The sequence below is a fragment of the Vicia villosa genome, linkage group LG4 (genome assembly GCF_029867415.1).
Source record: "Vicia villosa cultivar HV-30 ecotype Madison, WI linkage group LG4, Vvil1.0, whole genome shotgun sequence".
Taxonomy (NCBI): domain Eukaryota; kingdom Viridiplantae; phylum Streptophyta; class Magnoliopsida; order Fabales; family Fabaceae; genus Vicia; species Vicia villosa.
This window is the reverse complement of record NC_081183.1, coordinates 175,560,111-175,632,199: the sequence shown is the minus strand read 5'-3', so window position 1 is coordinate 175,632,199 and position 72,089 is coordinate 175,560,111. Positions and strand designations below refer to the sequence as shown.

General features: G+C 31.6%; 4 protein-coding genes across 4 annotated transcripts; 1 reads left to right on the top strand and 3 right to left on the bottom strand.

Annotated features, from left to right (window-relative positions):
- Positions 1–18,032: 18,032 nt before the first annotated feature.
- LOC131598361 (uncharacterized) lies at positions 18,033–19,279 on the bottom strand. Its single transcript, XM_058870973.1, has 2 exons — positions 18,871–19,279; positions 18,033–18,760 (listed from the first exon to the last, which is right to left on the bottom strand). Exons 1-2 carry the CDS (start codon positions 19,277–19,279, stop codon positions 18,033–18,035), a joined length of 1,137 nt encoding a protein of 378 aa, XP_058726956.1.
- Positions 19,280–19,301: 22 nt separating this feature from the next.
- Positions 19,302–19,776, bottom strand: LOC131596055 (histone H3.3-like). The gene has a single exon (XM_058868612.1). It carries the CDS (start codon positions 19,755–19,757, stop codon positions 19,380–19,382), a length of 378 nt encoding a protein of 125 aa, XP_058724595.1. The 5' UTR covers positions 19,758–19,776; the 3' UTR covers positions 19,302–19,379.
- A 1,907-nt stretch (positions 19,777–21,683) lies between these two features.
- LOC131600376 (rust resistance kinase Lr10-like) lies at positions 21,684–24,359 on the bottom strand. The gene is made up of 2 exons (XM_058872544.1): positions 23,689–24,359; positions 21,684–22,898 (listed from the first exon to the last, which is right to left on the bottom strand). Exons 1-2 carry the CDS (start codon positions 24,326–24,328, stop codon positions 21,784–21,786), a joined length of 1,755 nt encoding a protein of 584 aa, XP_058728527.1. The 5' UTR covers positions 24,329–24,359; the 3' UTR covers positions 21,684–21,783.
- A 4,831-nt stretch (positions 24,360–29,190) lies between these two features.
- LOC131596054 (LEAF RUST 10 DISEASE-RESISTANCE LOCUS RECEPTOR-LIKE PROTEIN KINASE-like 2.1) lies at positions 29,191–49,980 on the top strand. The gene is made up of 4 exons (XM_058868611.1): positions 29,191–30,220; positions 32,234–32,266; positions 38,584–38,607; positions 48,650–49,980. The coding sequence occupies exons 1-4, from the start codon at positions 29,302–29,304 to the stop codon at positions 49,852–49,854; spliced, it is 2,181 nt and encodes a 726-aa protein (XP_058724594.1). The 5' UTR covers positions 29,191–29,301; the 3' UTR covers positions 49,855–49,980.
- Positions 49,981–72,089: the final 22,109 nt, after the last annotated feature.

Here is a 72,089-nt window from a genome sequence, read left to right as displayed (position 1 = left end):
AATAACTTACCCTCAATCTCTTATCTGCGTAGGGTTTCCTATTCGCCCTTCAGAATAGGTGGCGACTCGAAAGCTGAAATTTTTAGGCAGGTTGCTACAGGTATGGCATCCCATATGAACTATTTGGTCTCCGTTCGAAAGTAGAATTCGTGCCTTGACCAGACAAATTATTTGCAGCATTTGTCGATGAAAACCATACGTCTTCTGGACTTGTGGATGAGGGTGCGGTTGTCGACACTGAAACTGGAGTAGTCCCTGAGGGTCCTGTATTAGTTTCAGGCATAGCCTGGGAATTATCCGCAGGTCTCGATCCATTCGGACCCGTTGCATCCCGTGTTCCTTGAGTGGAAGTCGAATTTGCCGCTTCTGATCCTGAACCTTGTGGGGGATCTCGATCACCCCCTGCACTGGCCGTAGCGGCCATTTTCTTGTTGTACCTTCGTTTGGGAATCGGTTGTGCACTGTTCTTTAATTTACCGTTCCTAAGGTTCATACAAGATCTTGATATTGTCTAGACAAAAATAAAGCAATTGATTAAAACAATCCGCTTGACACATGTCCCACTGGGCGTGCCAATTTGTTTACGGTGATTTCCGGTAAACAACCGCTAGTCTTCCAAACTATAATAAATATGATTTGGTTACTCGCAGGATCGACTAGATTGATCCTAGGACGCATAGTCAAAAGGATTGTTATCAATGTTCATTCGAACCATATTCATGATTTGTCTTCTTAAATAAGCGTTGTTCGATTAAAGAACAAATGATCTTGATAATCACTTTGTTATATGTAAGTGTGATTTCAACGCAAAGATAAATAACATAACATATGAAATTAAAAGGACTATTAAAACGTAAGGAATCTTAAAATGCAGAAACGTTAAAGACTTTGAAGGTAAATAACATGAAAGTAATTCGAAAGTAAATGACATTAAAGTAAAGATACAAAAATGTAAATGGCGAGAAGTAAACGAAATGCAGTAATTCTGGAAGATATTTGAAAACGAAAGATAATACACATGTATTAAAGTGGTGGTGTCATACGTACATTTTCTCAGCGAACTCTTTCTCTTAACGCTTGATACTTGAGTAAATATGTGAGTGATTTGTACAAAATGAACACACCGAATCCTAACATTAAGACTCCTATTTATACTAGTTTCGACCTTAACGGTCCTACACTAATCTGCTGCCACGTCTCTCATAAGAACTTCTAGCGACGCCATCTGTTACTTGGACAGTTACGAAACCGTCTTCGAATTTCAAATCTTCCCGCCTGAGTCTGTCTTCGACGCGTGGCAGTGTATTAAAAACACTACGAAAACACGCTAAGTAGTAATACTTGAATATATTTTATAAATTTTGTCTAAGTCCCCGAAGACACATTCTTTCACTAGCTTTCAGTATTCACTATCTTCTTAATGAACTTAGAAATCATTATTCTCGAAGCATGACCATCAGTAGTCATTCTTTTATTTTTAAGGGATGGCCATCAGTAACCATCTTTCCTTCGATTTTCCACTTCTTCGAAGGACAAATATTACAAAACGAAATCTTCAGCTAACAATCGCGTCAACCAAATCTGACACAGGAACAAATTGAATTAATAAGGCAATTGGCGAGACGCGAAAATGAGACCCAGTTAGAGATGATGCGGAAGAAGCAGTCTGATATGGAGGAGCAGCATGCGCGGCAGATATAGGGCATTATGAAGAAACAAGTTGAGATGGAGGAGCAGATGAGACGGTTTATGCAAGGAGGTGGAAATTACAGTAATGTTCCTCCTCAAGAGCCGGAGGATGACGGAGTGACTGATGATTTTAATCCGGATAATTATTTTCCAGATGATGATGCTTCTTAAAAACATTTTGTATTTTATTTGTTTTTAATTTATTTTTATGTAACTTATTATACATTTTAATTCATTAAAATATTAGTTTTAAATTTTTAGTTTTATTTAATTGAATTTATTATATAAATTTATTATATGAATTTATTTTATAAAATTTTATTATATAAATTTTATTATATAAATTATATTTTATAGATTTTATTATATAAATTTTATTTTATAGATTTTATTATATAAAATTTATTTTATATATTTTATTATATAAATTAATTAATTATATAAAATGAAATAGCTCCTGCGTATTAATTTTTTTTTATAAAAAAGCATTTAATGTAACGACGTGGAAACCACATCGCTACAATGGTCAACAAACACACCTGCCACACCTGCTGTGTGTGCAGATAGATGTTCCCCATGTAATCCTGTTGCGACGTGGGCGGCATGTCGTTACTTTCTAACGTGGTTTCCACGTCGCTACATGATTGTCACTTTGCCTCCTGCGACGTATTGGGCCACGTCGCTACTTTTTGGTTGCCACGTGATGTTGCATGTTGCGACGTGGAGACCACGTCGCTACAGAACATCTTTTTTTTAGTGTATATAATACTATAAAGATCATTTTTTTTAAAAGCCGAAACAAACATAATACCCTAAAATTAATTATTTATGCGACGGTATAGCTACGTTGAGTGATATAAATTAATTTGTAATTGTAATATATTTTGATAATAAGTTGCTAATGGGATTGTGTAACCCTAGCTTAAGCGGGTGATTTCTAAGGGTACTTGAGCTACCTATAAAATCGCTAGGGATAACCTACTACCCTGCTTTGCGTAGTGTCAACATATTTAATTCTTCTTGTTTCTTTTATGGATTATCCTCTTTCATGGTCTAATAAAATTATTTTAATCCATAATTTATGTAAATAATTTAAAAATATAATTCTAAAAAGTCTTTTACATTATAAGATATTGCAATGTGTTTTCGATTATAAATTTATTTTAGTTTTACACATATTACTAGTAAATTAAATACATTTAAATTAAAATATTACTATCATATTCTTTTCTTAATATTTTTTTCCGCATAAGAGCTTAGCTTAAAAATATAAATTATTCAAAAGTATTTAAAAGTGACTATATAGATATAAAATCAATAGGTTAATTTAAGACGTTAGAAGTAACTTGACAAATTTTGTTTCTTCACACAATACTAATATTCAGTGTTGCAAATAAACAATTTAAATTCAAATTTTAAAATAGACTAGAATGAATCTTTTTCAGGTTAATTATAAAGACAAAACTCATTTTTATCTATAATATTAAAATGAATTTCAATTTCACTATTTCTACACCAATTGACAATTTCACTATTTCACTATCCTGTTTTTCACCACAAAATTGTACTCACCAATCCATCTCCCTCCCCATCTTATATATTTTTCATAGAAACGTCAAAGGACAAATAAAATTGATGATATTTTATTGAGAATAAGGATATACCATTATAGTATCAATTATAAATTAAATTTAATGAATATACATATGAGTTTAAAGGTAGTGCACTGACAGTGTAAACTAATTTTACACATACAATACAATCAATCAAAATCTTTATGCTTGTCATATCATATTAATTTTTTTTAAATTTATGTTTTAATTAGATACGTGATTGTGATTGGTTGACAATGTAAAAATATTTTACTCTGTCAGTCATATCCTTTTTCTCTATACATATATCAATAATCAAATTTTATATATTTGAGTTAACTCACTATTTTAAGAAAACATTAAAGTCGAAATATGAAAATATGAATTTCATTTGTCATGTCACATAGATCCATTTGTTTTTTTTTTCTAATTGTGTAATGGCCAAGTATTTATTTCTTAAAGAAAGATAAGTGAGATTTGATAGGTTAAAACTATATATTCCTACCTAGCTATTAGGAGTAAAAATAGGTTGGAATGAATTAAACTTTGTTAACTCTGAGTTGATATCTGGAAAAAAATAAAATCAAAAAGTTTAAGTTTGACACGTAGTAGAGTCGGCCTTTTTCTAAGGTCTGCTTAGTCATTAGTCTATTAAACAGTTTAAAAGTCTATTTTTTTTAGCATTTATAAATAAATAATTCAATTAAAGTATAAATATACTTAAATTCAAAGATCAATGATTGTTTTCATTAACCTATTTGAGTTTATGTGTTAGTATAAGTTTTGTGATACTATTTATTATAGAGAAATTATTAAAACAACTTATGACATTGATCACAAGATTTTTTCAATTTATTTTTATTATTTGTTCAAGATAACTAAGCTTTATTTTTATATTTTAATTAAAAATAGGAAATTTCTTCACCCACCTCCTATCCTTCTTGGTCACCTCTGGTGAATTTACCAAAATGCCCCCTGTTTCGGAAGTTCATTTTCGAAAACGTACTTTTATTGGAAAAAAAAAAGGTGTTTTCGAAAATGTATCTCCGAAAAGGTGTTTTTTTTAATGAAAAATATTGATTTCGGAGATGCATCTCCGAAATAAAGTTATTTTTCAGAAAATTGGTGTATTCGGAAGTGCATCTCCGAATTCACCCCCCTTAGAGGAATTCGGAAATGTACTTCCGAAGTAAGGTCTGGACAGAAGAAAAATAACAAACATTAACGATTCGCTTTATTTAATCGGAGGAAGATTACATCGATCACATTACATAAGATTAAAGTTACATATTGTTAAACACGGGTAGGTGAGGATGAGTCAACATTTTGATAACGTCGGTCCCCGATCTTTGAACTCAACATCACTGAACCAAACCCAACCCTTGTTCACCTACCTCCTCCTTTTCATATTCCCAGTAATTACACTTTCTTTATTTTTACTGTTTTTACCAAGAGGTGTAGAAATTGTTGTCCTTTTGTTAACATAGTTGTTATCATTTAAACATGTTGTAAAATATCTTGTAGGATACTGTATGAGTACAGTTAATGAGTACTAGTACATTCATATATATGAAGCGTGCTTTAGTCAAGTTTAACTCGATTGATTCTCATATATATGACGGAGGAGGTGGATGTCCGGAAGAAGAAGAACCGGCGGTACGTCCACCGCGAGAGCCACGACCACCACCACCACGGCCTGATCCTGCAGCATTGACGGATGATTGTTAAGCATGTGCAGGAGATGGTTGACTCCGGCGATTTTCGGGATGGTTTCTTCCACCGTAGCTAGACATTGTGATGAAAGCGGTTACAAGCTAGACATTGTGATTGGAAGAAAAATGGGTGAGAGAGCAGGCTTTTAAGTAGGAAGACGATGGAGGAGACGCTGCAACAGGTTAGAAAGTCCTGATCCTCTAGAAATCCATACCACATTGTAACTTACCAACATAATAAACAACAACAAAAACTATACACTTAAAGTTCAAAAAACTTATGAGCAAACTATACTTACATCATAGTGGTGTAGATCCTTATCAGCCACTCGCAACTGAAAATGATTAGCACGGACTTGAATTTTCCTTCCCAATTGACCGTAACCAGGTCGGTTAGGGAACCTAACCGCCTTCTGAGACGACGAAGCCGACTCTAGAGTAGCCTTCTGTTTAACTTCGGCAGTCAGGCTCTCGGTGGAAATCGGAGCCGAACTCAAGGAAGCAACCGGCGTAGCAACAGATGGAGTAACAACCGGCGCTGCAACATATGGAACAAACGGCGCTGCAACAGGTGGACGAACAACCGGAGCTGCAACATATGGAGGAAAAATGGGTGAGAGAGCAGGCTTTTAAGTAGGAAAGTGTTACCACATTTCTTAGAAGGTAACCGTATGAGAGTGGTGGGGGAGAAAGAAAAGGCACTTAGAAATTTCAAATCAGGTTGATTACAACTCATTTTTGTCCTGTAATGGTGAATAATTAAGAGACGATTACAATTTTTGTTCTGTAATGGCGATTACAATTTTCAGAAATGTTACCTGATTGTAAATTTTTGGAATTTTCATGCATCTCGGAAGTGCATCTCCGAAAACACCACTTTTTTGGTGTTTTCGGAGATGCATTTCCGAAGTAAAAAAAAATTCAAAAAAAAAAAACTTCGAAAATGCATCTCCGAAGTAGGGGTAATTTTGGGATTTCGCTGGGGGTGACCCCATAGGGAGGTGGGTAAAGAAAAAACCTACAAATATAAAATACAATATAAGAACAATAATAAATTTTTTCATTTTTATTTTAATAGGCTTTAAAGATTTTTGTATGGTCTATTCTTTTTAGTTAAACATACTTATAAAAAACCCAAACTTTTTCTATTTAAAAAAAAAAATCTAATGTACTTATAGACCCTTGATAATTGGCATGTCCTAGTCCCACATCTAATAACTATTAATTGAGCTAACATGTCAATTCGTTTTAATCACACCATAAATATGAAAATGAAATATGCAAAATAGTAAAATGAAATATTGGCATAAACCTAAAACAATATAGGTGGCCATGGAGCATTTAATACGACCTTCTTACAAAATCTTAGATATTAACACAAAATCAAAAGTGAAAAAGGGTAAGTTTATATGAGAGAGAGAAAGAAATAACGACTATTTGTTTAAAATAAATAGTTAAGATTTAATACTTTTGTTTAAATTATCCACGTGGTTCTCTTTTTTTCATTGAAAAAAAATTATGTGACAGGATATTAAATCTCGACCGTTTATTTTAATCAAACGATTGTTATTTCTTGCTTTCACTTTCATATAAGATTATTCTTTCTCACTAGATACGCTCGATATAATATGCCTTAGGGAGCATATCAAGTGGAGCATTTTTAAATAAGAGGTGAGAGGAAGAATTATCAACCATTGGATTCATCAAGAGAGATAAATTAATAGCCTCATTAATGTATTAACATTCGCTCTCTTGATGAATTCAATGGTTGATATTTCTTCCTCTCTTCTCTCATTTAAAAATGCTCTCACTTGATATTCTATATATATATATATATATATATATATATATATATATATATATATATATATATATATATATATATATATATATATATATATATATATATATATATATATATATATATATATATATATATATATATATATATATATATATATATATATATGGGAAAAATATCATATGAGAATGTCGTTTTTATTTGAGAACATGAGAATGAATCTGAGCAATTAGATTTTAAAATAAATAATGGAGATGATGTGTCATTCTTTTTTATCTCTCCTCCATCATTTATTTTAATGATAGAAGAGAGAGAAAAATAGAATGACAGACAATCTCCACTATTTATTTTAAAATCTAATGGTTTAAATTCATTCTCATGTTCTAATATAAAAATGAAATTTTCATAGAATTGTTTTATATATATATATATATATATATATATATATATATATATATATATAAGAAGAGATATTCTTACACCACATCCTCATCATTAATTATTTTTAATTTAATGATTAAAAATAATAAATAATTAAATATGGAGGGCGAAAACTATTACTTATTATTTTTAACCATTAGATTGAAAAAAATTAATGGTCTAGATATGAAGTAAGTTATAATAACTTACTCTTAGAATAAGATATATATATATATATATATATATATATATATATATATATATATATATATATATATATATATATATATATATATATATATATATATATTGGACGTATCAAATAAGAACTTTGGTTATTATGAAAACTGAGAACTTTTAATAACAATCATACGATTTAAAATCAATGGTTAGATATGCAATTATGTGATATGTATCTAAATCAGAATCTATCTATTAATTATTGTCTCTTAAAATAAGAGTGAAATCTGAGACATTGATTTTAAATCGTAGGGTTATCATTAAAAGTTCTCAATTATCATAATAAATAAAGTTCTCATTTGATACGTCCCATATATATATATATATATATATATATATATATATATATATATATATATATATATATGGGAGCGTATCCGGTGAGAACTGATATCTATTGTGAGAAACGAGAACTATCAATATCAATCGTCAGATTTAATTGACGCCTAAGATTTACAACTTCCATATCAAGAACAACATACTGAATAATTTCTATTATGCTTAACATTTAAATATTCTATAAAAAGAAATTCTTACTATAAATATTTTTATTTTTTAATTAAATTATTGTTAAAATATTTTTTATAAACATACATAATACTTAATATTTAATATTTAGTTAGAATATTATAAGTACAAATTACAGCTCAAATGTATTCAATTTTTTTATTTAAAATTAAAATTTTTTAAACTTTAGATATTTTTCATACTAAAAGAAGAATTCAGAAATAAAATATCAGGAAAATAGTAGAAAATTTTTTGTTTTGTTTTTATTTTTAATATTAGGAAGATAAGTAAATAGGTTATGCTTCTAGTGTTAAAATTATGTCATTTAATTTTTTTAAATATTAACTCCTATATAATTAATTTAAAAAATCATATTTTAACATTGTATCTCACATTTTATATAACTATATTTTTTCACAATTTATTTTGGGTAAATAAATTGTTCAGGACTTAATTTTAAAAGCAAACATAACATACAATATTTGAATATCAATATACTAAAGATTACTAAGTAAAATATTTAATACTAATTACATATTTCATTCCTTAAATTATCAAAAATTAAAAATAATTTATTAGCAATCTTAATTATAATGATTAAATTGTTATTAAAATATTGAGAGTCTTGTTTGATTTCAAAAGTAATTTTAGAAAAATTTATTCAACAAAATAAATTGTGGAAATATATACTTATTTTTTTTATAAAATGAATTTTCTAAGAGTTAAAATGTTTAAATAAAATCAAATGCTATATTTTTTAAAAAATATATATTTTTACTAGAAAGAGTAGTAAATAATTTATGCTACTAACTATTTTAAATTAATATAATATTGACCTTTTAAAAAGTAATGATACTATTTTTCTGATTTTTTATTTTTTGAAATCATCTTTTAGTATTGAAAAATATTTAAAATTTAAAAATGATACTGAATATGTTTAAGATATATTTTGTAGATATAATATTCTAACTAAATATTAAGTATGTTTATAAAAAACATTTTAATAATGATTAAATAAAAAATAAAAATATTTATGGTAAGAATTTCTTTTTATAGAATATTTAAATATTAAGCTTAATAGAAAATAATCCAATATGTTGTTCTTGATGTGGAATTTTTAAATCTTAGACGTCAATTAAATCTGACGATTAATATTGATAGTTCTCGTTTCTCACAATAGTTATCAGTTCTCACCGGATACGCTCCCTATATATATATATATATATATATATATATATATATATATATATATATATATATATATATATATATATATATATATATATATATATATATATATATATATATATATATATATATATATATATATATATATATATATATATATATATATATATATATAGAGAGAGAGAGAGAGAGAGAGAGAGAGAGAGAAGGGTTATATTGACTCCAAGAGTAAGTTATAATAACTTATTCCACATCTTGACGATTAATTATTTTCAATCTAATGGTTAAAATTAATAAGGAATAGTTTTCTCTTTCCACATTTAATGACTTATTATTTTTAACCATTAGATTGAAAATAATTAATGATCAAGATGTGGAATAAGTTATTATAACTTACTCTTGGAGTCAATATAACCCTCCTATATATATATATATATATATATATATATATATATATATATATATATATATATATATATATATATATATATATATATATATATATATATATATATATATATATATATATATATATATATATATATATATATATATATATATATATATATATATATATATATATATATATATATATATATATATATCACCCCGTCTTATTACATCTTTAATGATGAATTATGTGAAAAAATATCTATATTTTATTTGTAATTTTAATAATGAGTTATTCTGTTGTCTACATCGACAATGTTGTTTTGTTTAATCACATAAATTAAATATTTATAAATAAACTAAAAATGAATTATGTGTGTAAATTATAAATATTGAAAAAAAATATTTATTATTAATTTAAATATTTCTTATCATGCGCATGTCTTTATATAATATTTATCATTTTATCGGTTAAATCTATATAAATAAAAGGGTTAATGAAGTTTTTGGTCACTTTAAATATAGCAGATTTCGTTTTTAGTCCCTCCAAAATTTTCCTTTAAGAAGTCGTCCCTTCAAAAATTTTCGTCTAAACTATTGGTCCCTAACGTCAAATTTGCTAGAGATTAGCTACGACTTTAGCCACCAATTAGCTACGAAATTTGATGTTAGGGACCAATAGTTTAGACGAAAAATTTTGGAGGGACGATTTTTTAAAGGAAAATTTTGGAGGGACTAAAAACGAAATCTGCAATATTTAGAGGGACCAAAAACTTCATTAACCCTAAATAAAATACCTGAAAGTTTCAATATCATTACTATTTATGTTAATGACTAAAATTAGAAGACTATAGTGTCTGTTTGGTAAGACTCAAAATAGAGCTTTTAGCTTTTAGCTTTTCAGCTCACATTAATGAAAAAGCTCTGTTTGGTAAGATATTTTAGCTTTTAGCTTTTAGCTTTTAGCTTTTTTATTAAAAGCTATTTGAAGTAGCTTTTGAGCCTGTAGTTTTAGCTTGTGACTTTTTTTACCATTTATACCCTTATTATTTTAATAAAATATTATTACCCTTATTAATTAAAATTATCATTTATGTCATTTTGTATCTATCAGCTAATGAAACAACTAATTTATCAAACACTCATGTTAGCTTATCAGCTATCAGTCACCAGCTATAAGCTATCAGCTACCAGCTAGTTTTACCAAACAAAGCCTATTTCTCCTCTTTTTTCTTCCCGAATTTATCCTCAACCAATTTCTCTCCCTTTCTCATCTCTTTCCTAGAAACTTAACTAAACTCCTTTTCACTCATAGCCCTTGTCTCCATTCATTAGTCATTACACCCTCCCTTCCTTTTTAAGTGTCACTTTTGTGACAAAAATTTATTTCAATTTAATTGTTACTTTCAAATTTCAATGTAGTAATCATTATAGTTTTGTCAAAATTGCCCTTAACTAATTATTACTCCATGAGAGAAAAAAGGTATTTTGAAATGATTAAAAGTTAAGGGTATTATAGAAAAAAATTATAACTTTAAAAATAACAATAATTATTAGTTTTTTTGGTATGTGTAAAAAGTCAAAATATGATAATTAAAAAGGAACGGAGGGAGAATATGGTATTGACTAAATAGAAGATTTGATTGGTGGCAAACCATGGTGAAGTAGATAAGTTGAGTACCACAAATAAATTCAAGTGAGTTAGTTTGACAAATTCTATTGCGGGTATCGAAGTCTCATCTTAATATATTAATCCCTCCGTCTCACAATAGGTATTCTCTTTAAGATCTTCACATTTTTAAATATATTGATTAATTGTGTTGATTTCAATGATAATAAATATCATTTATTAAAATAACCTTTTTCATCCCAAATTTATCCTCAATCAATTTCTCCCCCTTTCTCATCTCTTTCCTAAAAACTTAACTAAACTCCTTTTCACCCATACCCCTTGTGTCCGTTCATTAGTCATTATAAGGTATTGACTAAATAGAAGATTTGATTGGTGGCAAACCATGGTGAAGTAGATAAGTTGAGTACCACAAATAAATCCAAGTGAGTTAGTTTGACAAAGTCTTATTGCGAGTATGGAAGTCTCATCTCAATATATTACTCCCTCCGTCTCACAATACGTATTTTCTTTGAAATTTTTACATTTTTAAAATAAATATTATTTACTAAAATAACCTTATTAATAATAAATTGTGAAATAGTTACATGATTTAAAATACAATAAATAAGGGTAAGTTAGTGGAAACAATAATAAATATTATATTAGTATTCTAAATGTACAAATAATTTGAGACAAATAAAAATAGAAAAGATGACACCTATTATGAGACGGATGGAGTATTAATTATAAATTAAATTTAATGAATGGGACACCTATTAATATTTTATTTGTTATATGAACTTTGTTAAAAAAGTGAAAGGTTCAATTACATCAAGATTTTCTCCTTAAACATTTAACAATAATGTTAATTAAACAAAAGATATTGATGTGAGAGACAAAGAACAATGACTAATAAAATAAAGGGTTAAATATATTTGACGTCCTTATAAATATAACAAATTGCGGGTTTAGTCTTTCTAAATTTTTCCTTTAAACACTGATCCTCTCAAACTTTTCGGTCCCTAACTTTGATCACTCCCTTTAGTCTTCATTAACATGGCATCAAAAGAGTGATTTTGGGTTTTACAATTGCAAAACATTAACTATCAATTAATTAAGGTAATACTAATTAATTAAAAGCTTTCAGTTGGATACAAATCGAACAACAAAACATTACTTCATAGTGTTGTACTTGTTTTTATCCTCATTGATCAACCGAATCCTAGTATAGTAATCAATTTTACCCTATGAAAACTCACCATCAAACAACCCATCAGCATATTAAAACTACAATCATAACATTTGTTCAGTTTGCACCTTACTCGCAAAGTGTGAATTATTTTTATGAATAACCATTTTTTTAAAAAAAAAATCCAAAATAACAAAGTTTTCAAAATAATTACACAAATGACCAATTTTTGCTTATTTTAACACGTTGTCGCCAGGGGGTGGCGACAACAACACATTCTAAGTGAATTCGCCAGTGGCCCTGGCACTAGAGGTGGCAAAACGGGCTGTGGCTCGCGAGCCGGCCCGCGCACCCGCCAAAAAATAGCGGGTTAGGTTAAGATTTTAGGCCCGCCGCTCACTAAAGCCCGCCCCGCCAAAACCCGCCGCCCGCCAAAGCCCGCCCATCCTCCAAAATTCACTCTTTTTTAGTTAATTTTAGTAATTACAATTCTTGATGATTTATTTTATATATTTATTTGTAAATATATGTAATATTTTTTAAAGTAAAAATTGTTAAAAAATTGCTTTTATAAAAAATTGTTTAATAAAATAAGTGAAAAGTTTAATTAAAAGGTAAAAAACTTATTAATCTATTAAAAAAATGAAAAAAAATATAAATAAAAATAGGCGGGCAAGCCCGCCGCCCGCCAACCCGCCATCTTGGCGGGGTGGGCATGATTTTTATGCCCATTTCACTTGGCGGGCATGTCCGCCCCGCTCGTTTTTTGGCGGGCTTAAGGCGGGGCGGGCGGTGTGCGGGGCGGGCGGCCCGTTTTGCCACCCCTACCTGGCACCAACGTGTAAAAGTTGGGCCAAGTCGCCACCCCCTGGCGACAACACCCAATCCCTTTTTTTTTCATTTTTTTTAATTAAATTATTTTACCTATTTTATTTTACTATTTTTTTCATCTGTGGGCCCACTTGTTTTTGGGCCATGTCGCCACTCTAGCTGGCGAATTATCTTCATGTGTGGGCCCAAGTCGCCTCCTTGGGTGGCGACAACACTCATTTGAGAATTTTTTTCCTATAATAGCAACCCATTCCTCCATGAAAACCCATTCATTTCTCCACAAATTTTCTCATTTCCCTGCACATTATTGTCCATGTCTTGCATAAGGCCCTGTCAATGGAAGCGAACATCATCCAGCCGTCCCGTGCCGCAACCGAAATATCGTAGAAGGAATAGGGATGTTATTTTCTCTCCGGTCAAACCCCTATGTTGGTTACGTTTTGGAACATCCGTACCTTCAACAACCTGAAGACGACTTTGATGTCATAGTTAGAGGGGGAGTACAGTCTCGGGGAAGAAATTAAAAGGATCTAGAGGCTTAGAACAAGGGTCTCGCTTATGACCGGAAATACGGTACGTTGGTGGGTTGAAGTGAAAAATGACCTTGATACTGAACAAATGATGTATGGAACAGATGACATTGTTTTAACCGTTGTAATTTCTTAGATTTTAATTGTTTGTTGTGTTGTTGTTTTAGTCATTGTGTTGTTTTTTGCAATTGTTGCTTTTAGTTCAAATTTTATTTCGTGTTATTGTTTATGTTGTTTTCCATGTATGTTGTAACTCATCTGACAAATGAAAAAAAGTCCATTTCATTGGTAAAATAAATTACAAATAACATTGAACCTAACAACTATGTTGTGGAACTAGATCCACGATTGGGACACTTGTTCTTATTATGTTTGACCTCACGACATATACTACACTTCCTTTGCATTTTTTCAGTGGCGTCCATTTCGGTTCTAATACGCTTGTTGTTTGGTCTACCGCTTTTATTCCGGCGCATCAAATCGTTGTGCCAAACCGTTTCCCCGTCATACACAGGCCAATATGCCTCCATTGCTGCCACCGGAAAGTAATTGTCGTATACGTTGAGCAACGTTGATACCTTGTAAATGGGTGATACCAATGATAATGCATCAAAGTGACTATGTGAACATGCTGCAATGGAATGGGAGCAAGGCATGCGATAGGCTTGAAATAGGCCACAGTCGCACCAACGATTTGGGATTGAGACCCGATACTGTTGTCGTGCCAGCCCCTCGTTGTGGTCAGTTGTTTCTTTGACACTGAAGGTGTGGCCATGGCGGTCGAACTCTATAACTCGATGAGTGTTTCCCTTGGCAGATTCTTGTTGCACATATTTCATGCAGACATCGTTGTACACCTGTTGTGTCTGTAACACTGAATTCCACCGCTTACCTCTTGTGGCGAACAAAGTTGCCATCCGGAAATATGTTGCACTTACCAAAGCTGTTACAAGTAGGTTTTGTATGCCCTTGAAAACGTTGTTCATCGATTCCACAAGATTTGTAGTCTTGTGGCCCCACCTCGCCCCATTGTCGTATGACCTAGTCCATTTCGCTCGGTCAAATCAGGAACCAGCCAGATAACCGTTCTAGTTCAATTACAGGATCGAATATGTCATTGAACCGGAGTAAATCGGTCAAAACCAGTATAAACCATTAAAACTATTGTTTTCGTGAACCAGCGGTTTAAATGCATTTTTGTTTCTTTTTTATTTTAAGAAAATTAAAACGACGTCATTTTGATTATGTTAAATGAAAAATTAAAATATAAAATATACAAAAAAAATTAAAAATAGAAAATATAAATAAAGATGTCGCAGATGCGGTTGATTTTTCAGATGATTTTAATATTGAAGAAGGAGATCCCAACATTGATACAATTTTTTTTATAAATTATTCAATTAGATTATGTTGCGAATAAATTTTGTTTGCAATTATAATTTGTAATTTTGTACTGTTTTGTTATGTGTGATACTTATATTTAAAATTTGAATTTAAATTATGAACTTGTGAATTTATTTATGATATGATATTTTCAGAAAATTTAAGTGCTAGTTATATTTTGTAGAGATTGAATCATTCGGTTCAACAAGTTTTATACCTATATAGTTTTCTTATAACGATCGGTCTATTCAAGGAGTTATCCGGTTCAGTCATGCGGTTCGATCAGTGACCTAGTGGTTCGACCAATAAATTAGTGACCCAGTACCCTCACCAGTTTGATGCCCAGTCCGATTTTTTTTTGAAATAAAAGATATTATTATTTCAAAAGCAACAAATACAAGCAGGGCCTAAAGGCCATATAAGTGAAACCTAATTACATGAGGAGATTAACTATAAGCTCTCTATAAGTGGGTTTCATCCACCCTCTATATAGAATAGTATCCTTTATATTGCTAATAACATTATCATGGTCTCTATAAGTTCCCATATTACCAAAAATCTTGTTATTTCTATACATCCAAATGCTATATATCACTTCAGTAATCCTAGCTTTTAGCAGACCCATTTTCCTTCCTTTACCTTTGGTTTTTCTCTTGATCCAATCAAAATCCATGTTCCTAGTATCCTTGATATCCATATAGTTCATGATAGCAATCCAGATTCCCACTGTATGAGGACAGTGGAACATCAAGTGGTCAATGCTCTCATCTTTCTCTTCACACAATTCACACATTTGCTGCTGCAGAATGCCAAACTTATGCAATCTCTGTTTAGTAGGCAGTCTGTTTTGGATTGCTAGCCATAAAATCACTTTAGCTCTAGGTCTACCTAAATTATGGCTCATCAAATGATACCATTCCACACTAGTAGCCTCTCCCATAAGTGCATGATACACCTTCATCATCTGGAAAGTACCATGATATTTCATACAATTCTAAACTTGCAGGATGTTAGCAATTTCGTTCTTACTATCCATAATATATTTCAGAATCCAGGTACAACTATTAGTATGCAATTCATTCATGAAGTCTCTACCTTTCAAGAAATAGGTGTGGATCCATTTCACCCAAAGATTGTCCACTTTCATACAAATACTCCACAGGCTTTTCAACATTGCCACAGTATTCCAGGTATGCAGATTAATAATGCTCAGGCCACCATCTTTCACTGGTTTGCACACTTGTTTCCATGCCACTGGACTGTTCTTTCCTGGAGTAGCTTTCCCTTCCCAGATAAAAGTCCTACAAATGGAATCCACCTTCTTGATGACAGCTTTAAGGAGAGGAAGACAATGCATCCAATATTGGGCTATGGCTACAATAATGCTTTTCACAAGTTGGATCATGCCTGCAATGCTAAGAAGATTAGCAGACCAATGCCTAATTCTACTCACAGTCTTATCAATAAGAGGCAAATAGTGATGAATGCTGAGCTTTTTACTAGCCAAAGGGATGCCTAGATATCTGATAGGAAACTGGCCTTCAGTAAATCTAGTATGCTGCAACACATTCTTCTTGGTATCATTGTCCATCCCTCCAAAGAATGCCTTGCATTTCTTAGGGTTGACAATTAGACCTGTGGTTTCAGAGAAAGATTTAAAGGCATCAAGAAGAATCTAAATAGAGTGATCCCCTCTACTAAAGAGCAATACATCATCTGCAAATGAAAGGTGAGTAGTATTCAACTTTTTACACTTGCTATGAAATTTGAATTCAAGATTCTTAGACATCTTGGACAGCACTCTGTTCAAGTATTCCATCATAATCACAAAAAGTAAAGGGGAGATTGGATCCCCTTGTCTAATACCTATTTTAGCTTCCAAAATCTCAGTGAAATCCCCATTAACATTGAATCTATAATTGACAGTTGTCGTGCCCAGCATGGTCCAATTGATAAATTTCTCAGGAATCCCCAGCTCTGCCATAACAGTTTTCAAAGAGGACCAGTCCACCATATCATAAGCTTTCTGAAGATCTATCTGCAGCATACATCTAGGGGTACCTCTTCTCCTATTGTAGCCTTTCATCATATTCAAATGCCAATAAAACGTGGTTGTGGATCACTTGTCCTTTCATGAAAGGAGCTTGGCTATGATGGATAACCTTATGCAGGATACTTCCCAGCCTATTGGTTAGGATTTTTGAGATGATTTTGTAAAAAGTAGTACACCCTATAATTGGTCTATAATCTTTAACCTCATTGGCTTGGTCATGCTTAGGGATCAGTGTGACAACAGTACTGTTAAATGCTCTAAAAAGCTTACCTTTAACAAAGAACTCTTGCACTGCAGCAATAACATCTTTTTTGACAATACTCCAACTGGCTTTAAATTTTTTGCACCATATCCATCAAGCCCTGGAGCTTTTAGGTCCCCAATTCCCTTCAAAGCTGCCAATATCTCATCCTCAGTAACATCTCTGGTCAGAAATTCTCCTTGGTCAGGTGTTATTTGCTTCCCTCTCCTCATTGCCTCAATATCCACCATTTTCAACTTTTCTTCTCTGGTCCCCATAATCTTTTTATAAAAGTTCACAACCTCATCCTTGATAGCTTCCGGATCAGTGACAAAACTCCCATCTGCTTTCTTTAGCATTTTAATACTCTTACTTTTGTGTTTAGCCTTCACAGTAGCATGAAAGTAAGCATTGTTTTCATCACTCATTCTCAGCTAGTTGATTTTGGATTTCTGTTGAAGCATTTTTTTCCTCTATATCCTGAAGCTTAATCAGATCTTCAATACATTGTTTCACCCTTCTAATGTTATTATTATCCCTCTTGTTGAGGCTTAAGTCTGTCTGGGCTTGCTCCAAATCTCTCCTTGCATTCACCAGATTCTGCTTCATATTGGACATGCACTTATGGAGGTCCTTAAGGTAAGGTTTGAGTCTCTACAGCTTTCTCCACAAGATGAACATAGGACTGCCATCCAAGGGTTCATCCCAGCTTTTCTTGACTACCTCCTCATAGCTTGCTAATTCTATAACACGGTTATAGAACTTAAATCTTCTATTATTGATCACTTTCTGAGTTTCATTCACCACCTGCAAGAGGGCATGGTCAGACACAATAGGAGCCAGGATTCTCAGATTCATATCATTATACTTCTTAAACGATTCCACATTACCAATGAGTATATCTATCCTAGAATAGATAGTATCATTTGTATGTCTATTGCACCAAGTATCATAGTCCCCACAGCCATCCATCTCAGTGAGCCCTGTATGAGTCATCATGTCTAGCAGATCCACATATTCAAAATCAGTGACCATTCTTCCCCCCATCCTATCCTGAGCCCTCATGACATTGTTAAAATCTCCCATAAGGCACCAAGGATCCTGGACATTAGGTCTCATATTTGCAATATCTTTCCAAAGGATTTTCCTCTGTTCAAGCCGATTCTTCCTATAGATAGCAGTGAGCCAGAATTGGAATGTCCCTTTAGTATCATAAATTCCACAGTGGAGGTATTGATCAGAGCTCTGAATCACTTTCACATCATCAAGGTTATCATTCCAAGAAATCCAAATTCTCCCATTGTCATGGTTATGGTAATTGTCCACATAGCTATCATACACATTGAGTTTATCTCTAATCAGTTTGGATTTACCAATCTTAACTCTTGTTTCAATTAGAATCAAAATGTCAGGCTTTAATTGTTTGAGACGGGAACTAATCTCTTTAATTTTGCCTGACTTATTAATTCCCCTCACATTCCAAGAGACTAACATGGCCCTCTATCTAAGGTCACTATGAGGTCATTCAAAACCCCTAGTGCCTCAAAGCCACTAACACAATTAATATCAAAACTTGATCTAGTTAGAATTCTTTTACCTCTATCTTTTATTGTTGATCTGGCCTCTATCCAAGCTGCATCTTCAGTTCCTTTCTCTAGATGCTTAGGCTCAATTCCTTTCTCTGGTTGTATTGGCTCCTCTACTGAAGTTGTGCCCTGTAAAGAGCTACTAGGTGCAGACTCAAGAGGTTTTCCTTTAGGCATCCATTGCTTCTTCACATAGTCTTTACACTTGTGACCAATACTTTGACATCTATCATAATACAAAGGTTTCCACTCATACTCCACTGGTTGCATCAGTTTCCTTCCTTCACAGTCCTTGAAACTAACTACAAAATGCATAAAAGAACTTGAATGCAATAAAACCCTAATTCATTCCCCAAATTCTATATTCTAATAATCAATAACCCTAAGCACGTTCACCGCGAATACGACGTGCAAGTTAAATATCCTTGGGCATAATGGTAACCCTCTTAGCATGAATTGCGCACAAATTAGTATCCTCAAACAAACCAACAAGATAAGCTTCTGCTGCTTCCTGGAGTGCAAGAACAACATGGCTCTGGAATCTCAGATCAGTCTTGTAATCTTGAGCAATCTCACGGAAGAGACGTTGGAATGGAAGCTTACGAATCAAAAGTTCAGTGCTCTTCTGGTATTTATGAATCTCACGAAGAGCAAAGGTTCCAGGGCGATAACGATGAGGCTTCTTCACTCCGCCCGTTGTAGGTGCAGATTTCCTGGCAGCCTTGGTGGCGAGTTGCTTCCTTGGTGCCTTGCCGCCGGTGGATTTGCGAGCGGTTTGCATTGTACGAGCCATTGAAGATTTGGGATTACGAGAGCGAGGGAAGATAGAAAATGCAAATAATAACTATTTCTCTTGTCATCTCCCTTGTTATATCCACCTCAACCAAAATGCGCGCAAATGAAACTCTCAGCTTACTAGTTGTGCATTCATCCGTGACAAGAGGGACTCCCAAGGCACTTCCAATTTTTCTCAGACACTTAGCTCCCCAAAGGTGAAGAGGGAGCTTTGGCAGCTTAACCCATAGAGGGATGGTTCACAACATATCTCTCTTTAGGTTAAATTCAGGCTTCCATTCCTTTAGCATCAGGGGAATATTACGCAATGTATATGGCCCCTTCATCAACACCGCATCCATATTTGAATGTGACTGGAACCTGATAATGAAGTAGCCTTCATCGTGGTAATACAGTTCTGGTAGATTGATAAAGTTCCACGCCTTCTCCATGAAATTCTTCATCATAATCATGCTCAAATCCTCTCCCATCGCATAAAGAATTACAACAGTTTCCCAGTATTTGACCTCAGAAGCGATGTCATCTTCTTCTATCTCTATCTCAATACCTCCATCAATCACGTTTGGGGCTACGAACTACATCGACAAACCTTTCGCTGGATTCCGATTCTCTGCAAGTACATCAACCCAGAGTTTGCGTTCTTCATTCTTCTTCCGTTCAGGAATTGCAGTGGTCTCAATCTTTTTCACATTTAGGGCTTCCACTTCATTTTCATTTTTGCTCAATTCCTCATCTTCTATCGCTCCATCAATCTGCATAAGATTCTCCGATTGCCTTGGTGTAGAGATCACCTTCACCGGTGATGGTGGTGACGGTTGGTTCTCCGGGACCGACGGTGCCACTCTTGGTGGCCTCCCTCTCCACCGTTTCGCGCGCGAACTCGTTCCCATTCTCTTTGCCCAGTCCGATTTTTAAAAACACTAGTTTCATTCAACAAAACTAAGACAATTTAAGTGAAAGAAAAACGATTTCTAGAGAGAGAAAGAGGGGAAATAGAGAAATAAATTCCAAAGAAAATATAAATCTTTAGAAAATGTTGTGAAATGAAGATGAGGTGACCCTCCATTATAAAGGAGAAGGAAAAATCACAAAAGGAAATGATCCATTAGCCAAATATGAGCCAATCAATTGGGTATCTTGGCTAGTCTGGGTTGCTAGAAGCTTTGGTGTTTCTGTGGGATGAGAGTAAGCTCATGATGGCGAGGAGATCTATTTTAGGGGTGTTTTCTATATTTGCATCAGATTGTCTTTCATATACCTATGGTTGAGGTATTTATAGAGGCCTATGGGTCTAGATTTGGGAGATCCTAAGAAGTGGTAACATTCCACCTTGACCATGAAGCTCGCGAATTGCTTACTTCTCAAGAATCTTGCAATGACTGCTTCCACATGTGGTTATGGACATCATACACGCCAATATTCATATTTCCCCCTGGGCAAGCCATTGGTGTGAGGGAGTCATGTCTATGCGACACACCCTTAGGCGGACACCTACTACATGTTGGTCCTCGTGTCGCCTTACATTTTACTTATATATATATATATATATATATATATATATATATATATATATATATATATATATATATATATTTATACACACACGCATTAATGTAATATAAAAATATTCAACAGTTAGATTGGTGAAATTTATTATCAATAAAGAGTTATTAGACAATGTAACTTGAGTAAGAATTATTCATTGACTAACTTGATACCCACTTATATAATCCTTTATTAAATTGACTAATATAAAACTCTGATAAAAAGAAACATGTTATTGTTATTCACAATGAACATTTATTTAATAAAGGGTTAATAGGTTTTTACACTCCTGTAATGTTAGCGAATTTTGTTTTTCTCCCCTCTGTTGCCAAAGGCAGGTTTTGGCGACGATTTTTTTGAAAAAACCGTTGCCAAAACCTGCCTTTGACAACGGAGGGGGGTAGAGCAAAATTCGTTAACATTACAGGGTGTAAATGCCTATTAACCCTTTAATAAATATATGTATAACTAGCATATATCTAATCTAATTCTTGAATCACATTTAGCTCCAAATTCATACGTTCTACAACAATATTAGCAATTATATTAGTTGAAGTTGTAGGTCCGAAAGGATTGCTTGGTACTTTTAATTTGTCCCCTTCTCCTTGAAGCATTTGCACCACAGTTTTCATTGTTGGACGATGTAAAGGGTGCCATTGGATACACCAAAGTCCTACAATCGCTATTTTTCTTGCAATTCTAAAGTCACCCTCTTCATCGACAGAGATTTGTATATCTCCCCCTTCAAGTAAATCGTGGATCCATTCTGGATACATAATCTGAATATTTTCTTCTTCATCGGTTATTTTTGTGTTCTTTCTTCCCCCAACCATTTCCAACAATAACATACCATAACTGTATATATCAGACTTATAAGAGACATTTCCAAAGTTTCTAGAAAAAACTTCAGGTGCCATGTAGCCTAATGTTCCTTTAGCTGCAGTCATGGATACAACACTTTGATTTTTCGAACACATCTTAGCCAAACCAAAATCTGTAATCTTTGGAGTGAAATTGTCATCTAGCATGACATTATGAGGATTGATGTCAAAGTGTAGAATTGTTTGATCACAACCTTGGTGAAGATACTCAATGCCATTTGCTATGCCTAGAGCAATTTGTTGTAGCTTATCCCATCCAAGAAAATTATCTTTGTTATTAGGTGGAGAAATGAATTTATCCAATGAACCATTTGAAAAATAGTCATAGACTAAAGCACGATGAAATCCATCCGCGCAAAAGCCAAGCAAACGAACTACATTGATGTGGTGGATTTTGCCCATGGTTCCCACTTCATTTATGAAATCCTTTCCATCTCCTTCTACATTATTAAGTATCTTCACGGCAACTTGAATCTCGTTTGACAACTTACCTTTATAAACAGTTCCATGAGCCCCTTCACCTAACTTATCTCTAAATTTATGTGTGATTCTCTTTATATCAGCATAAGAGAATCTAGTTGGCTTTAAAGCCTTGTAGTCCTTCAAAAAGTTTTCAATTCTTGCATGATCTTCGTCTTTCATTTTAAAATAGCGGTATATTTGAAAAACTCCACCAAATAAAAAAACAAGTACAGTTGAGCCAATAATTACACCTGCAAATTAATAACTACCACCGACATATTAATATATAATAAATAACTTATAGTTTATAAATTCATATATCCAATCACAAATCTATAGTATTTTTTCACTGAGTTTAAAAGAGTTTTAGAGATGCTACTTGAAGTAGTATTTAAACTTATAATGTTTCTTTTTATTTAATCTTTACCTTTTAATTTATTTTAATTAAAATACTTAAAATAATAATAAAAATCATTTTTTTTACATGATTTAGTTTTACCGAATACTTTAAATTAACTCAACTATCTTATTTGATATATATAAATGTATGTTATCAATAAACTTACATGCTATTGTTTAAGAGATGTTAGTTTAAAGGTAAAAAAAATTGATTTCACAATCTCAAGATATATGATTGAAATCTCACGTTAAAAGATGCTATTGGTTTTATTGTTACTAATGATAATTCTCATTTTCTAGTTTTTTTTATAAAAATTGTTAGATTGATTATTTATTATAAATTTCAGAAATTTATATGTTATTCGCTATCTCTTATAAAATAAGTTAAATATACAATATTTTTTGTAATATAAACGAAATTTATTTTGTTCTATAAAAGAAATTTTGATTATTTTAAAATATTAAAATTAAAGTCTTTTGTCTTTTAAGTACAAAAAATTATTTCATGTAATATATTGCAGTAGATAAAACGAAAATTAAAAAGCGAAAAAAAAAAAATTATATATACGAAAGTGAAAATCAGGTAAAATAGTATTAACCCCTAAAATATTGTGTGAATCTGAACCAAATTCAAAATTATACCTGTAGAGGTTAAAATAATAATCTTCTTTGATTTGTGCTTACATTCTAAGCATCTTCTGTGAAAATTTGTTTCCGACCATGACAGTGAGATTGAGTTTTGTTGTATCCCATTTACCGTATCTTCCGAAAGAATAAGGGGCGAAACTGGTCGAGACAGTTTGTTGCAGAAAACAAGGCATGATTCAACCATATTCTCGTTAAATCCTGCCATATAAATTGGACAAGAAACCATGTCCTGCTGGTAAGCTATGTCTTTCCTCAGATAACGCCGTCCTAATGAAGAACAATCGAATAAGCTAGTATTGGTAAGATCCTGGTATCCCGAATCCAACCAAGAATGAATCCGAAAAGGAAAAATTGATGAAGAGAAATTGTGGTGAAGAAAGAGGCGTGGAAGACAATTTTCAGCATCGCATGCTTCTAATGTATGCGATGTGTAGTTAATTTCTTTGACGAGGAGTCTTATAGGTACTGGGTATGCTGGTAGTTCAAGAATCATGCTGTTATCATGTGTGCAGGTTAGATTGAAAGGACATGCCATGGATGGGAATGGGACATCCTCGCTATTTGCAAGCAGCGATATTAGCAAAGTTATTGCTAATATTGTCAACATGAAAGAAGAAATGTGATTGCAAATCATTTCATACTTCTTTTAATGTATGTTTGAGTTAGGGAGGTGTAGTCTTTGAGTATTATATATCATTTTACATTCTGAGGGTTATTATTAAGTCAGGTCAATCTTATCTTACGGTTAAATATGTTTTTCGTCTTTATAAATAATTTAAAATATAAAATAGCCGTACAGTGTCATTCAATAAAAAATCATCAATCTATGATATCATTAAAATTTATTTAAAATAAAATAGTGATTTAATTGAAAACATGGTTGTGATTTTACACTGTCAATATATCACACATTTTCTCAAATCAAAATTATAGTTGAATAAAAAAACGAGTTAAATTGCAAAGGTTACAAAGTATAAAATTATTTTATACTGGCAGTACATCATCCATTTTCTCAATCAAAATTATAATTGAATAAAAAAATGAGTTAAATTGCGGAGGTTACAAAACCTTCCTAAATTTGATTCATACATGCATATACATCTATACATCAATGAGTGATCTAGAATCAACCAACCTCCCATTCCAAAATCTTCAACAAATGGAGATATGTGGACAAAATCATCAACAATAGTTTCAGAAATTTTGGATAAGAAAGAAATAATCGAAGTAATACTCCTTATTTCAATAATTTTCAAAATTTGCTTCATGAACATATATAGCAGATGCAGCGTTACATAGGTACGGGTTGTGTACTCAATACTCGATACAGAGTACAATATTTTTAAAAAATATCATGAACATATATAGCAGATGCAGCGTTACATAGTATAATTTTAAAAATAACAAAATAATTATATTATTTAAATAACAATAAAGCATTAACATTAAAAAAAATTTGTTAAAATAAAATTAATATCTACGCAATAATTTGAATAAATCACATTTAAAAAGTATTAATAAATCATCAAATCATAACCGAATATTATACTTTCCTCTCTAATATCATTAAAAAGAGCGACTTCTAGTTCAGGTTCATCGAGAGAAAGACTAACAACTTTAAGAATATCAACTCTATCAAATAGATGAAGAACTTGGGAGTGAAAGGAAGTTTCAATGAAATAGATTGATTTTTCTTTCACTTTTTATATTTATAAATAGAATTAATAAGCTAATTTTGACCGAGTAAAAAAAAGTCCAAATTATATCATGCGAAGAATATTTAAAAAATTGAGTACGTGATACCAAATGCGTACCCGTTAATTGATGTACCAATTAAAAAATAAAATTAAAAAAATTGGTAAAGTTTCAGTGCGTATCAGTTGAGTACCGTACGCGTACCGGTACACGGTACGTTAGTGATACAAGTACTTTATCTAACATGGAATACCCAATATTAATTATAAATCATCACTAATATACAAGGACGTGATGTTACTCCTATGCAACTACTTTTATGATTATTTGGTGTCCCCAATCTGGTAAGGTTAACACTAATATCATGTCGCATGTTGGGTTTGTTGTTCACAGCATCCACTGCTAAAAACTTGACTTCATTGGAAAAATTGACAATACAAGATTTCCATGATTTAAAGAAACAAGTAACATATTATAGCGGTGAAATTGGTGAGATTAGAGTCATGGGAAGACTTAGCTCATTTTAATAGAGTCGCTACCGCGCTTTATTATTTTCAAAAAGGAATGGGTGAAAGAGCGAACAAAATCCACAGAAGTTTTTAAAATCAAAACTAATAAACTTATCAGAGTTCTGGCTACAGAGAGTTTGTTATACAAGGGGAAGGTTTTAAGCACCCCTCATATTCATGGTACTCCATGGGAACCTCTTTGTTTTTGTGTTATTATCTTTTGTTTATAAATACCTTCCTTTTTTTTGAAAAATCTTATGTGAAAAACTTGTTTGAAATAGAGGGTGGGGATGGGAAAAGAATGTTTTGAAAGTGAGCTCGATAAGATATTGCATCTTAGGCCTACATATCCCTTAGGTGCAATAGGGAAGTCAGAGCTTCTGTAGTTTCCCTTTTTTTAAAAAGGAAAAAAAGGGGGGCCAAAGTGGTCAAAATCTTTTTGGGTGTGAGCTTTAAAATACTCAAAAGTTTTTAAAAGAGAGTTAAGCTTTAAAATACTTAACAAGTTTAAAAGAAGATTAGGCTTTAAAATACCTAATAAGTTTAAAAGGTTAAGATTTAAAATACTTAACAATTTTTGAATAAAGAATTAGGCTTTAAAATACCTAATAAGTTTTAAAAGGTTAAGCTTTAAAATACTTAACAAATTTTAAAAAAATTCAAAGAAGGACCAAACTTTAAAATACAAGGTCAATGGGTTAAGAGAAGTTTCACCGGAAATAATTCATCTCTTAATACCAAGGTTTAAAAACAAGATCAATGGATCAAGAATAGTTTCACCGGGAATAATTCTATTCTTAATACTAAGGTTTCAAAACAAAAGGGTTTTAGCTAAGATTTAACAATACTAAACCATAAACGAATGAAAAGCTTTAAAATACTTGACACAAAAATAAAAGAGATTGGAAAAGAATTTAAGTACCTTGATAATTTAGTCAATATCATTCCCATCCTTTGGATAAAACACCAAGCTTAAACAATTAACAATAAATACCTCATGTTTGTACAAGAACAAACAAGTGAGTGTTAACAAACAAGAGATGGATGTATCTAAACCCTTGGATTCAAATCATGTATGAATGATGAATGATTAATGTGATGATTAAACATTGGGCTAGATAAACAAAAACAATAACAAGTACAAATCACATGGATATAAAATCAACAAGTATATGTACAAGACAAAGATTAATAATTAAGTACAAGACATGGATTAAGATCAACAAGTATGTACAGAGATAAACATGGACAAACAAAGATCAACATGTTGCAATATTTTTGGTTAGGGTTTTAAACCTAAGGATTTTCAAGTTAGAAATTAGGGTTTTGGAACATACACCTAAACCTAATTAATTTTTAATTGTTAAATACCAAAATTTTTAAGAGAAATGATTCAAGGGTACATAGATATGCATGATGAATGCATGATGATTATGATGACAATATTAATGATCCTAATACTTAGGCTAAGGTGGGATTTCAGTGGTAAAAAATTGGGGTGCAACACATATGTACGTCAATGTTCCAAAGTTTGAAAAAGATTATTTTTTTTTACTGACAGGCCACACATTAAAAATTAAAGTAGCAAAATATCACACATTAATTTATTTTTTTTCAAATGCCACAACTTGCTCGACTCCATTGGGCAACCGTATGCTTGTATTTTTGAGGTGAATATTATAATATTTTTTTCTTATTATTTTAATAGTTTTTATTAGTTTTTATAAATAACATTGTATGTTGTATTTAAATAAATAATAAATTCTGAATCTTTAACAAAAATACTATATTCTTTAATTTTATGAAATTTATTTTACAATAAGGAGTAAGATTATGTAAGAAAAACAAAATATTAAGAAAAGTTATTACACAAAGATTAAGAAAATTAATAATTAAGTCAATAAAAATAATAATTTTTTAAATTATCCTTAATTACTATTGGTTGTTATATATTATCATGACTTGAAAAAAGTGTAAATAAGGAATAAAGTTTGTAGAAGTTAGTTAATGTTGTATTGAAAAAATAAAGATACTATTATTTTAAAATAATTTTTTATAACTAAAAAGACACGTACTTTAGAAGAATAGAGAGAGTAAAATATTTATGTTCTTTTAGAAAATGGCATTTTGGTAGTTTAATTTCAAATTTGTGACATGACAGGAAAAAAATTAAAAAGATTAGTACTTATGAGATATCATATCAATTAGTATACGTCAATGTTCCAAAGTTTGAAAAAAATTAACATGTGATATCAATTAGTATTAGTCAGTGTTCCAAAGTTTGAAAAAGATTAGTACAACTATTAAAAATGTCATATCAATCAGTATTAGTCAAATTCAATGTTCTAAAGTTTGAAAGATTAGTAGTATTATGACAAATCATTTGTTCTAAAGTTTGAAAAATGAGTACTTATGACAAATCATTTGTTGAAATGTACTACTAGTATATTGACTTGTTACATTTGCGACAGGACTGCTAAAATTGAAAGATACCCAAACCGATTCCAAATTGATTCCAAACAGGTTCCAAATTGAATTTCATAGGTCTTACTTTTTGGTTATTTTAGAGATATTTATAACCCGTAATCTAGTATGTTTTATTTTAAAGTTGACTTTAGGTGACGTGCATACCATGTTAATAACAAAAATTTTAAAAAGAGTATCTTTTAAAAGAAATTTTGATAATAATTGAAACTAAATTTTAGTTATTTATAGGTATCACGTACATATTTAACTCAATTTTTAATGATATAACACAAATACAAATAAAAATAAATATTTATAGATAATTACTTCTCTACCATCTCCAAAAATTCGAGATGTCAATGAATAGAGTTTGAGTAGAATATTATAGTATTGTTATCAGATGCGCGGTTTGAAATAAATTTTAGACCGGATCCATACGCGCGTGAGGATAAACTTTTGTATTTGTAGTTATGAATATCTATTTTAAAATAATATATAATTATATTTTATTATGTTATTTTAAGTTTTTAACAACATTAAAAAAAATTCAAAGATGATATTGTTGAGTTTATGAAATAAATAAATATTTATATTAAAATGCATAATAAATTTACATACATATATTGTGCGTATGAGACTGGGTGAATAATAAAATATTCATTTCTGCATTCATATCCGCTTATTTTTGTGAATAATTACTCGTGTCTATATCCATATCTATTTTACTGTATCTGTCTTGTTATCTTGTGTGTGGATAATTTATGCGAGTTGGGATGATTTCAATTACCATCCTAATATTTTGAGAAGTTTTCAAGACAATTTATTTTAGAGAGAACTCTACATAACTTTCTGTGATGCATATATAAAATTTTCTTTATATCCTATATATAAGTTAACCATTAGGATAGTCAATAAGTGAAATTTAATTTTAAACATCATGAACATATGGAAATTCTTCCTCTGTTATTCTGCGGAAACAATATCACTTTTTTTAAGCTTTTTCAAAATTGTTATGATAGTAGTGCTGCTGCATCATGATAATCAAACATGTGATGCAATTACTAATAGCCAAACATATTGTACCCCTTCTTCATGCGGCGAAATCACCAACATCAAGTATCCGTTTCGACTTAAAGATGACCCAGTCACCTGTGGTAATCCGAGGTATGAGTTGTCATGTGAAAACAACATGACAGTGTTGGCTCTGTTTTCGGGTAAATACTATGTGCAGGAAATCAACTACGTACGCTACACAATTCGGTTAGTTGATTCTGGAATCCAAGAGACTGATTGCTCATCCATTCCTAAGTATTCCTTAGCGGCGTCAAATTTCTCAGTTCCTCTCATGAATAATTATAACGACTACGTGGATCCATATGAAATGGATTATGGTTCTGGGCACATAATATACTTGAACTGTAGTAAACCAGTGAAGGATGATCCTGAGTATGTTGATATAGGTCACTGCATCAACAGGGACTCCAAAAGCTATCTTTATGCTTTTGCTGCGGCGGCTCCGTACTATTCGGATGGTCTTGTTTTTAGCGACTTTTCGGTTGGGAGATTAAAAGATTACTGTAACGTGAAGGTTGTTGGTATGATATCAATATCAGCGTTTCATAGTAACAGAGTCAGAGATGATGTACCAAATGGATCCCTTTCAAACGAGCAAATTCATGGAATGCTACTCTATGGCTTTCAGCTATCGTGGATAGCTAGTCCTTGTAGAGATACTTGCGACGATGACCAAATCTGCAACTTCAATGGAACCACCAGAAATATTGAATGTTCCTACCTAGGCGACATGCCTGGTTATTGCAAATATCCATTGGAGAAACATGTCCACAAAACATGCGGTAAGAATTATGTATCTTTTCATTTTAATATTTTTGACACAATAATTTGATATATAACATTTGCCCGTGCAATAGATTTTAATTTATTGATAGTTTAAAAATTAGATTAAAACATATATACAAATGCATTTTATAAAAAAAAAATTAAGAATAAATATTTCAGAACAATTATATATATATATATATATATATATATATATATATATATATATATATATATATATATATATATATATATATATATATATATGACGTATTATATAAAAATGATATTTTTATTTGAGAATACGAGAATCAAAACAGGGGACCAAAACTGTAATTTAGTTTATATATTCATTAAAAAATTTATTTAAATTCTCTATTGAGTTTTGATATATTTTTAATTTATTCGGATTTTTATAAACTATTGAATTTTGATAGTTGTGCAAAGACATGAATTACAAAGTTTCAGGTTTAAACTCATAACACCCACTTGACAAAAAAAAAAAGCTCTCAAATTAAATTTATTTTTTATTTATGAATTTACTTTTGATCGATTTTATGGAATGTGAAAGGAAAGAAAATTTAAGAAACATACCACTTTACTTCCTTTGGCTGCACTCTAAAATGTCAAGGAAAGAAAATTTAATACGACTTTACTTTTCCGTGTAATATCAGAGAGAAAGAGAAGAGAAGCAAACTAGTACTAGAAGAAGAAAAAAACATTAATTTATCCGCTATCCAATAAAACCTACATTCATCCTTCAAGAGTTTCTTTGATAAAAATAAGAGTCGATTGATAAATTAGTTGATAATTTATAGTTTATAATTGATGGTTGGTGATTGATAATTTTTATAACTTATAGTTGATGGTAGGGGTGTTTGCGAGTTGGGTTGAGTTTAATTTGATTAAATCCAATACTCGATCCAATCAATAGTCTTTTGTTTGAGTTGAGTGTTCAACCCATATTTCTAAGACTAAACCTGAAGCAAACCAACCCAATCATCAATGAGTTGGTTCGTGGGTCACCCATTTAATATAATTTTTAAAATTTAAATAATATATTAATTTAATTTACACATTTATTTTACAAAAAACATTAAAAGAAAATTATAAAATTTTCTATTTAACTTGAATAAAATTTACCATAATACCTAAAAGTTCTTTTACAATTATGATCAAGTCAAAAAAAATATTCAAATGATACAAAGTATAATTTCAAAGATAAGATATATCTTTCTTCGAATATATTAATTTGATATCTCAAATTTGATTTAGACTTAGACTTTTACAATTAATAAAAACTATAATTATATTTAAAAATATATATGCATTGTAAGATTTATGCTAGATAATTTATAAATAGAATAAAATAAAAATAGAGTGATATGTCAATGGATTGAGTTCGTGGGGTTTAAAACATCAAACTCGTTACTGAACCAAATACCAATGGATTTAAACGGGTTGGTTCAGATTGGACCCGTACATGATTGAGTTGGATAAAAAATAGGAGTTGGGTTGGGTGAGTGGGTACGCGGGTTGACATTACCCATGAATATCCCTAGCTGATGGTTGAAACTGATAGCTGATAATTTAATTGAAGTGTTTGATAAAAAGAGTGGTTCAACTTACGTATAAATGTAAAATAACATAAAAGATATTTAATACATAATTATTTCATTTTAAATTAAAATAAATTATAAAGATTAAAAGTGAATTTTTGTTAAAATAATAAGGATAAAAAAAAGAAATAATGAAAAAAATATAAACTATAGGCTAACATGCTATTTAAATTAACATCTGAAAAATAAATTATAAGTTCATGATGAAAAGACCGTTATCAAATGATCTAAATTATCATTTAAACATATAAATTATAAATTATAAGCTTAAAAATCTGTCATACCTATCGGACTCCAAATATCTTAGGTTGAAATATAATAAAAAGAATATTTGTAAGATTAATTGAATGCAGAAGAATTGTTACTCTATTATATTTAAAAAGTTTAAAACCGAATGTTTTTTTTTTGTAGACCAACTGTGGAAGCCGCGCAGATATGTTGAAGGTAACAAGTTATCTCTAACTATATGATATAGTCCAAAGTGAACCAAACTGAAAAATAATAGATTGATTTAGGTTGAATTAATCAGATATATTATTTTTTTGATGAAAAGTAGTAAAACTGAATAGCAAATAGATTTGGAGTTTTGGTCTACAAAAATGAACGGTAACGGCTAGTTTTGGTCGTCGGAATCCACTGTCTCCTCCATTCTTCTCCCACCTCTTCTTCTTCTTATAGCCTCTCCTCTCTCAACTCCTCTCTCAACTCTATCTATCTCTTCTCTATTTGGTTTGTCCGCTTCTATGGAGGCCTCGTTCCTCTTCCCGGAAACCAATTTGAATTGTGAAAAACCCAGCAAGATTATCGATAATCACAAGGTAGTGGGTGATGGCGTTGCGAAAGCTAAGTCATTTGCGTCCGTGGTCTCTAAAAACGTCTGTAACATTCCATTAAGTCAATTGCCTACTCCTTGCCTAAAAGGGGATAGGCTTGCTATAACAATACCGGAGGATGAATATGCTCTGGGTTTGGAAGCATGTAAGCATCATCTACATGGCCGTGTGGTTTGGACAAAAGGTTCGCAACCTCTTACAGTTGTAAATCTGAAAAGTAAACTCATGGAGATTTGGCCGGTATTGGGCAAGTGGGGTGTGACTTCTTTAGGCAAGGGGTATTTTGAATTCGCCTTCTCTTGTCTGGAAGATGTTCAAAGGGTAAGGTCTGTTAATACTTGGAATCTCCCGAATGGCAGCTTAAAGTTGTTTCCATGGACAAAAGATTTTATTCCATCATCGTTGAAACAAACCTCTGCTCAGGTATGGATTAGAATTCATGGGCTTTCGCAGGAATACTGGAGACCTAGAATCCTTTTTGCCATTGCTAGTAGTATAGGCACTCCAATCTGTATTGATTCTGCTTCAAATAAATCGGTTTTTGAAAGGCCGTTTGGGCATTTTGTTCGTATTCTTGTGGATCTTGATCTTACAAAGGAGTTGAGTTACAAAATCCTGGTTGAAAGGATAGGGTTTGCGTTTTTTGTGGATATAGAGTATGAAAAAATACCTGAGTTCTGCCCACACTGCAACAATATTGGGCACTCCGTGTCGAATTGTAAAAGAAAGGAGCAGGAAAAAGGTAAAGGAAACATCCAGATGCAGAAACAGGACAGAAGCATTTATGTTCCAACAGGGAAGAAGTTCTCATCAGGAGAAACATCAAAGGTTATCTTAGGTCTGCAACCAGATATAGATATGGGTAAAGAAACTGACGGTCCTGTGCTCGAGCAAGTTCTTCAGGAGGAAAATGAAGATAATATCTCCAAAGGAAAGGATAGTGCTGACATGAATGATGCCGAGGGGGGTATCATTGTTATTAATTCCTCGAGTTCTAAGGATACTGAGGGATCCTCTAAGAGTGAATATGTGGATGCCACTCAAATCATTAATTTTGTGCCTGAAACTCAGCTTGATAATAGGCATAAGGAACAGGTCACTGATTTCCTAAAGGAATCATGGGATAACTTGGCTGAGATGGAGGACCAAGGAGTGGAATTGCTTCAGCAAAAAGAATTCCAACTAGTTACTAGCAAAAAAAGACGAAACAAAAGGATGAACTCTGTTGCCCAAACCAGGATTATAGCTGGTCCTAAAAATCTTACACTATGAAATGCCTCTATTGGAACATTAGGGGTATTGCCAATAGCTCTTCGAGATTGGCTCTAAAAAATCTAATTCAAAAAAACTCCCCTGAGTTTGTGTTTATTGCTGAACCTTGGATGGATTATTGCAATTTTCCTAAAGCTTGGATGGACAGGTTTGATTTAAAGCAATTTGCCTTCAATAAAAGGGATGGTCTTTTGCCTAATCTTTGGTGTTTCTGTAAGTCTTACTTAAACCCTAAAATTCTGTTAGCTGATGACCAGCATATCTCTTTCACTGTTGATTTTAACAGTCAGGTTTTAGGCTTTTCTGTTATTTATGCTTCTACTTGTTATGCTTTTAGAAGGAATCTTTGGAGTAATCTTATTTCTAGCATTAACATTCCTTGGCCATTCATAGGAGACTTTAATGCCTTCATTAGTGCTGATGAGTACAGAGGTAGGCATAATCCTAACAATATTCCCATGAAAGAGTTCTTTCAATGGTCTGATTCTAACCACCTTATTCACTTGCCTACTGTTGGAAACTTTTACACTTGGAGTAATGGTAGAAAGGGTAGGAACTTAACTGAAAAAAGATTAGACAGGGTCATTTGTAATTTAGACATGCTTGATGTTTGTAATACTTTAGTTTGTCACACTCTTACTAGAGTTAAATCTGATCACTATCCCCTGTTGTTCACTTGTGACTTTGAGAAGGTGAAGGTTAAATCACAATTCAAATTCTTAAAGATGTGGAGCCTGAATGAGGATTGTGAGAAAATTATTCAGGATGTTTGGAGTACTAAAATTTGTGGTTGTCCTATGTATATCTTGGATAAGAAGTTGAGGATATTGAAGGCTAAGCTAAAAGATTGGAATAAACATTGTTTTGGGGATGTGAAGGAGAAAGTTTTGATGGCTGAGAAAGTTTTGAAGAACATACAACAAACTATAGGCTTGTCTGGTTATAGTGATGAGTTGCAGGTTGAGGAAGCTAAAGCTCAACATGATTTGGAGAAAGCTTTGATCTTAGAAGAAGCTTTTTGGAAAGAAAAAGCTAATTTGAAATGGCACTGTGATGGTGATAGAAACACTAAGTTTTATCATACTTATGCCAAGATTAGGAGGAAAAATAATTTAATTTCCTCTCTTAATGTTAATGATACGGTGACTACTGATAGAGGCATCATTGAATCCCATCTGATTAATCACTTTTCTGACTTGTTTAACCAGAATGTGCAGCTGCAGGGCTCGGATCTCATCAAAAGGGTCATTCCTTGCTTGGTCAATGACAACACTAATGCTATGCTCACCTTAATTCCTAGTGCTGAGGAGGTTCATCATGCTGTTGTTAGTCTTAACTCTGAATCGGCTCCTGGGCCTGATGGATTTGGTCCTTGGTTTTTCCAGAAATATTGGAACATTATAAAGGGAGATGTTATTGGGGCTGTTAACCAATTTTTTTTGCAGGATTGGATGCTTCCTAACTATAATGCTAATACTATCATTCTAATTCCTAAAAACAATGAACCTAACTCTATCAATCATTATAGACCTATAGCCCTTGCTAACTTCAAGGTTAAAATCATTTATAAAATCATGGCTGATAGACTTGCCTCTATTCTTCCTTCCTTGATCTCTAAAGAGCAAAATGGTTTTGTCATTGGGAGAAGCATTAGGGATAGCATATGCTTAACTTCTGAAGCTATTAATGTTCTGAATAATAAAAGCTATAGTGGTAATGTTGCATTGAAAATAGACATTTCTAAGGCTTTTGACACCATTAATTGGAATTTTCTTCTTAGCACTATGGAATGTTTTGGTTTCAGCAGTAAATTTTGTGGCTGGATTACTACTTTGTTAAATTCTGCTCATCTTTCTATTGGATTCAATGGTACTCAGGCAGGTTATTTTAAGTGTTCTAATGGTGTTAGACAAGGCGATCCTTTGTCACCTCTTTTATTCTGTTTGGCTGAGGAGGTGTTGAGCAGGGGTATATCTCAGCTCGTTGATACGAATCAAATCAATCTCATAAAGGCCTCGAGAAATGCGTTTGTTCCTTCTCACACCCTTTACGCTGACGATATTATGATATTTTGTAGAGGGGATCATAAATCCATCACTGCCATTGACAATTTGCTCAAAGAATATGCTGGCTGTTCTGGGCAGTTTTGCAACAAAAACAAATCTCTCATTTATGCAGGGGGCATGTCCATAGGGAGATTCAAAAATCTTGCAGAGTTGATAGGATTCACCATGGCTAACCCACCGTTTGTGTATCTAGGGGCTCCTATTTTCATTGGTCGTCCTAAGCCGGTTTATTTTTTGTTTATTGCAGATAAGATCAAATTAAGACTGGCTAGCTGGAAAGCAAAGCTGCTGTCTCTGGCTGGAAGGCTGCTGCTTGTAAAATCAGTGATCCAGAGTATGTTTGTGCACTGTATATCTATATACAACTGGCCTGGTTCTCTTGTTAAGCAACTCAACAAGTGGATGCGCAACTTCATTTGGAGTGGTAACTTGGAGCAGAGAAAGATTGTTACTGTGGCGTGGGATAAATGTTGTGCTAGCTTGAAAGATGGAGGCTTAGGTCTCAAGTCTCTTGAGGGTTTTAACGCTGCCACTAACCTTCATTTGTGCTGGCAATTTGTGAAAGGGGAAAAAAGTTGGACTGATTTGCTGGCAGCTCGTGTTGTTAGAAACAGAAGATGCATTACTTACCACATTAGCTCATCTATTTGGTCTAGCATAAAGGATTGTTATTCTAAAGTTTTGGAGAATACAAAGTGGATTATAGGGGACGGGTCCAAAGTGATTTTTTGGCTTGATAATTGGCTAGATAAACCGCTAGCAGAGTTATTGAATATTCCTTGCATTTTTAAAAACAAGCTTTCTGTGATGGTGAAAGAGTGGAGGGTCAATGGAGATTGGTGCATTCCTTCTAATGTGTTGGCTGCTTACCCGTGTCTAAGGGATTTGCTGGAAAAGATCAAGTTTCCGGATGTGGAGGTGGATGATTCGTTAGTTTGGATGAATACTGTTAATGGTGATTTTACTTTGAAGCAAGCTTACTCTATTTGCCAGAAAAAAGCTGCCAAAGTCCTTGATTTCTATCCTTGGGATAGAAATGTTCCTCCTAATCAGTCCTTTTTAGTTTGGAGAATAGCTCATGCAAAAATGCCTACTGATGATAATATGGCTATAAGAGGTTTCCATACTCCGTCGCGGTGTTCTCTTTGTCGGGCCAGTGTGGAAACATCTCATCACATCTTCTTTCAATGCACTTTTGTTTCTCACATTTGGAAATGGCTGTTAGATAAGTTGCAGGTTGCGAGCAGTATATGCAGCCTGCAGGATTGTTCTAAATTGATTAAAGAATGGTGGTCTCCGCAAGCGAAAGATGTTGCGATATCGTGCATCTGCAGTGTGTTCTATAATGTATGGCGAGCCCGTAACTTGCAGAGGTTTGAAGACAAAGACACTCATTGGAACTGGTGCATTTCAAATATTATTGCTAGGGCCAGATTAGTAGGGAATAATACTGTCAATTGCTCTAGTAATAATATGCAGAGCTTCTCAATTCTTAAAAGCTTTGATGTCCTTATTCATCCCGGCAAAGTTTTGCGTATGATTGATGTTCTTTGGTGTCCTCCTCCTAGAGGCTGGATAAAAGTGAATGTAGATGGTCTTGCCCGTGGTTCGCCTATGTTAATGGCGTGTGGCGGTATTTTCCGTAGCGATGCAGCTGTGCACTTGGGGAGCTTCTGTAATTTCTTGGGGGAAGGGGATGCAGTGTTGGCTGAGCTGTATGCAGTCATTTTTGCCATTGAAAAAGCTAAAGAGCTGAGGTATAATAGATTATGGATGGAATCGGATTGCATGCTTGTTACTCAAGCTTTCTCTAATATTAACTTGGTTCCTTGGAAGATTAGATCTCGTTGGCTCTCTTGTGTTGCTTATACTCATTCGATCGAGTTTATGATCACTCATGTGTATAGAGAAGCCAATTTTTGTGCGGATCTTCTTGCGAATCTTGGTCTAACCTTAGGTAGTTATAATTGGTTTTATTTTGTTCATTCGGTTTTAGTAAGGGATTTCCTTTTAGATTTGGAAGGCACCCCTAGGATTAGAATCTTTTCTTAAGGGGTTTTTGGCTTGGTCCCCCCCTTTTTTTTTGTATCTTGTTTGTTTTCATTTTCTTAATATTATTCAGTTTATAAAAAAAAAAAAATCAGATATATTGAAAATAAATATGTAAAAATATTTTTAAAAATATTTAATTTACATCAATTAATTTTTTATAATAATATAAAATTATTAATTTTTTCATTTCTTCATATATGTTTTCTTATGATAATGATGATATAAATCATATGAAGAATATGGTTGGTTTTAATAAACGGGTTTGCGGGGGTGAATTTTGAAAATCTATTGTCCAAATCAATTAACAACGAGTTTTATTGGTTTGTTTCGATTTTTATCCGAACTAAAAAAATGTTCAACCCAAACTCTATATTTTAATTTGAATTCTGGTTTAGTTCGAATTTTCCCGAACCAATGAACATCTTTATTAAATTATAGGCTTGTCAATTATCTATCCCTTTTCTTTTACTCAATTATCTCTCTTTTTTACTTAATTATCTATCCTGTTTGTTGACATAAGGACTATAATTTATTGCAGATCTAGCAATTGGCATTGTTAAAGGTAATATTTTACTTTTACCCATATATATATATATATATATATATATATATATATATTATAATTTTTCAGCTAACTTATATTTTTTTAAGGCACATGACACAAATTAGTATTACCCATATTTAAATATTATCTTTTACTAAATGCTATGGATTAAGAGTCTAATATTAAGTAGGTAAAAATATTTAATACATATTTTTAATTGAAGTTAAATGGATATTTTTTTCAAATATTAAGATTAACAATAAAAATAATTGGTAAAAATATTATAGTACATAAAACTTGAAGTGGGAGTAGGGTGAAAATATGTTAACTCAAGTAACACAGGTCTGAGATAAATTAACAAAGATCTATGAGATAAATTAACGAGGATCTATGACATAGTCCACACAGATTTAAGATAGACTCTCTCTCTCTCTCTCTCTCTCTCTCTCTCTCTCTCTCTCTCTATATATATATATATATATATATATATATATATATATATATATATATATATATATATATATATATATATATATATATATATATATATATATATATATATATATATATATATATATATATATATATATATATATATATATATTGGGTTTAGAAAAAACTTATACTTTTTTATAAATCTATTTAATTTAAAAATTAGGCCACACAGACTATGAAAACAACCTTTTAAATTTATTAGGTTAGTCTATTTATTTTTATTATATTTTGTATTTTAAATCAAAATACTTAAATAAAACTTGGTTATTTTGAAGAACTTATGAAACTAAGTTGAAATTTTTTTATGGACAATGTTATAAGGGACCGATATAGAATTTTTTGAAGTTAAGAGACCAAAATGAACGGCGAGGTTAACATACGAGATCAAAAAGGATATTTTGCCATAAAATTAATTGTATTCCCCATCAACCAACACGTGTACATAGTGTTGGGCCACTTGACCCAGTACCTTGAAGGTTTGGGTTGTCTATATCACTACTACGAAAAGGACATTAATTTAACTACAGTTGGAAAAGATATATAATCACGCAGGTCATAGAGTTGTTATGTAGAGTGTTGTTGTAAATGTGTTACTTACAATCACGGTCTTGGGAGCGTTGTAGTATATTGAAAAATGCGCGCGATCACAACGGTTAGTTAACTCAACCATTGTGATAGACCTAAAGGTACCAGGTTCGATTCTCAACAACGGCATTTTTAAATTTATATTATTCTCGCCAGCGTTCAATATACAACCACTATTAGTTGTTATAACTATTGTCAAAATATATGTTGTTTTCAAAAAAAAGAAATATATGCTTTTAAAATTTTTCCCATATTTTAACCTGTATCTATTTTAACCATATCAGATTAAAAACATCCTGTATTTTTGTTAACCATGCATAAAGAGCATAAAAAATAACCTACATTTTACATCAAAAGCCAAAAATAATATTTACATCAAAAGTAAAATATGTTACTTACATCTTCAATCTCAAAAATATATTTTAAATCAAACAACATGACCCTTAAGTATATTACGGATAAACGCCCAATGTTTACAAAGTTCTTTAAAGTCCTCATGGGGGAATGGTGTTTCGTCGTTAAACATCTACGTTAAAAAGAGCAAAAAAGTAAATATCATGCAAGATAATAATTGAATAACCAACTTATGTATAATATAAATGTAAATAATTTATGACATAAAATATATACCATATCCCTTGAATCAACAATGTTAGGGCCGGTCCTTTGAATTTGGGTGCCTTGGGCGATTTAAAAGAGTGATGCGCCTTTAATTTTTTTAACAATAAATACATAAGGATAAAAGAAATAATTGGATAAAAAACACATTTTCATTTGACATTGTGCAAAAAGAATACAAGTATGAATCTTTAAATCAATATTTATACTACATATCAAAACATAAACCACTATAAAGAAACTTCTTCTTCTTCTTCTTATTTAAATATCATCCTCTTAGCATTTTTTGTTGCGAAATCATTAATAATTTGTTCATAATCAAGGTTCTTCAAAAATTATTTTCAATTGAAATCAACGCAAGATTATTTAATGTATCTTGTGACATAGTAGATGTCAAATAAGATTTTAATAATTTTAATAATTTTAATTTAGAAAAACTTCTCTCAGCAGATGATGCAACACTGATAGGAATAGTCAATATTATTCTATAAGCTATGCATGCATCAGGAAAACAATTAAAAGTCTTTAAAGAACTCAATATCATATAGCTTGATTTTGATTCAACTGTTAAAACTTCTCTAATAACTTTCAATTCTTCAAACAAAATTTCACCATCAAGATCAAGAGAATCGTCATGTTTTAAACAAGTTTCAAGATGTTTTCAACATGCTTTCAATAATAAACAAGAATCCAAAAATATTTTCATACGTGTTATACTGCTCTAATCTTCTATCAAGTGAGCCAATTGTTTGATCTACAATATAAAAGAAATAGTGATTTCAAAAAGACTCTTCAGCAGAGTCAAGATTCAGTTGTGTGGGTTGGGATGTATTTTCATCATAGTGTTGTTTTCTACGAATTTAACGTTTTTGAATAAACACACATTCAATCTCCATTTCATTCCCAATATTTTTTACCACTAGCCTTAGCATTTACAAATTCATATTCTCTACATTCTTTTATTAATTTTGACTTTGTAGTGTCCCTATATATTTGTTAGCCAGAATTTTTCAAAAAAATAAATTTTAGCAAATATTTTTATAATAGAAAATTCTCTTTTATTATATATAGAGATAAAAAAATTGGTGCCCCTAAAATTATGGGGTCCTGGGCTCCCGCCCCGCGAGCCCGCGCTCAGGGCCACCCCTAAACAATATCGGCAAGGACAATGTTTAACATGTGTTTCATGACATAATACCCACCCACACTCATAACCTCCTGAATGTTTCCTCTTCTATAAATTTAAATATTAATTTCACGAATATAACCACACATGCATGTAACAGTATATATAAATGAATGTTACAAGTAATCGGGCCACTTACCTTAGGCAAGAGCCATGAGGGCCTTCTTCTAATATTGTACATGATATTTTGTCGCTGCACAACATTATACATTGAAAATAAATTAAACATATTACGCGTTAAACTAATTACAATATTAAAGAAAATATCACTTTAAAGTTTCATATCAACATACACTTACCGATTAATAATATCTTTTATTTTGTTTTCGAGTTTCATATGTAAGGAACACAATGTAATTATCGTATTTGTCCTAAGTGGTATGATGATCCATTATCAATGACCACTGAATAAACACTAGCATATATATAATTAGTAGTTACTCATTGATAAATGGTGCTAAGTAACATTCTTTTCCCACCTCCTTTAACCGTTTTGTCAAGTAATCTTGAATTTTTTTGGATCATTATTTTGTTCATCAAATACTATATTAATCCAAGATCCATATATAATTGATTTATTTAACTCTATACAAACACAATGAATGTACCTAAACAAAATTAAAAAAATCAAAGGAGAAAATACAAAAATGATAATGTACTATAGTGACATGCATATTCCATTATATACTTACGTGCGCCAAACTTGTAATATCCCTACATCCAGCCACATATGTCCAATGGGAAAATCCCTTACATCTTTAAGATCATAAACGAAGAGTTAAACAGTTGGACAATATATATATTGTTACCAAAGCATTTAAGTAACAAATAAAAAGTCCTACTTATAATTTTTCAGCAACTACTCTTAACGTATCTGAGGTGCACTCTTCATTTGGTCTTAATCGAGCCCTCTTCCACTTCTCATGTCTTGATAGTGTAGATGGAAAGCGATCATCTCCCCGTTATTTTTTCAAGCATGATTGTTTTCTCAAGTTTCCTGTAACCCCCATGAAACAATCTTTGGGGGTACATGTTTTTTTGCCTTATTTTGTATTCCTATTTCGCTTTCAACCTGTTATTTACATAGTGAAAATATATATGATTAGTATCTATAACTCATTAGCATAAAATTATCGGATAAATAAGACTAGTACTAACTTTGAATTTCTTAGAACGATGGTCCCTCACAAACTTTTTCCATTGCTTCTTCGAAATAAACTATATCTTATCAATGGATGGGAAAGACCAGGCTTAGGCTTCCTGATATAGTCAAACTTGATCCGTGACTTAAATCCCCTCAAAATAGTACCGGTGTAAGTGATCCACTTATTTTTTCAAAATTTTTTTATCGGTAAACTCAAAACTCAACTACATTTAAATCAATAAGTATGTATTAGAAATTATAAAAAGTGATATCAAATAGATGAAAATATTTTTTTTACCATAACTAGTAAATCACCCGTGTTGCCGCACGGGTACATTTATTTGATATTATATATATAATTTGTTTAGATATTTATAATATTAAATGATAAATATAATAGTATAAAGAATACTGATATTCATGCATTTGCATAGGTTAGAATAATTTTATATGGTGGTTTTATACTCAAATGCATACTGAAAGCAATATTTATAAAAAAATTGTGTGAATTTAACTAATCGTGTCCCGTTACAAATTTATTTAATATGATCAAGAGAATCGTCATGTTTTAAGCAAGTTTCAAGATGTTTTCAACATGCTTTCAATAATAAACAAGAATCCAAAAATATTTTCATACGTGTTATACTGCTCTAATCTTCTATCAAGTGAGCCAATTGTTTGATCTACAATATAAAAGAAATAGTGATTTCAAAAAGACTCTTCAGCAGACTCAAGATTCAGTTGTGTGGGTTGAGATGAATTTTCATCATAGTGTTGTTTTCTACGAATTTAACGTTTTTGAATAAACACACATTCAATTTCCATTTCATTCCCAATATTTTTCACCACTAGCCTTAGCATTTACAAATCCATATTCTCTACATTCTTTTATTAATTTTGACTTTGTAGTGTCCCTATATATTTGTTAGCCAGAATTTTTCAAAAAAATAAATTTTAGCAAATATTTTTATAATAGAAAATTCTCTTTTATTATATATAGAGATACAAAAATTGGTTCCCCTAAAATTATGGGGTCCTGGGCTCCCGCCCCGCGAACCCGTGCTCAGGGCCACACCTGAACAATATCGGCAAGGACAATGTTTAACATGTGTTTCATGACATAATACCCACCCACACTCATAACCCCCTGAATGTTTCCTCTTCTATAAATTTAAATATTAATTTCACGAATATAACCACACATGCATGTAACAGTATATATAAATGAATGTTACAAGTAATCGGGCCACTTACCTTAGGCAAGAGCCATGAGGGCCTTCTTCTAATATTGTACATGATATTTTGTCGCTGCACAACATTATACATTGAAAATAAATTAAACATATTACGCGTTAAACTAATTACAATATTAAAGAAAATATCACTTTAAAGTTTCATATCAACATACACTTACCGATTAATAATATCTTTTATTTTGTTTTCGAGTTTCATATGTAAGGAACACAATGTAATTATCGTATTTGTCCTAAGTGGTATGATGATCCATTGTTAATGACCACTGAATAAACACTAGCATATATATAATTAGTAGTTACTCATTGATAAATGGTGCTAAGTAACATTCTTTTCCCACCTCCTTTAACCGTTTTGTCAAGTAATCTTGAATTTTTTTGGATCATTATTTTGTTCATCAAATACTATATTAATCCAAGATCCATATATAATCGATTTATTTAACTCTATACAAACACAATGAATGTACCTAAATGATTAAACAAAATTAAAAAATCAAAGGAGAAAATACAAAAATGATAATGTACTATAGTGACATGCATATTCCATTATATACTTACGTGCGCCAAACTTGTAATATCCCTACATCCAGCCACATATGTCCAATGGGAAAATCCCTTACATCTTTAAGATCATAAACGAAGAGTTATACAGTTGGACAATATATATATTGTTACCAAAGCATTTAAGTAACAAATAAAAAGTCCTACTTATAATTTTTCAGCAACTACTCTTAACGTATCTGAGGTGCACTCTTCATTTGGTCTTAATCGAGCCCTCTTCCACTTCTCATGTCTTGATGGTGTAGATGGAAAGCGATCATCTCCCCGTTATTTTTTCAAGCATGATTGTTTTCTCAAGTTTCCTGTAACCCCCATGAAACAATCTTTGGGGGTACATGTTTTTTTGCCTTATTTTGTATTCCTATTTCGCTTTCAACCTGTTATTTACATAGTGAAAATATATATGATTAGTATCTATAACTCATTAGCATAAAATTATCGGATAAATAAGACTAGTACTAACTTTGAATTTCTTAGAACGATGGTCCCTCACAAACTTTTTCCATTGCTTCTTCGAAATAAACTATATCTTATCAATGGATGGGAAAGACCAGGCTTAGGCTTCCTAATATAGTCAAACTTGATCCGTGACTTAAATCCCCTCAAAATAGTACCGATGTAAGTGATCCACTTATTTTTTCAAATTTTTTTTATCGGTAAACTCAAAACTCAACTACATTTAAATCAATAAGTATGTATTAGAAATTATAAAAAGTGATATCAAATAGATGAAAATATTTTTTTTTACCATAACTAGTAAATCACCCGTGTTGCCGCACGGGTACATTTATTTGATATTATATATATAATTTGTTTAGATATTTATAATATTAAATGATAAATATAATAGTATAAAGAATACTGATATTCATGCATTTGCATAGGTTAGAATAATTTTATATGGTGGTTTTATACTCAAATGCATACTGAAAGCAATATTTATAAAAAAAATTGTGTGAATTTAACTAATCGTGTCCCGTTACAAATTTATTTAATATGATATAGATTTTATTTAAATAAACATGTAGATATTTTATTGATAGTGCCCCGTGAAAAAAATAAAAAAATTTGACATTTGAAAATAAGAATTTTGTATCTCAAATAAAAACAATTGGTAATTAAAATAAAATATGTATTTTACTTAGAGCTGTCAAAATGGGTTAGCCCATATGGGCCGGCCCGCCAGGCCCGAAAAATCATAGGGCTTGGGCCTTAAAATTAGAGCCCATATTTTTCAGGGCCTTTTTAGCCCAGCCCTGAAAAGCCCGCTACCCATTAGGGCTAGCCCATATGGGCCGTGGGTAGCCCATCAGGCCCGCATAATTATAAATTTTAAAAAAATTTATTAATATTTATATTATCTTACTCCAAAATAGCATATTGATTTTTCTTACTTCACTAAATTTTATCTCTATTTTATTCAACCTTTCTCTTTTAAATATTATACATTAATATAATCAACATTTTTTCATCATATTATATTAGTTTTTCTATTATAATAAATATTCAAGTATTATTTTATACAATTTAGACATATATCGTATTTAGAAACACATTATAGTATTTATAAGAGATAATATAGTACTTAAAAATGTATTATGTTTAAAATAAAATAAAATAATTTTATTTATAATAAATATTATGGAGTTTTTATTTTAATTTTTTTAAATAAAAAAGACCATTTAGGGCCGGGTAGCCCGAAGCCCATCTAGGGCCGGGCTCGGGTAGTAAATCTCGAGCCCATATTATACAGGGCCTTTTTGACCCAGCCCTAAAAAGCCCACGGCCCGCTAGGGCCGGCCCGTTTAGGGCCGGGTAGTCCATATTGACAGCTCTAATTTTACTGATAGTTTTCAGTGAGAAAATTGAAATATTGACATTTGAAATTATTTTTTTAAATAATTTTGACATTTGAAAATAATATTTTTAATAATTATATTAATTCAATTTATTAATTTATTTATGTTTAAAAAATAAAAAAGAAAAGAGAAAATTAAGAGAGAGAAAATTAAAATGAAAGTGAAAATATTGGAGAGAGAAAAGGAAAATGATAATTTGAAAAGTGAAATATTGGGGGACATGTGTTGCATTTTGGTTTGTTTGGAAGTTGAATAAAATTGTTGGATTATGAAAAGACAATTTAGTCCTTTTTACCTTGTAAATTTTTGAAACAAAAAGGGTAATTTGGGTAGAATGGTGGACTTTTTTAAATAAATTGATAGTAGACATATGTCCATATGCTATCTTTGAGATCATTTGTAACTTGTTTCCAATCATCTATCAATTTACTAACTTTGTTACGTCCAAAGAACGCAACATAACTCTGAAAAGTAATATTCACAATCAACTACTTTATAGAACGAATCAAACACGGTCGAAAATTTGTCACTTGAGTCTCAAACTATTATGAGTTGGGGCATCATTGTGGCACCTCTTTGTAATCTTTTCGTTTGAGTATCATTTATACAAGTATCATTTGTATGAGTTTCTTCGCTAGTAGATAAAGAATTCGACAATGTTGATATCTATGTTAAAAAACAACAACATATGTGACGATGATGAAGGTCTGACTCACACATGAATTTACTCTAGAAATTCAACACGGTAAGGGTCTGCATCCATCTTTGACTTAAAGGTCTCTTGGAATTGAGTCAACATAAATACTACATCATCCAGTTTGTCGTTGTTTTTACGTGTGCCACCCACCATTTGGATATTCCAGGACAAAAGTTTCTCTCAATCAGAGCACCAAATGAGGAGTTTTGTGATCTCTGAGTTATAGGGTTAGAGGAACCTTCAAGCATTCAAGATGGAAGAATGATAAATTCATTGATGATTCAAAATGGTACATAAAATGATTTTTTTAATAGATTCGTACACTACTAGTCATAAATATTCCAACTCTGTTCAACAATTCCATATATAGAGTTTAATATGCATGCATTATTGACAGTATAAAGAAATTTTACACGGCCTTCAAATAAGAAACCACCAATCTACCAAATCATCTAAATCGTTTTAAAATATCAGTATGATTTGGCAGAATGCACACCGTTCATTCGATGATTGTGTAAAATTATTTTACATTGTCAGTGCATCTCTTATTCTCTCTCTCTCTTTCTCTCTCTCTCTCTCTCTCTATATATATATATATATATATTATAATGTTATATTCGTAAAAGGCCTCGTCTAGGGCGATTTCCATTAGACCATCCTAAAAGTGGTGGCGATGAAAGGTCGCGCAAAAGGAGGTATTGCCTTGCCCTATAGCTTCTCGTGCTCTAATGTTGAAACCGTAAGATAAGACCTTTCCGAGGAAGTCAAGGTCATCAAGTGACTCATGACTCCCTTGAAAATAGGAATTCAAGTGTCCACTACTGACTAAGTGGGTGGTATCTCATTTCAAGGAAACCCTAGGTCCTAGAGGCCTTTATAAATACATCTTATCTTAAGAAGAAAGACATACCTTAAGTAATACACATTCTTAATATTCTAAAGAGCACAATGCTCACTAACGTCTTAACACATGACCACTGACGATTGTACGATTGCTACCAAACATCACTGATTATCGGTAGGGCATCTCACCTCATGTGAACAACTCTCCTAAATAACCTTAAAACATTACCGTACAAGGCTTTTCGCCGCCATGGACAAGTTCTTACCACCAAAATATGTTATAAACCTACTAAGGTCTTTGGGTCTCCATGCCCTTGGAGATATAACATGCACAACTGTACTTGTTGATCAATATGTGTGTCTGTGTGTATATATACATTCGATCAAACAGTTTTATAAATAGTCTAGTTTTTAGGAGAAAGAATAGGTCATATATATATATATATATATATATATATATATATATATATATATATATATATATATATATATATATATATATATATATATATATATATATATATATATTAATTTTATTTAATATGACTGTTTGACCAATTATTATAACGATTGAGATTTAGTGTATATCTTTTAAAATTACACTTGTTTGACCAATTATATATATATATATATATATATATATATATATATATATATATATATATATATATATATATATATATATATATATATATATATATATATATATATATATATATATATATATATGTTCACTTTTTCATTAGTTATTATCTTGTTTTACAAAGCATGCAATGTTTTTTATGTATTAATTGTTTTTCCTTGATATGATGACAGGAATAGCCCAAATATTTAGGATAACAGCCACTCAAACAATAGAGAAAGGGTCAGACTCTCTAATTGCTATCGAGATAGGAAGAGTGACCGGAAGATATATTTTACCATATTTTGTTCCGAGATTTATACTGGGTCTTTTGATTTTCTTTATGCTATTGATATATATGTATGGGAGAAGACATATATCAATTTATGCAAATATTGAAGGTTTTCTTCAAAGAAGTACCTTAATGCCAATTAGGTATTCACACAAAGAAATAAAGAATATGACAAGATGTTTCAAAAACAAGCTGGGTGAAGGAGGATTTGGAGCTGTTTATAAAGGAAAGCTTCGTAGTGGATCATTTGTAGCCATAAAGATGTTGGGAAAATCAAAGGGTAATGGACAAGATTTTATCAATGAAGTCGCAACTATAGGGAGAATACATCACGCCAACGTGGTTCGACTTATTGGATTTTGTGTGGAAAGATCAAAACGAGCTCTTGTTTATGAATTCATGCCCAATGGTTCTCTTGATAAATACATTTCTTCTAGAGAGAATGTTATTACTCTAACTTATAAACAAATGTTTGACATATCTCTTGGAGTGGCTCGTGGAATTGCTTATTTACATCAAGGATGTGACATGCAAATTTTACATTTTGATATCAAGCCACATAACATACTTCTAGACGAGAACTTTATCCCCAAAGTTTCAGACTTTGGTCTTGCGAAGCTTTATCCTAATAACATTAGCATTGTCACTTTGACTGCAGCAAGAGGTACAATTGGTTATATGGCTCCTGAATTATTTTATCAAAATATAGGAGGAGTTTCCTATAAGGCTGATGTATATAGCTTTGGAATGCTTTTGATGGAAATGACAAGTAAGAGAAGAAATTTAAATCCACATGCGGATCGTTCAAGCCAACTTTTCTTTCCGTTTTGGATCTACAATCAATTGGTTGAAGAAAAGGACATAGAAATGGATGAAATTTCAGATGAAGAAATGATTAATGTGAAAAAGATGTTCATAACCGCGTTGTGGTGTATACAATTAAAACCAAATGATCGTCCTCCGATGGACAAAGTAATAGAGATGCTAGAAGGGAATATTGATGACATCGGAATTCCTCCAAAACCTTCTCTATATCCAAATGAAATTATTCAGGAAGATCTCGATGTAACCTCTGAGGAATTTGAGTCAGATGCTGTTACTGATTGAGTCAGGTGCTGTTACTGACTTTGTTATTTTCTACATGGAACAAACATATAGCCTTTATATAATGTATTCTACTTTACAATTGTTGCACGTTTCATAATAATATCTTCTAAATTAAACTTATGTGGCTATCAGTGTTATGAATATCAATTTTATTCATGTATGTATTTGATTAGCATAACTGTGTGCTTAGCTTGGATTGAAATTCAATTCGACATATAAATTAAATGCTTGAAGTTTGACATGAAAGATAGACATTTTTTTTCTTACAAAGAGGGCCGAAGCCCGTGAAAGATAGACATTTTACTTTACAATTATTTGCACTATTGCAAAAAGACTTTTTACGGGTCATTCAAAATTGTCTTCTTACATTGTTTTTTTTTATTTGATGTAAAATGTGGACCCGTTTCATATATGATGTAGTAGTTACAATGGAAGCCAATTTCAATGCATGTCGGGCTTATTTTGTGGGCATCTTTGAAAAATAATAAGTAGGAAACAAATTTGAAAGTAAGTAATAAGTTGGAAAACATAGGAAAATCCAAAGGCAGATTCAAATTTTCCTTTGTTTCCAAAATAAAAATGGTTGACTTTGACACCTGTTTGGAGTCTCAGCTCAAGATCAATCACGAAGTTGTTTATCATCATTTAGTCGTGAATCCCAAAAGCAGGTTGAGTTAATTAGTATCGCATGAAATAGTTATTCGTTAAAATAAATAATACTAAGAAGGAAATAGATAGCATTTAAAGACTTATTTTGTACCTTAAGACAGATACACTAAAAGACGGTCAAAATTTGTTCTTGTAAACAAGTCTAACGAAAAATGGAACATGTTGACTACTAAAAATTCAACAAAGCTTGTTCTAAGGTTGTTTATCCCTCCTCAACATTGATAGAAATGCATTAAATCGATTTAAAAAAATGATTTTCATGACAGAAATTGGTAGACCTTTACCCCTTCAACATTTACCGTAGTATTTTACTACTATAAATATTTCCTTTCGGTATAAAAAAAATGTCAGAGCTACATATCAACCAAAGTTGAACAAGATATATAAGTAGAAAAATAGGCCCTATGATTCAAGTTAATATGTATGATATGAACCTCAAATTTGAGAAAGAGGGATGCTATACACTTGGAAGAAGGTTTATAGAAAATGAAATGATAAAACCTGAGGTTGAAATGATAAAAGGGTATCTTGAGAAATTAGTGCCAGGAATAAAGTAAATCGGTGAAAAAGAGTGAGTTTTTTGAAGGTCTAAAAAACCTTTCAATTCAAGAAGAGAGAAGATAACAAAGATGGTTAAAATTGCTTTCCTTTTCACTTTCACAAAGAGCGTTTATTGTTTATAAGTGAATCGCAATCATCTCACACTTTAACAAGTAAGAGGACATTCTATTTATAAACTACTATCATATGTATATATTGTATGATGATTAATCTATTTTATGACATACACAACTACTACATATATGCTATAATGAACAAACTTCAACTATTGTATATATGAATAGACTTCAACTACTGCATATGAATTTGGTTTTGTCGAATTCTGAAACTACCCCTATTGAATCTTGATGCTACTCATGCCGACTTTTGAGTTTGATCCAATACTAGCTCATTGCATCAAAGCTACAAATTTCCACCCTAGAACAAACTCCAAAACACCATGGGAACAAATTAGCCATCATCATGGAGTTTGTTGAAAGTATATTGGAGTACTTTTAGTTTATCGTTTCCACAAGGATTAGTGCGATATCACCGTCGTTCTATAGTTTATATTGTCTTGAGTTAAAGTTACTTTGGGTTTGGTTTGGTAAACGATTATTCACAAGTTTAGTAGCAAGGATTAAAATTAGGAAAGTTCTAAGGTTATAAAGAAGTATCAAGACTTGATTTCATCAACCTAAATTGTATGTCTTCCTACGAACATGCATATGAATTCGTTATCAATCAATAACTTCACGTATCGTTCGTCTATATCATTCGTTTCCGCAACGTTATAACAAGTTTTACTGTATTGTTCAACCAACGATTTCTCAATCGATTGAACAACACAAATAACATTTATAAACCGATACAAAGTGAATATCAACCATTAATTCCATGTCTAGACTTAATGTTTGATAGATGATAGAGTTAGATCAAGATTGAAATATTGTATTTCACAAACATTTAAACCATAGAAATTCAAGAGTAAACAAACTAGATCATCTATATTGATTACTAACTTGTTCATATACAATATTCACAAGAAACACATACATAATTAAAGGAAGATTACATCAAAGTCTTGATACCAAAATGGTTTAGCTATTCATAGACATGGTAGCTTGCACAAGAAGGAAGGAAGGAATGAAGATAAGCAAGCATCAACGGTGATTTCTCGACGATCAATGCTCTGATTATTCGATTCTATATTAACACAATTTGGCACCTAACACAGTTTTATCAACTAAATACAATGAAAGAAATTGCAACTTGACAATGACTTGATGATCATATTAGTGTCGTACTCTAATTTTGTCTGGACTTTTAGAATTTTCAAAAAAAATCACTAGTGAATATTATGTTTTTATTGTACTTTATTAAAAAGAAAAGTTCTAAAAAAAAGGTTTGTTTTTATTTTAATTTTATTTTTGCATTAATTTCTTTTATTTCTTAAATATAAAAAAATGTTATTTATTTTCCTACATTAAAATTTTTAAATTATTAAAAATAAAAAAATCAATTTGATTTGAAAGTTATTGGCATGAGCCTTTTCCAATATGGAAAATATCTCCTCAAATAATATGTTGATTATTTTCTTTTTAGTTGACCGATTAGTTGAATACAAATGAGGGTCAAAGGCAAATAGAATGACACAATTATACAATTCCACATAAAAAAAACTCATACAAAAATTCCAAATCTCTCACGGCTTGTTTTGATACAAACTTAGTAGAAAAGCTTTGTATGGATTGAAGCAAGTGTCAGAGCTTGGATTTTGAAGATTGATTCATTTTTTAAGAAGTAGGGGTTTCAGAAATGTGAGATGGAATATGAAGTTTATGTTCATCATACTTTTGGAGACAATATGATTTTGGTGTGTATTTATGTTGATGACATATTGGTGACAAGGAGTTGTTCGTATGAGATAGTCAAGTTCAAGAAGGTGCTGATGAATGAATTTGAGATGACTGATATAGGAAAGTTGGTATACTTTTTATGGATGAAGATTTTGTACTCTAAGAAGGATATCATTCTACATCAGATGAAGTATGAACTTGAGCTTCTAAAGAGATTCGAGCTCACAAATTGCAATTCTGCCGTCACACCTGCTGAGACGAATCACAAGATGGACTCTGATTCTGAGGATGATGATGTAAAAGCTGTAACACCCCTAATTCTATACTAAACAAATAAGGCATACATTTGCATAAATCAGAGTAAATAAGCATTCATCTTGTCATACCCCAAAATTTTCCCATGCTATTTCTCTTATTCAAACTCAAATCAAGGTACAATGTTCAAAGACACCCTCTCCTAAACAAAGTTCAAAGAATTAGGGTTTTGTTGTTCTGAGAAGAAATCAATGGATCAAAAGCTCCAAGGCATCCCATACGGTCTATGATACTCCACACTACCTCCATGACAAATTTCAGGTCTCAATTCAAAAGATTGATCACTCAATTGCTCAGAAAGTCAACAGTCGACTAGGTTGACCTAAAAGTCAAAATATGGTCAAACCACAGTCAAAACTTCTGATTTTTGGTCAACATCCTCATTATTAAGTATCATTCATCATTTGATCAAGTATTGATCATGATTCATCAAGAAAAGTTCAGAAATCAACAAAACCTAAAGTTTCTAAATTAGGGTTTTCTAGAAGAAAGTCAACTGAACTTTGACCAGCCATAACTCCTACATGGAACATCAAAAATTTCCCATCCAAAGTTTATTTTGAAGGAAATTGAATTCTCTACAACTTTGTCTCTCACATGTCAAGTCCAAAAATGTTTCATTTGAGGGATATGAGCTAATACATTACAGGTCCTTCTAAAAGATCGCCAAAAGGCATTTTTGCTCAAAGCTCATAACTTGAGCATGGAATATTTAAATGAGATGAAACCAAAAGCATCATTTAAAGGACACTCTAAGCTTTCTAAAAAGCTCAAGAACACTTCCATACAATAAAAAATGAAGGAGTTATGACTTGCACAAGTTGGGCGATGTTGAGAGAATGTACAAAAGGCAAAAAGGAGAATTTTGAGTTTTAACTACATGGGCCCAAATATTTGACTCCAAATTTGTCCATGGGCCTTAAAATGATCCTTGAAATAATTATTTTATATTCATAGTATTTATCTTATTTAAATTGAATTTTAATTCATTTAAATATTGAATAAATCTTTGTAAAATATGAAAAAAATATTTTAATCAAAGATTGGATTTCCAATCAATTTTAAACAATTAAGATCGGCCAAATATTCATCCATGGGGGTCCAAATTTTGTTCATAGGCTATGGAGGGATTTTGACCAACTTTAGAAAGGAAATATAAAAGTTTTCAAGCAAATTCTTTCTTTATTCAAACTCAATGATCCAAGCCCATTATAAACCCTAAAAAGAATCCATATATATGCATAAACTCAGCAGCATAGAGGAGGACGAAAAATTAGGTGGAGCAGCCAAGAAAATAGGGTTCAAAGAGAAGAAAAGTTCTTTGAAACTAGGGCAAGAATGAAGAACAAATTCCAGGAGGATTCAAGGCCATCCATTCGTCTCAATCGACTCCTAAGGTACTATAAGGTAAAGGTATATGGTTAACTAAGGCCAATACGTGTGTAGCACACATATCATGTTCATCATCATAGCATGGATCTTTTAGTTTTCATATACTGCATGTCGATTTGTTTCAATCATGACTAATGTTTTTTTTGAGTTCGTGACATCAATTAGAACAAGTGTGGACCATTAGATCAAAGCTCTAGCGTGAAAACCATGAGATGCCATGGTTAGGGTTTTGAAAGGCAAGGCTTTCGTTCTCCCATCCACAAGCCATTCCAGATCAAAACGATGACCTTGAGGAGTCCGTAGCACCTTTAAAAGAAGATCTGGGCACGTAAAAATGGGGCAGGACTCGTATTTTTAATTTTGCACTTTTTGCAGGTTTTGCTACGAATTTTCGTAGCCAATTGCCAGAAAATCGCAGCAAGATCATAGCAAATTTCTCCAGGTTGAAGAACGAAGAAGATGAATAGTGTAGTGGGTCCCTTCGTCACGCGTGCATGGCTTCCATAGGCCAGTCAAAAGTCTTTCCTCTCTCTCCGCTTCTGATTCGCCAATCAACTTCCCAGGGGCCCACGTCTGAGTTTGTGCTTGAATTGACCATTCAAATTATGTTTTCATATTAATATTTTTTGGTTTCTTCTTTTAACAATCACAAACAGGTAGCACGCTTGGCAAGAGGGAATTACTGGCACCCTTGGAAACCTGGGTTCGAAACCGGTGCAGAGTATTTATTTTTTAACAATTGTGTACCTGTAAATCCAACGTGGCCTGCTAGTGCACGTGCACGGTGTCTCCTCACGTCCCAGCCCTCGGATATCTCCAACAATCAGATCCAACGCACCTGGATTGAAGGCTCATCATATGGATCACCAGCCTCGCCACACTCAATCAAAGCCCTGGTTTTTCTAATCTTTTCTATTATTTTTATTTATTTTATGTATTTGTTTAGTTTGTTTTTTTCTTTTTATTTTAAATTGATAATTTAATTTAGGTTAATAATTATTTAATTTTCAATTTAGGTTTAAATAGTTATTTTAATTTATATTAGTAATTATGTAATTTAGGTTTAATTAATCATAAAAATTTTAGATTTAGGCCAATTTAATCAAATTAGGGTTTGCAGTTAATATTTCTAATTTTAGGCTGTTTCACTAACCTTTAAGATTTAGTTTTTATCACCATGCCTTATTTATTCTATTAATTGTGGTTAACTTGTTCCCCATTCGGGGTTTGCCTTTTTATTGATTTACCTAAATTATTACCATTTTGATTTTTGATCGTTATTCTTTGCAATATTATTATATTCCTTCTATATTTTGCCTCTTTTTTTTTCCTGCAGGTGTTTATTGTAATAGTTTAGATTTATATTTCCGCTTTTATTTTTCTGCCCACAGGTGTTTATTGTAATAGCGTAGGATTTTTATTTTTGTGCCTTTAATTTCTCCAATTTTTAAACTGCGTGGTTAGTAATCTTAGGGAGTGCAAGCCTTGAACTGAATCTAGATCACTCATTTACAAGATAAATATCATCGAAGTTAACCACGTGATTGTGCACCCACACACCTTTAGGGTAACCCTTCTTGTTGCCTGTTGCCTTATAACTTGCTGCCTTGTTGTCTTAATTTTGTTGCCTAAAAATAGTCAAGTCCCTCGATTCCGAGGATACCTAAAGCAATGTTGCCTGTTGCCTTCAAAGTTATTGAAACTCCCTCGAGGTTGCCTTATAAAGAATAATTGTCCTAATTGTTAAGGTATCCTCGCATGTTGCCTAAAGATTAAAGGACTATTTTGTCCTTCCCTTAGACTACATGTCCTCTTTATGGCAAGGGACAGTCTTATGGCGAACGATACTTTTCTCGATGACCCTTAACATCCAATTGAAAGACTTCCTGTCCTCTCATGGTACGGATAGACTCTTTCGCCCGAAAAGCTAAAAGAACGAATTTTAAAACTTAGGGTAGTTGCTACTAATTGCTTGCTCTAAATTCAAAAATCCTTTTCACACCTCCTTTTTAAATCAAATTAAAAAAGACTACGCTTATTTACAAGCTAAAGTTCTTATTCCTATTTACACACTACTTTTCAAACAATTCAAACATTTTAAACAAAGTGAGCTAAGCAATTAAGAGCCCATGGATAACCATGGATACAAAGGGTGCCTTACACCTTCCCTTTGTATAACTTACCCCCCGAACTCAAAATCTTTTTAAAAGGTCTTTTCCTGTTCTTTTAGCCTTTCCTAAAATTGGATAAAATAAAAGTCGGTGGCGACTCTTGCTATCCGCAACATTTCTTTAAAGTCAGTTCACCGTATTACACATCTCACGAGGGCGCTACACATATTTCAAAATAAAACAACATTTTATCTTTAAACATGCAATGGTCATTTCCAAATAACACAGGATTTAAAACAACATGCAAAACCACAGCAGAATAATCATCTCATCAAATAAATGGTAAAATCGGATGATTCCCATACATCATCCACCATGTCTCAACATCTCGGCTCAAGGACACTCATCAACAAAATAACATAATCAAATATGGAATACAATATGAGTAAACAAATATCTCCTAACATTGAGTCATAAAAATATAAACCCAAATCCCATGTGTTACATATGACCAGACCATAAATGACTATTTAGTCACGACACTCTACAAGAGATCTAATCTCTAAGCTAGGCCTCCTTCGAAGCACCACTATCCTCGAAAACCTGTGTGTTACCAACAAAGGATAACATTCAAACAGAAGGTTGAGAATTCAAGTTATTATAGATAAACATAATATGGGAAATGTAAAACACAACAAGAATATATTTCAAGAATTCATCACTCTTCACATAAACATGCATCATATGCAATTAATCAAGATTCACATATTCATGTCATACAACCTAGCTCGTTCAATTCCACATAATCAAACATGGTTACTAAACAATGTACATAATTTGATTTCACCAACATATAGATTCTAAGTACATATAATTTCACATCTACATCACATATGTTTCAATCACATGTATCACAATCATCACACAACAACCATTCATATCAAATGAATCATCAAATTCACTTATCACATCTCATACACACATAACAATTACATAATTGCATATATTCAAACATCACATGACACCAATGTGACTCAATGCAAGACATGCGACTCTATGCATGTGATACCCAATGTGAACCCAACGTTTCACCGCTTTCTGGTTCAATATCTAGAATCCAAGCCACACTTACGATCCGGACAAGATCAAAGTCAATACGCCTATTTCCAATTAAGGATCAACGTCTAATTTGTGAACCCAAAGTTTCACCACCTCTATTTCCAATTGAGGATCAAGGTCAACCATGTGAACCCAAGTTTTACCGTTTATATTTCAAAGCCAACCATGTGAACCCAAGTTTCACCGCTTATATTTCAAAGCCAACCATGAATGTATTTACAATTATCTCAACACATATGCAATTAAGATTATTCACACAAATCTTAACATACCGCATACCTCAATAATTCACACAATGAATTATCCACCAATTGTACAAGATTCACATAACAAAATAAAATTGCAACAAGGAATAACAACCATCATATATCCAATCACAAACATCATGAATATATCTACACAAAGTATTCCAACAATTGTTATTCATCACATACCAAAACATAACGCACATAAGACAAATACACGTTATTCAAACCTAGCATTATAATTATTCAAGTCATATGAATATTAGTCACAAGTCATTAATTCATATTACACACATAAGTAATCACATGTTATCTGTATATTAATATCAAAATTAAACCACTAAACATCAACAAACTCTATCCTATCATATAGATAATCTCATTAGCTTCCTAACTCTTCGAACGACGCACGAAACGGAGTTACGGATCAAAAGTTAGGGTCTTTACAAAATCTGCCAAAAATTGGATGCTGCCTGCGGGTTTGCTCAGGTCGACCCTGCCTATTCTATAGGTCAACCTATGTTGCGTAAAAACCCAAAAATCACCATTTTTCTTCCCTCATTCCCTCATACAACATCCATCAACACATACACAATCCATACATCAATTGAAAGCAAATTTAGCACACATATAAGGTTCCTAAACATGTTCCTAATCATGGGTCATCCATACAACACATTGAACATGAACAAATCACAAAATCCAATTGATTTCTCATAAAATGTTAGGGCTCATACATTTTCATGGGATTTCAAATATTGAAGAAAATCACACAAACACATACATTACCCTATCATATAAATCTATAAGAACTTGGATTCTAACCCTTACCTCTATTCAAACTCCTCCAATCTTCAAGAATCTCACAAAATCGTCTTCTCTTCCTCTTCTCTTCTTTCTCTTCTCTAATTCTAGGTTTTCTCACATAACCCTTACTATCTTTATTTTGTCATTTGGGCTTAACCCACCCAACTCTCATTCTAGTAAATTAGGCCCATTTAGCTAATTCACTATTATTCTACCAATTCCTCAAATAGCTAAATTAACATAATAGCACATAATTAATTAATTATCACCCCAAACAATAATTAAATAAAACAAATAACTATCACAACACCAAATAATGCTAATTAAATAAATATCTAATAAAATTGGGATGTTACAAAAGCTACAACTTTTAAACAGTTGGTAGGCTCGTTGATATATCTCTGTAATACCAGACCTGACATCTATTATGCAGTTGAAATGGTGAGTAGGTTTATGAATAAACCAAAGTGGTCACATTATCAAGCTACTGTTAGGACTCTGAGATATATTAAGGGGACTCTGAAGTTTGGAGTTTTCTTCCCTTCAGGAGCTGAATGTGAGTTAGAACTGATGCGCTACTCAGACTCTAATTGGTGTGGTGATAGAGTTGACAGAAAAACTACTTCTGGATATTTTTTCAAATATATAGGAAGTCCCATTTCTTGGTGTTCCAAGAAGCAACTATTGGTTGCGTGTCAAGCTGTGTGATTGCTGAATTTGTTGCATGATCTGAAGATCAATGTGAAGAAGCCTGTGAAGTTGATGATTGACAAAAAATCAGCAATAAGCCTTGCTAATAATGTAGTGCTGCATGGGAGAAGTAAGCATATTGACACGAAGTTTTATTTTATGAGGAATCAAGTTCAGAATGGAGTGCTAGAAGTTATGCACTGTAGCACCCAAAAGCAACTTGCAGATATTTTGACTAAAGCCATTAAGACTGAACACTTCATCAATTTGAGGGATGGAAATAGTGTTGTTGATTTTAGCTCTAAATATGAATTTAGGGATGATGTTGAAATGTAATTCCACTTTCAGAGTATTTACTGTTAGGTTGTTGATTTGGGTCTTGTGTTCGACTTTGATTAGTTTGTCCCAATATGGGTTTTGTATATTTGCTTTGCAATTGTTAACAGAGTAGTGAGTAGAATCATTCATTATAACCGAATTTTAATTTGAGTAGAAAGTTAGTTGTAATTATTTTCTCTCTCTTCTTTCATCTTCATTTTGTTCATTATGCCCCAAAAAATGAAAAGTTAGAGTCTAGTTCTGTGAATTATTCATGCAAACGATCTTTCATGTCGAGTGTAAGAGAGAAACGATGGAATAAATTAATTTAAAATAAAAAACAAATAAAAATTCATATTCTGGAAAATTCATGCAAATGATATTTCCTCTCGGTTGGGTAAAATAATCGAGGAATAATACAAATTTAAAAATAAAAGTAATAGAAAAATAAGGCTCATTTAAATTTAATGAGTACACACATATTAATAATTAATTTATATATATATTTGAATTAAAATGTCATTATTATCTATTTTAGTTTGTGTTTTCAGATAAAAATATAAGCTGAAAAAATATGAACTGTACAAAAGTATTATTTAAAAAATTACCATAATAGAAAAAAAAATTATCATATTTATTTATACAAATCGATTTATTATTCATTTTTATAAATAAATTTTGATTCACACAATATATTTTGAAGAGGTGGAGTTTTCCTACATGTGAAGACATAATTTATGTAACAATTAAGATTATTGGTATAAATAACTTCGGGTCTAGGCGTTGGATTGGGCAAACAATAGATTTGGGTTTTTTTTTTTTAAAAAAAAATTTATAGTGCTACATAATTTTATAAAGAAATTTTTCATAAAAATTTCAAATAAAAAATTTGTTTGAATAATTATTTTTAAAATATTATTTTAAATATTTAATTTTTTAGTGAAACTTTTTTAAATATCAAAATTTTAAAAAATCACCTAATTTTAAAACTATTTTAAATAACTTTTCATAAAAATCATTTTCAAAATATCACTTTTTGAAAAAAATATAATTTTGACTATATTTTGATCGTCAATAATTTTTGTTTATGTTATAGGATGTCAAAAATAATATTTTAATTTTAAAAAAATTAATATAAAAAATTTGTAATATTTTAAAAGTAATTTTATAAAATCTATTTTTAAAAATATAAAAAAATTATTTTTTTTAAGCGGAAACAAATTAACCCTTTAATTGTTATTTCATATGGATCCATTTGTTTTAATTACAGCCTAAATATGAAAATGAAACATGAAGTTGAAAAAAATAAAATACTAGTAGAGGGTTTCTATGGAGCATTTATTAAGGCCTCTTACCATGTCTTTGATATTGACATAAATGTATCAGGTAGTTGATATTGACATAAATGTATCAGGTTTCTACGGAGCATTTATTACAGCCTCTTACAAGTCTTTAACATTGACTTAAAGCAAAATCTCTAGGGGTGTGTTTGGTTGTGGTGAGAAATTGGAAAGAGAAAAATAAGAAAGAGAGAGTATAAGAAGAGAGAAAGACGAGAGAAATAGAGTAGATTTGAGATATTGTTTGGTTTAATAGACAAAGAAGAGAAATAGAAGAGAGAGAAGTGTTGATAAAATTTGAAAGTACCAAAATATCCTTTTATTAAAAAATTTATTTAGTTCACTTTTTATTTTATATTTATTAATTTCAGTTAATTAATTAAATTATTTAACTTAATCTATGTATTAAATAATTTAAAAATATAATCAAATTAATTAAACTATTTTAGATTATTTATTTTATTTAAAAAATAATTAATTTATTAAGAGTTAAATTAGTTTTAATCACGTATAGAGGATATAGAAAAGTACTACATCAATTTAGGTGGAAAAAAAAAAGGTCATTAATTTACGTTGAAAAAAATAAAGTAGAAATATATACTGTTTATGAATAACAAAGCAAAGGAAGAAGGAAGGATAATGGTATGTATGGAAAGTGGAAAAAAAATTAGATGCTACAAAAAATCTTCGCTAGTTAGAGGAGAAAGGAAAAAGTGGTGGGTCCCAACATGATTCTATCTCTCTTCTCTATTTCTTAGCATACCAAGCAGGAGAAATTTGATATTTCTCTTAAACTTCTCTCTCTTATAGGAAAAATATTAAAACAAAATGAAAAACAAGATTGTGTTTTAATTAAAAAAATTAATTTCCTTAAAGATTGAATTTACTTTGATTTAGTTTCGTTTACGATTAGATTTGGTCTGAATTTGTGTTTATTCTCTTGAGCTTTTGGTTGCATCATCACCTCGATATAAAGAGACCTTTTATCTCGTGGAAGATACATTTTTGAGAGAATATTCAGGTTGTTGTTTGATGGTTTATCTATTTGAGTATTTCATCTTGTGTAAAACTCTATCATTGTTATTATTATTCCTTTTATCTCAAATTATTTGTCGCAATGATCTACTTCACATAGATTAAGAAATAATAATAAATGAAACAGAGAGAATGATGATTTTACCAAATTATCTAGATCAATCATTGGTATATCCGAAATAACATTAATATTAAGTGAGAAAATAATAAATTAAGAGTATTTATTAGAGGATACAATTGGAAGATTAATTATAAAATTACATTGGTAATGTAAAATGACAAGTATTTCGGGGCAATTTTTTTCTTCCAAATGTGACATTTATATTGGAACAGAGGGAGTATTTTTTTTCAAAGAAGAGATAGAGTTTTTGGTTTGTAATTGTGAAATTTGTCACGTTCAAAATATTAGTTCTTACAAACACTTGAGAGAGCATTTAAGTGAAAGTTAGAGGATCTCAAATTTAGAGGAGACTAAGTTTAAAATCACTAGTAGTATAAGAAAAATGACAATGGATTTGGAGAGTTTAGATGAGACCGCCGTGTACTATTGACTACTTATAATTAGTGAATTCCCTTTCCTTTGGGCTGCAACCTTCTAGACGTAATGAAAACTGCAACGAACGAGGTTATCAAATCTTCGTGTCGTTTATTTATTATATGCTTAAATTGATCATCACTTAATTCATATCATCTTATCTCGCACATTGTTTCAATATTGTGTGTGACATTTTAGAATTGATCAAATCAATTTCAATTGGCATCACACCTTGTTCTGGTTGGGACTATTCTAAGTAGCTTACCCTTTCTATTTAAGATGGAAAATATTGAGGAAGGAGGATTTGTTTATTGTCGGTTAACTCTTGATGTTACTAATTACGAATATTGAAAGGCTCACATGGTTACCTTGTTTAAGTCTATGGATAGAAAAACTTGGAATGTTGTCATTAGGAGATGGTCCTATCCTACGATCATAGCTGATGATGAGTTTGAATCTGTGAAACCTGAAAAGGATTGGACACCGGTTGAATATGAAGTTGCTTTTCGGAATTCTCGTACCCTTGAAGCTATTTACAATGGATTTGACAGAAAAAATTATGATCATCAAAGCCTACTATAGTACTAAAGAGGAATGGAAAACTCTTAAAGTAGCTCATAAGAGAACTTCCAAAGTTCGGATGTCAAGACTTCAACTTCAAACCACTAAATTTGACAACTTAAAGATGTCTGAGAATAAAATTATTTTTAAATGTGAATTGATTTTTTTCGTAGGAGAAATATAAAAGCAAAATGAAAAACATGATTGTGGAAATTAGATTTATTTTGATTGTCTATGATTCCAAATCGTGTGTTCTAGATTCTCGTTACTTTTTTTCAAAAATATTCATGTCACTCAAGATTATACCGAGTTGTTTTGTAAAAAATTTAGTTAAAAATGTTGGAACATTCAATCATTAGATTGATAAATAATTAAGTATGTGGAGAAAGAGATAGTGAGAGAGAAGAGAACTAAAGAGAGTGTGAGATAATTGAGGGTGAGATTATTATTGTGCACTACAATTGATGAGGATGCCTCCAGGGAATTTATACAAACATTACAAAATGATTGGGACACAAAAATGAAAGGCGTGACTTTTTTTGGTTTTTCTTGCTTTTGGATTGTGTTTTTGTGTCCCAATCATGTTGTAATGTTTGTATAAATGCCCCGGAGACATTGTAACACCCCAGACTGCTTTCAGGATGATCGACTGACCCCACAAACCAACACGAGTCTTTTCAGCATGCTTTGACCTCACTCGCACGCTTTCCGGGAAACTTCCCAGAAGGTCACCCATCCCAATACTACTCCAAGTCAAGCACGCTTAACTATGGAGTTCTTATGGAACAGGCTACCGAAAAGAAGATGCATCTTGTTGGTATAGGTAGTACCTATCAATCCTTATAAGTCTTCCTTCAACCATGCAGTCCCATACCTGCACGACCTCAGGATCCCTCTCATTCCGATGTGGCGACCACCCTTGCCATCTCAGGCCTCAGGTGTTACATGCGGTGCAACCACCCCTTGCCTTATTCGGCCTCAGGTGTTACATGCCCACCAGCTTCCGCATGGTTCGTCCTCGAACCACATCGTACTGGGAGAGGTCTGGCTCTGATACCATTTGTAACACCCCAGACTGCTTTCAGGATGATCGACTGACCCCACAAACCAACACGAGTCTTTTCAGCATGCTTTGACCTCACTCGCACGCTTTCCGGGAAACTTCCCAGAAGGTCACCCATCCCAATACTACTCCAAGTCAAGCAAGCTTAACTATGGAGTTCTTATGGAACAGGCTACCGAAAAGAAGATGCATCTTGTTGGTATAGGTAGTACCTATCAATCCTTATAAGTCTTCCTTCAACCATGCAGTCCCATACCTGCACGACCTCAGGATCCCTCTCATTCCGATGTGGCGACCACCCTTGCCATCTCAGGCCTCAAGTGTTACATGCGGTGCAACCACCCCTTGCCTTATTCGGCCTCAGGTGTTACAGACATCCTCATCAATTGTAGTGCATAATTATATTCTCACCGGTTATCCAGCTAAAAATACTGCGAGTCATCAGGTTATACAAAATGAGTACTATTATACAAAATGTCATCAGGTTATACAAAATGATAACTTATTGTACAATATATCATCAAGTTATACAAAATACCCTATTGGTGATAAAAATGATTGAAAGTCTATAGCTGGTTATAGCTGATACAAAATAGAAAAATGTCATAAGGTGTAACCAGTTACTGCGAGTGCCTAATCGGTTATGCCAACTCCAAAAGTGTTATTTCCCTTTCCAGAAATAATTTTCACCAAGCTAAAACTGGTTACGCCCCCGTGTTAGCTGGTTACAACACTTAAGTCACTTATTTTTCACTTAACACACCACCTTAATTCAAGTGATCCAAGTGTTCCATGTCCATGCTCATATTCAAACTTTTGAGCACTTCATTTGTAACTTCATTAGTCAATAAATCAGCAACTTGGTATTCACTTCTACAATATCCCAAGGCAGATTCAAATACTAGCTCATCTAAATTTGAAAGTAAGTAGTAAGTTGGAAAACATAGGAAAATCCAAAGGCATATTCAAATTTTCATTTTGTTTCCAAAATAAAAATGATTGACTTTGACACCTGTTTGGAGTCTCAGCTCATCCAAAATGACGAAGATGATCGGGATTCCTTCGCCATAAAGATCAATCACGAAGTTGTTTTCCATCATTTAGTCGTGAATCCAAATGCAGGTTGAGTTAATTAGTATCACATGAAGTAGTTATTCATTAAAAAAGAAAATACCAAGAAGGAAATAAATAAAATTTAAAGACTTATTTTGTACCTTAAGACAAATACACTAAAAGACTGACAAATGTTATTCTTGTAAACAAGTCTAATGAAAAATGGAACATGTATGTTTACTACTAAAAATTCCACAAAGCTTGTTCTAAGGTTGTTTATCCCTCCTTAACATTGATAGGTTAAATGTTAATTCTTTTGATATAAATTATAGTCTTTCAGGGATGTGTATTCTTTGTATAACAAAATAGAAATGCATTAATCGATCTTAAAAAAAAAAAGATTTTCATGACAGAAACCACTAGGTCTTTACCCCCTCAACATTTTTCGTAGTATTTACTACTATAAATGTTTCCTTTCGGTATAAAAAAATGTCGGAGCTACATATCAACCAACGTTGAACAAGGTATATAAGTAGAAAATAGGCCATATGATTTAAGTTAATATGTATGCCATGAACCTCAAATTCGAGAAAGAGATATGCTATCCACTTGGAATAAGGTTTATAGAAAATGAAATGATAAAACCTGAGGTTGAACTGATAAAAGAGCATGTTAAGAAATCGGTGCCAAGAATAAAGTAAATCGGTGAAAAAGAGTGAGTTTTTAGAATGTCTAAGAAACCTTTCAATTCAAGAGGAGAGAAGAAGATAACAAAGATGGTTAAAAGTGCTTTCCTTATCACTTTCACAAAGAGCGTTTATTGTTTATAAGTGAATCACAACCATCTCACACTTTAACAAGTGAGAGGATAGTCTATTTATAGACTACTATCATATGTATTTAATGTATGATTATTAATCTATTTCATGACATACACAACTACTACATACACAGGGGCGGAGGGAGAGTATATTCAGGGGATGCAAATGAATCCCCTCAACTTTTCATTTTGAGGCTAATAATATGTGCTTTTTAATTTTTGAACCCCCTGGCATTTGTTGATTGCACCTCACTTGAACCATGCACCACTCTTGAACCAATTTCATATAATATTCTGCCCATTATGGGCTCCACCATATTTTCTCTCACAAAACCGGTCTCTGATTTACAAATAGAACACAATCTTTAACAATTAAGATAGAAATCAGAATGATAATTGTTTGCTTATAATTTTAAATATACACATGCATCACGAATTAAATATTCAGTAATGAACTTTTTTTTACTAAATGTATAATCAAATAATTATAAACTATGTAACTTTTTATTTATAATAATTATAACTTATATATAAACTATGAATTATATACGGATCATCGTGTTAACCAGTGCTCCGGAGCACTGGTTAAGAATTTTAAATAAAGAAAATATTATATATTTAATACATTGAATACTAATAATATTTTTTTAAAAAAGTTGATTATTCATGTTTTCATTAAATATATATATATTTTTAAAAAAATATTTTTCCAATCTTTTAAATAGTGTTCAACTTAGTTTTTTAATCTCTTAACCAGTATTTCGGAGACATTCGTTAGCATTTTCCATTATATATATATATATATATATATATATATATATATATATATATATATAATTTTGTATTTGAAATATATATGTATTTGTATATAAAAATATAATAATAATTTTTATTTATTTATATTAATAAAAAATATTATTTACAATATTTTGCACCCCCTGAACCAGGGTCTTGGCTCCGCCACTGTACATACATCTATAATGTTCAGACTTCAACTATTGTATATATGAACAGACTTCGACTACTGCATATGAACTCGATTTTGTCGAATTCTGAAACTACCTATATTGAATCTTGATGCTACTCATGTCGAGTTTTGAGTTTGATCTAATACTAGCTCATTACATCAAAGCTACCAATTTCCACCCTAGAAAAAACTCCAAAACACCATGGGAACAAATTAGACATCATAATGCAGTTTTATCAACTACATACAATGAAAGAATTGCAGCTTGACAATGACTTGATGATCATATTAGCGTTGTACTTCAATTTTGTCCGGACTTTGAGAATTTTAAAAAAAATCACTAGTGAATATTATGTTTTTATTGCACATTATTAAAAAGAAAAGTTCTAAAAAAGGTGTCTTTTTATTTTTATTTCATTTTTGCATTAACTTCTTTTATTTCTTAAATATATAAAAAAATGTTATTTATTTTTCTACATTTAATTTTTTAAATTATTAAAAATCAAAAAAATCAATTTGATTTGAAAGTTATTGGTATGAGCCTTTTTCAATATGGAAAATATCTCCTCAATAATATGTTGATTATTTTCTTTTATTGTATTTGATTTTTTTTCTTTTTAGTTGACCTATTAGTTGAATACAAATAAGGGTCAAAGGCAAATAGAAGGACACAATTCCACATAAATAAACTCATACAAAAATTCCAAATCTCTCACGACTTGTTTTGATACAAATTTAGTAAAAAAGCTTTGTATGAATTGAAGCAAGCGCCCAGAGTTTAGAATTTGAAGATTGATTCATTTTTTAAGAAGCAGGTGTTTCAGAAATGTGAGATGGAATATGACGTTTAAGTTCATCATACTTCTGGAGGCAATATGATTTTGGTGTGTCTTTATGTTGATGACATATTGGAGACAAGGAGTTTATTCGTATGAGATAGTCCAGTTTCAAGAAGGTGCTGATGAATGAATTTGAGATGACTGATCTAGGAAAGTTGGTATACTTCTAGGGATGAAGGTTTTGTACTCTGAGAAGGATATCATTCTACATCACCTGAAGTATGAACTTGAGCTTCTGAAGAGATTCGAGCTGACAAATTGCAATTCTGCAGTCACACATGCTAAGACGAATCACAAGCTGGACTCTGATTCTAAGGGTGATGATGTAGAAGCTACAACTTTTAAATAGTTGGTAGGCTTGCTGAGATATCTCTATAATACCAAACCTGACATCTACTATGTAGTTTAAATGGTGAGTAGGTTTATGAATAAACCAAAGTGGTCATATTACCAAGCTGTTGTTAGGACTTTGAGGTATATTAAGGGGACTCTAAAGTTTGGAGTTTTTTTCCCTTCAGGAGCTAAATGTGAGTTAGAACTGATGTGCTACTCAGGCTCTAACTGGTGTGGTGATTGTCATACCCCAAATTTGCCCGCCATATTTCTAACAATCGAATTGTTTTAAACTGGAGTCTCATAATTTATAGTTTATATTTACTAACATTTTGACATTAATTTATTTGGCATATTCCAAAACATATAGCGTATTTTAAATTATTTGTAACAAATATTTACTTGCCCTTTATATCATTTCAAATGTCTTTATATTTCAAATAAATCAAATAGTACAATTGGTAAGAGGTAAAACTTCCGAGCATTGGGTCATGAGTTCGATCCCTTCATATGAGTTTTAAATTTCATTACTTTTAGAATGTTAACCTTCTTTTACTATTTTAATTATTTTTAGTCCAATTTAATTACCTTTTTATTATACTTTATAAAAATATATATATATATATATATATATATATATATATATATATATATATATATATATATATATCTATTATTAGCATTATTGTTCGGTTACTATTTCAAAGGAAAATAGTAAAACCAAATTTTAATGTTGTTTAAGTTTTGATTCTAGTTATGGTATTAGAAATTAGTATAGTTATTATAATTATTTTCTTAAAAAAAAGGAATGAGTCTATTAAAATGAGCTGCTATTATTTTGGATAGTTCCTATATTTTAGATTAAGTCAATTAAAATTAATAGTCAATCCAAATCCCTAAACTTACAGTAAAATTCGAATCAAATACCTAATAATGGAGACTGAATCAAAAACGAATCTGAATCATGAACAAGCTCAAATATCTAATTTCCTAATTCAAAATTCTAATTACAAACCAAATCGAAATCAATTTAATTTCATAACAACAAATTCAATAATTTCCTAATCTATACAATTCCTAAAATCTATAAATTGAACCCTATTTCTAATTCAGAAGGGAAGAAAAAAATCACATAGAAAAAAGACCGAAAAAATCAGACAAAAAATTGAACACGAAAAGAAGGAGTAGAAGGGGATTGTTGCTACAGATCCTTATTACGAACCCTTAGCCGAAAGTTCAAAGCAATCGGCCGCCACCACTCAATCTGGGTTTCACGTCTGAAACCCCAGACCGCCGTCGATCCGCACCGTCCTCTTGCTACGCCGCCGCCTTCAAGTCTTGCACTTGTGAAAGAGAAGAAAGGGAGGTCAAAGAAGGAAGGCTCAAAAATCATAAGAACTCGCACCAAGATTCAATAGGAGGTAATCCGAAAAAACACTTAGCTGTAGGTGATTATGATTGATTTTTGATTGTTGTGTGATTGGGGGTTTAGGGTTTGATGGTTTAGATTCATGTGGAAGGGTGTCTGGGTTTTTTTCTTCTGTTTGTTTGTTGTGGACGTTGTTGCTGATTAGAGAAAGAGGAGAGAGAATCGTGAGGAAGAGAAAGAACCGTTTACGATAAATAAAAAATAAAAGAAATGAATTAAAAATGATCCCTTATTCCATTATCAGACGATCCTGTGTTCTCCTTTACCATACACCCTCGGTCCATATTAAATCATAGCCGTACGATCACAACATGCGTGCCAAATTACGCGAGCACCATGGTAACGCCTATGTCCCCCCACACCTGATTCGAACGGATCAAGGTATGTTGATAATGGGCCTAGCCCAATGTTTTTTACACACCCGATTTACTCTTTTTTACAAAAGTTATGTAATTCGTACCCCCGATGCTTATTGGGCCCAGATATACATCAGGGCCTGGTTCCTTATACAATTTGCACTCTGGTTTTTACTATCATAAGATAAAATGCACCTCCCTAATTTATTAGGTTCAAATTGACATTTAGACCTAATTATTTTATTAATCAAATATTTATTTCAGTATTATTATCTCCTCTATTTTCATTAACATATAATTTTTATTTTATTTTAATTTTTACAAATTACTAATATCTAATTTATTTACTATATTCATAGAAGATAATATTTAAAATATATCTATTTTTTTTTTTAACTTAAACTTTCTATTGGAATACATTCTTAATACATATTTTACTAAATTTTAATTCAATTATTATAGATACATCAAATTAAAAATCTCAAAATATCTAAAACTTTTTTACTAATACCAAGTCAATATTAATTTCATAAAAAAAGGATTGTGCAATTGTTTTTTTACTAAACTTCGAACTACGCCCACAATTACCTTATTTTCTAAACCGGACGAAATTCAAAGAAGAATCTGAAAGTAATTATACAATCCTATAAAAAACACAAACCAAACCCGAACTACGAATTGGGACTCTGATTCTCCATAAGGAGATACGTAGGCATTCAATCGAAAATTGAAGCGAGTCCCCTAATAAATAAATAAATCCCATTTCTTTTATAAATATGAAAATAATGCTTTCGAAACCTTAGAAAAAAAACCTAGATCTAGAGGGGGTCCCCTTGAGTACAAGGGAAATAAAGGGTGCCTAACACCTTCCCTTTATTTAATTAACTCGCGAACTTAGAATCTCTAAAAATATAGGGTTATCCATTTAATTCCCTTCCCTTGAGATAAAAATAATGGTGGCGACTCTAAAAATTTTAAGCCGGTTGCTACAGCTGGCGACTCTGCTGGGGACAAATAAAATAGAGTATTCCCTACCTTTAGGTCTAGGTTTTCTGTTGGGGTTTTTATTATTTTTTCGTTTATTTTTCATATTGTGTTTTATTTATTATATTGTTTTATTTGTTATTTTGTTTGTTTTTCATATATATATATTTTGTTGGTGGGATTATATTTCGAATTAAGTGAGAAACATTAAGAGAAGGATTGTCAATTGGCCAAAGGGGTTTAACATCCCTACGAGTCTTTGCGACAACTTCGCCTAGAGTCGGTCAAATTCCGAGAAATGTCTCAAGAGGGCTCGCCTCTCTTAGAGTCAGGACTTTGGATTTGACCAATGACTCTTTGTACCAAAAATAAAACATCATGGTGAGACTTTGCATGACCTATGAGATAAGTCTCGGTCTACAAAGAGGCTCCGCTTAAGGGAGGCCCTTGTGCCTTTCCCTTTAGCGTCATTCATGATACCCTTAGTAAAGCCACCCTGAGTGGGGAGGGTAAAATATCCTTAGAGCGAACTTATGAACCTGCCTATTAAGGATACCATTATCACCATCCCACCACCGAATTACATCATCATACATGCATGCATTTAAATTTTAAAATATTCATTTTTTTTATGTCTTATTCACAGGAATTCTTCAAAAAAAATATATATAAAAAAAAAAGAAAGGTTTTGGTGAGCATAAAAAAAATGAATCAAGAAAAGAAACCGACTATCCATATCAGTGTCATGTTTCCAGATTTGACAAAGATGAAGCAAATTAGGAAGGAATTACCCAACAAGTCCATGAAGAGCTTTGTTCGTAAATACGGAAAAATCCTTGACTTACTTAGTGAGAA

Excerpts from the sequence above, each read along its gene's own strand:
- LOC131600376 (XM_058872544.1), bottom strand. The coding sequence starts at position 24,328 with ATGATTTGCAATCACATTTCTTCTTTCATGTTGACAATATTAGCAATA. Across the intron at positions 22,899-23,688 it reads TATTATTTTAACCTCTACAG|GTGTAATTATTGGCTCAACT; the intron begins GTATAATTTTGA and ends ATTAATTTGCAG.
- LOC131598361 (XM_058870973.1), bottom strand. The coding sequence starts at position 19,279 with ATGCATTTTGTAGTTAGTTTCAAGGACTGTGAAGGAAGGAAACTGATG. Across the intron at positions 18,761-18,870 it reads GACCTTAGATAGAGGGCCAT|TTAAGATTGGTAAATCCAAA; the intron begins GTTAGTCTCTTG and ends TTGAAACAAGAG.
- LOC131596054 (XM_058868611.1), top strand. The coding sequence starts at position 29,302 with ATGAACATATGGAAATTCTTCCTCTGTTATTCTGCGGAAACAATATCA. Across the intron at positions 30,221-32,233 it reads ACATGTCCACAAAACATGCG|ACCAACTGTGGAAGCCGCGC; the intron begins GTAAGAATTATG and ends TTTTTTTTGTAG. Across the intron at positions 32,267-38,583 it reads GCCGCGCAGATATGTTGAAG|ATCTAGCAATTGGCATTGTT; the intron begins GTAACAAGTTAT and ends AATTTATTGCAG.
- LOC131596055 (XM_058868612.1), bottom strand. The coding sequence starts at position 19,757 with ATGGCTCGTACAATGCAAACCGCTCGCAAATCCACCGGCGGCAAGGCA.